Source organism: Bos indicus x Bos taurus, chromosome 2 (genome assembly GCF_003369695.1).
Source record: "Bos indicus x Bos taurus breed Angus x Brahman F1 hybrid chromosome 2, Bos_hybrid_MaternalHap_v2.0, whole genome shotgun sequence".
NCBI lineage: Eukaryota > Metazoa > Chordata > Mammalia > Artiodactyla > Bovidae > Bos > Bos indicus x Bos taurus.
In genome coordinates, this window is record NC_040077.1 from 20,297,541 (window position 1) to 20,369,629 (window position 72,089).

Here is a 72,089-nt window from a genome sequence, read left to right on the forward strand (position 1 = left end):
GGGCCATGGGTACCTTGCCGAATGGTCATCTTTGCTATAAAAAAAGGAAAACAATATTCAGTCCTAAATGCTGCATTTGAGACCACTGTGTGACTCATGATTGGTGATTCAATATCAGTTTAGGGCAGTATTTTTCCAGTGGTCACATGCTCTGCTGGGAAGTAGCTCTTGCACGATGTCTTCCTGAGAATCTCATAAGCAACTTTTAAGATGACGTTTTAATGTTGCTATTTCTTCTCTATGCCTCGACAGTTTCCTTCTCACCCGAAACTGATGACAATCACGTAAGTCCAAAATACATGAAGAAAAAGAAAGAGTGCAAGAGATCCAGGGTGCCGGTAAGAGTTAGACATAGTGAAAAACAACAGAATCCCCTAATAACCCATACCCAACCCTAGAGACTCTGCTCTGTGATACATATCTCCACATTTGTGTATCCCAGGGGCCCCCAAAGGACAGTTGGGGAACTTTTACTAAAAACAGTAGGAAATAAATTCCAAAGAGATTTCACGATGTAATTTATTTGTTCATTCACATTATTTTGAGCTCTCATTATGTGCCCAACACCAGGAACTACAGAGAAGAAAGAGGCACACTTCTTGCCTTCAAGGAACTTGTGGTCTGGTCAAGGGGGAAAGCCAAGAAATCCAGCCTTCCACGGGGTGACGAGCCCAATAATGGAAGCACAATAAGGGGCTCTGGGTACCAGAGGGGAGCTCAGAGAGGGGAACATAGCTGAGCTGTCCAAAAGGAAGGCTTTGCAAGGCATCTGACCCTTAAATCTAGTGAGCTAGAGTAGGAAGCAGGGGCAGGGGGGTGATGCTAGGCATCAGGAACCCAACCAAAGCATGAATTATATGCGGCAGTTGGAAACTGCAAGAAGCAGAGCTTATTTGTGGAAAAACCATGAGAGATGACTCTAGACAGATAAGCAAGAGCCGGGGTGTGGAGAGTCCTGTGGGCCCAGCTAAAGAATGAATTGTATCCTCCAGGCAAAAGGAAACTGCTAAGGTATAAATCTGAGACTAAACTAAGTCAGATTTGAATCTTAGAAAAATCATTCTGGTAGGAGTAGAGGAGCTCACTGTCAAGGGTTGGCCCATGGAAAGACCATGACCTGGCCTCATTTCACATGTTCTTTCCAAAAGTGAGTGCTCACTTCACATTAAGCAGAAGTTCTGACAGTCCAAGCTGGGAGGAGCCCACAGTTCTAACCCTAACCCTCCCATCTATGGTGCATTCACTAAGCAGGGCAACAAATTATCTGCAGCTCTGCCCACTAAGAACTGGAGTCCTTTTCCCACGCCTTGTGATTCACTTTGACCCACAGAATGTGGCAGAAGTGATGTAGTGAGATGTCAAGCCCAGGCCTCAAGAGACCTTGCAGCTTCCACTTGCACCCTCTGGGGTGACCACTCTTGCCATATATGGAAGTCCAGACTAGCCTCCTTGACACTCAGAGACCCAAGTGGAGAGAGAGGCCCAGATATCAAGCCATTCCCACAATTCCCCCACTTATGAATGCGACCATCCCCAGCCAGCCAGCCTTCAACCAACCCACCAACCAACTATAGCCACACAGATGGCCCCAGGTAAGACATGCAGAGGAACCATCCAGCCGAATCCAGTGTAAATTACAAAACCAACTTCACGGCTGTTGTTTTACATTACCGTGTTAGTTACAGCAACAGAGAACTGGGCCTCCTCTGTACCGTCATTCCTGAACACTGGCAGTGCCACAACTGGCTGTCCAGAGCTTGACTGAATTAATACAGTCTGGAGGGTAAATATACTCCATATACTTTGTAGAGAAAGAGTTTCTGCTGGGATTGTCTGAGTATCCTCCCCTCCAGAGTGCCAATTAGTGCACTTGACTTTCTCTAACTTATATCTAACTATAAATGCACCGCCCTGATTGATGGAACATCAATATTCATTAATAATTCATGGTATGGTCAGACTTTTTCACATGTAATCACAACTTTAAATCTGGAGCAATGCTCCTATAGATAGCTGGAAAAGCAACTTTTCCTTCAAATTCTGACTTAAAAACAAAACAAAACAAAACAAAAACAGTTATCTTAGTCCCTTAGAACAGAATTTTGGGCAAGGGTGTGAAAAAGTCAAAACTGGCCAGAGATGACGTTTTTCTCTTCAGGGCAGGATACCCCTTCTGCAGAATGTAGCTTTCATGTGAACAGCCCCTTCCATGAGGACAGGCAAGGGGAAGATGGAATGACTGGGATTCGTGGCACTCGGATTCCATATGGTGGGGTGGGGAAGGGGCACTGGAGTGGGCACTTGAAACCATATTGATGTTACGAAATTCACGGCATCTAGATTCCTTCATGTACATCAAAAGGGAAAGAGCCTTGTTGCCACACACTTGAACTTATGTTGAACCTGCAGGACTACCAGGCCTCATCTTTGTTCCATAAATCTAAAGTTACATTTCTATCTCTCAGCTGTCACCACATCATACCAAAACAGCTAGACAGATTTTTACCAAATTTAGAGGATATATTTGGGATGTCCAGACTTGGGGGAAAAAGTAGGCCCTGGGATTTGCAAGCATGAAAATTACTTCGGGAGGCCCCCAGCGACTTGGGGAGGTTCATTTTAGCTACAGAGAAAACCAAGACATGAAAGACACTCATAACCACAGATCGGAGGCAGGGTGAGGAATCAAAATGCTTGAGCCAGAAAAAAATGAAACTGTTTCAAATGCGAGCCTAAACTCAGACTCATCAAGAGCTTCCCCTGCAGGCATCCACTTCTCAAGAAGCTCTGTTCATAATGTTCTCCAGGGTGAGGAGCTACAGGGATTTATCCCTTTAGCAAAAGCCCTCAATCAAGATTGTTCCTAGCAACACAGGGGAGGCCAACGAGTGTCCTAGGCACAGCCGGGCAGTGCCCTGGGGGACAGAGTCGAAGCTGAGCTCAGACCTAAGAGATGATGTCTTGGGTTCTTTGAGGTAAGACTTTCCACCACAGTAGGGTAGTTCAAGCTTTCCTTGTGACCAAGCACAAGTTGTTCCATGCAAACAGTTCTGTCAGAAACCTGCCGGGAACCCTCCAAAATTCACCTGCATGTTTCCATTGCAGTATTGTCTGTATGTTTGCACACATGCTCACAGAGGCGTTTAATAAACAGTAGTTGCATGAGAGAAGGAAGGAAGGGAAGAGTGTTGTCTGGGGAGATGTGAGAGGTAGAAAAAAGAAATGAAGCATCGAACAGACCCTTTGCAGGAAGTCAACCTTGTTAGCCCAGCTTTCGATTGAATGGCGTGTTTAGTTTCATTACCCATAGAATGTTGAAATTTTTCAAACTGTGTTTAAAAGATCAAAACTGTGGCTTCAAAAGGCCAAGATCATGCTGCTTCTGTAATACTTTTCCTAAGAACTGTTTACCTCATGTTTAATAATGGCACTACTACTGTTCCTACAATGAATTGACGAAACAGTTCAATACACCTCATTTAGAACCATTATGGGGCATTTCATCGAAGATCTGGTTATGAATGTCTCCAAAGAAAGGATCAATGAGGTTTTTATTATGGTTGAGATGGATCTCTTTAGGAAAAAAAAACAAAACACATAAATCCTTATAAAATGAAGGTGACGGGAATAAAGCATGACCTGGGCAAAGGACATGTTCTGTTTGATTCCACTGAAAGTAAACCTAATTTTTATTTTTACCAAAATCTAGCCCCCCATATATTATCCATGTCATTGTTTTTGTTTCAAAACCTGCTTGATGGCAGTTTTACAAGCAGTATGGATAGAGTATTCTCGGGAGTTTGTGCCTGGGGACTGCCTTAAAGAGAAAACTGCTTTATAATTAGCACGTTTGGTGTCTTAGCAGCAAAGCACCCCTTGGAGGGCAAACAAGCCTGCAGTTCACCAAACCCCTCATTCTCAGAAGAGCCAGGCTCTGGTGGCTCCCACATCCCTACAGCTGGGTCGAGGTTCTCTAACACTGTGGTCTTAAAGAGCCTGTGAAACATCATACATCATTTATTTGTGTATCTTCTTTATGCAAAACTCATTCATTCAGCCTTAGTGCGATTCTATTTAGTCCCAGACAGTTGTGTAATTTGATAAGAAAAACATTTCTAACTGGCTGTACTATTTTCCCTTAATTTGTACCTATCAAGTCAATGATTTAAAGCATGCAGAATAAAACTTTCAAAAATGTTCTGTTTTACATCACTTCCCCACTTTCACTCAGCTTTATTAATAAGCTCTTATACTTTCTGTCCTTTATAAAATCTCAGAAACATGTTAACACAACAGCTTGAGGAAAGCAAATACTGTTTTCCTGTCGTATCAGTCAAGATTCTTTGGGTGCAAGACAAAGAACCAGACTCTGGCTGGTGTAAGTCAAGAGCAGATGATGGGCAACGAGACTAGGGCAGCTCAGGGTGAGGAAGGGCTGAAGAGTGTCTCAGGCAGTGACGGAGGGCTCCCCACTAGAGCCTCAGCCTGGCTCCACCAACCTTCAGTCTCTCAGGATAGGGAATCTGATTGGCCCAGCAGGATCTAGAATCTCTACCCTCGAACCAATCAGATATGGTCAGAAACTGGGGAGGAAAACACCATGAGCTGAGCAGCCCCTTTCCTTTTGTCCACTACACTGCAGCCTTATAGCTTGTAATTATCTCTCAAGTGACTTTGGTTGTATTATATCTGCCAGTAGTAAGTGCTTATTTTTCAGAATATACTCAACAATAATGACACCTGGTATCTGTGCTGAGTTTTATAGTTTTTAAATACTTGGCATACATTATTATTATTAATAGCACATTATTATTAATGGTAAAAAAGCTGTCATTTTAACACTTACAAACATTCTGATGCTAAATTTCCACTTAAGGTGTGCTAACAATGTGCGAGGCTGGTGCTAGGCACTTGGCACAGATCACCTCTAATCTTCACTGAAAACTAGCGGGTATGTATTCTTATCAAGTTTGTCAGATCATTTCTGGAATAAGACAGAATATAAACAAAATAAAATAATAAATACAAAACCAAGGTGATATCTCACATATGGACATATCTGACCCTCCCAAAACCATGATGACCTCATAATTATTCACACTACACAGACAGCCAAGGCCCAAAGAGTGTCTGCCCTGTGCCTCCAGACTTATAAATGGTAGAATTTGCTTCTCCTAACTGCCTGCCCCAGTGCTCCTTACAATATTGAGCCAATAGAACTTGAATGAATTTATTGATAGTACTGTTTCTAGAACTTTGTCTATCCTAGACAAACTCAGATAAAGTACATAGGATCAGGAGTAATTAGAGATAAATCCTTGCTGAGTTGAGTTTGTTTTGTTTGTTTATTTTCTTTGACAGAGATGGAGGGTGAAATGCATGAATGAAAGTGTGGTCTAAGCTGCCATAATCCAGAGACTCAAAAGTTAAGTACTTAGTTTCTCTTGCACCTGGAGTGAGAAGGCCAGGAAAGGCAGGGCAGTGCTACTGTCCTTCACCTGTGGCATCTATTCATCACCATTCCCAGCCAGCGAGAAAGAGGAAAAGGGAAGTTCAGGGCAAACAGCTTTTGCTTTAAGGCCCAGAATTCCTACATTCTCACTTCAGTGTACCTTCTGGTTGGCCCAACTTTAGACACATGGTCATACTTACTGCAAGGGAAGATAGAAAATAGATTCTCTAACCGATGAGGCAAATGCCCACCTAAAACTTAGGGGCGTACTGTTATTGGAAGGGGGAAGGGGAAAGCAGAAACCAGGGAGAAATTAGCCATTTCTTTTTACATCTTCTTTCTTTAAATGATCAGAATTTGAAAAACATTACCCATAATCAAGGGCAGATCTAGGTTTTCTGGAGCCTGAAGCTTATACAAACTGAAAGGAAGTGATGTGCAGAGATCTTTTTCAAGAAAAATAATACAAAAATATCTAACTTTTGGAAACATTACAAAAGCATGTGATCTTAGGAACACACTGCTTGCTGCTCCCAGGGCCCTGCCCAGGCCCGGGTCTGTTCAAGCAAAGGCCTAGAAGCCTAAGCCTCATTAGCGGCAGAGTAAACCAGTCATGCCTGTAACAGCTGCATTCTCTAGTTCCTTGTCCCTGTAAACTCTGAACACATAAAAGCTATGACTTTGTATCTGAAATAAATGACCGAGTCAATGATGGAGACAGTCAGTGTGGTTTTTATAGTAGCCAGTTCAGTCGGCCTGAAGCCTGGCAGCCCAGCTAGTGAGTGAGAGGTGTTTAGTGAGCCCTACTGACCGGTTTGCCTCTGGCAGCCATAAACAGATGCGGTGGAACAGTGATTCATAAAGCAAACGGTCATGTGTGTTTGTTTGTTGTGTTGAGGCTGAAACGGAAGAGCTGGGTCCCATCTCTGAGCATCCTGACCAGCACTGTGGCCTCAACAGCATGGAGCAGTATCCTCTGCCTGCCTCGGGCCCCATATCCCCAGCAGAGCTGGGTCCTGCTCAGCCTTCTTAATCTGAAGGGAAGGTTCTGGGGGAATCTTACTAAAATGTGCTCTGACCTGCTTCATCTTATGGGCTTGAGCTGGAAGATAAATGAGCTATTGTTAAGATGGTCACTTAACCATTTGCCCAGAGGAAAGCCACAAAGTATGACAAGTACAGGTTTCCTAAAAGTGTACCGTGAATGGGGAAGAGAAAGCTGGTTGGAGGTGTCCACTCCTCCTGGAAGGCCTGCTTCTCCACTGGGTATTTCTAAATGAGCACAGTTCTCAGCACAGCTTAAATATTCATTCATTCAGCCATTCATTCAAGGAACATTTATTTTGTACTTGCTCTATGCAGGTGGGCCTGAGGATACAGGAACGGATAAGGGAAGGGTGCTGACATCAACAGTGCACACACACACACACACACACACACACAGTGCAGGGTGAGAAGGGCTGTGCCAGCATTAGAGCCCATGGGAACACAAGTATAATCCTGAACTAGAAGGGAGGCGAAGGAACTCCACAGTGGAGGATGAGAGGACATTAGCTATTAGTCAGCACGGAGATTATTTCTCTCCTGGGCTCTCCAGGCTGGGGTGATCTCTCCCTTTTAGGAGTACCAGGTACGTACGGCCCCAGGGACATCCCCCTGCACAGCACACAGCATCAGCCTTCTCTCTCCCACTGGAATATAAACAGGAGATGATAGAATGGAATACAAGAGGTAAGACTCTGAAAAGGACACTGGTATTTATTAAGCATTCATTTTAAGTTAGGCAGTTTATATAATTCTGTTTCCTTTAAATTATATTTTTAGAAACTCGATGAGGAAGATAATATTCCCATTTTGTAGATAAGAAAACTGAGGCTAAAAAAAAAAAAAAACAGTTTGTCTAGGTTCATACACCAAGATTTGAGCCTCTGACTGCAAAACCAAGAGACTCTGTAGATACTGCTGCTGCTGCTAAGTCGCTTCAGTCATGTCCGACTCTATGCAACCCCATAGACAGCAGCCCACTAGGCTCCTCTGTCCCTGGGATTCTCCAGGCAAGAATACTGAGACTTACTCATCTTTCTTTTACTTCACAATATTTAGAACACTTGATTAGTATTTGTGAATAAGGGAATCTTTCTGCTGAAACATCAGCCTCATGAGGCCTTTCTCCTTGGACCCTGTTTAGATTAATGATAAAGAAACCTACCACAACCTGGTTTCCCCCATATAGACATCCGTCGGTTTGGGATGAACATGTAGAACACGAACTACTGTAGCAACAGGCATTAAATAATGATTCCTTGGTAACAATTTGACCTTAGCCATATTTTTAAAAGAAGTTTGACAATTAAACACTCCAGAATGTCATGTCAACACACAGTCAACCCCAAGACTTCTGGTAAACCTGTACTCTGAACTTTCAGTTCTTAGAAGGAAAAAAACTAAAAAAAAAGAAAAAAGAAAAAAACAAGGCCATGATTATTGGAAGTGTTGTTTTTTCCCCACATAAACTGATTTGTCCATTGACTGGCAGCTGGGTGATTTAGTTTGGCTACTGGTGGTCATACCAAAAGCAAATTTGCTTTTTTACCAAATCCTATTATATACCTTATTGCTGGAACATGGGAAAATATTACTGCATATTTCCTATTTGGTGTTCTTAGAGGATATATATCTTCCTTTCTAAGCAAAAGTAAATAGATATGATTTTTAGTTAGTATTAATATTCTTGTCACTAAGTTCCATTATGGAAATCATATACAATGGATTATTGAGAATAAAATAAACCTGGGCTGTAACCCACGTGATGTATAGTGTTCCCGGCACTGATGTTAGACCAGCAAAACCACTCTCTGCTGGTCTAGAATTTTGTGTCTATGCACAAACAGCCAGCAGTCTGTCTTCTGATGCTCTTTCTAAACTCTTATCTCAGCCAACTTGGCATTAAATATTTGAAATTACTTATCATAAGAGTCAAATTTTAGTGGCATCTCACTCATTTAGAAAATAAAAACCCTTTGCACTCTCTAAGAGGAATATTCAAGACCCTACAAATGATACAATAGAAAGCAAAAGTAAACTGATAGAAATTGTTATCAGAAAATAATAATAATAATAATATATATATATGGAGATGTGGGTCCCTACTAGTAGACCAGAAATAGCAGGGTGATTCAAAGCAGCCAGCTGGAAAGAGAGAACAGATACCCCAGTAATAATGTAGCAGGGAAAACCAAGTCATTATTTCCTATTAATTCATTTCAATATAAATAGAACATTTTAAATCTAACTAATATACTTCCGTCCTTGCTCAGATTTCATGAAGAGCAGAATCAGCCTGTTTTCCCAGGCATGGACATTATTATTTACCTTCTTTAATGAACCCAGAATCACAAAGTTCATGTAGCTGTGCAAACCAACATTATAGCTGTGACCCTGGCGCCAAGAGAAGCAAAGTGACGTGCCCATGTTCACACCCTTGGAGAAGCCAGGATGAGAAGCCAGTTCCTCTAGACCAAGTGTCCCAGCTTCAGCACTGTGAACATTCTAGACCAAGAATTCTTTGTTGTGGGGGCTTTGTTGTATCTTGCTATCTATTGGACAGCCTATTATGTATGAATGAACTAACTCCAAACTCTGAACTGTCTCTGTTCTGCGTGATTGTATCAATGAGTTTGCATTGTAGGGTATTATCAGCATCTCTGATCTCTAGCCTTGATGCCGGTAGCAACGGTCTCCCCAGTTGTGACAACCAAAAATGCCTTCAGATTTTGCTAAATCTCTTCAGCCAACATCACTCCAGTGAAGATCCACTGCTCTAAACCTACCTTGATATGCCTAATTGATTCCTCAGCCCAAAACCAGTCCCAGACAGGCCCAAGCTCGCTTTAGGAGGGTCTGTTTCTTACAAGTCCATGTTTTTCTTGGGAGGAATTGTGGTGTAATAGAAAGAACGCATTGGATTGAGTACTCGGCAAAATTTAGGTTTAAATTCTGGTTTTGCCACTCACTTGGACAACGTTTTTAATTTCTTTGCCCCTACCCTACCATTTCTTCCGTCATAAATGAAGAATGACAATGTCTGTATCCACAGGTAAGGATTAAACAAGCAGCCTGTGAAAACCATGACTCATTGCCTGGCACCCAAGAAAGTTCAGCAATGTTAACTCCCTCCTACTTTGATCCCTCCCACTAATCTACCAAAACCAGTACAAAAGAGGAAGCATTTACCAATATAGGTGCTACAGCACAGATCTTAAGCCTCAGGGCTACAAAACCTCGAGAAATTTTGTAACCAAGCTTTGGCAGGAAATCTCAGGCCTCAGCAGAGAATGGAGTTTACCTGAATTCTAGCTGTTGGTGAAACTAAATCAAGACAGGGTCACCCAAACAGCTGGGATCTAACTGGGCGCCCCAGGGCAGAAACATATATGCAGGTAAGATTCAAGTCTTGAGTGAGAAGCCTAGTAAATGAGCTCTGAGTGAGCTCATCAAGGATGGGAAGGAGATCAGCGGTCAAGGGATTTTCCCATATTATAGAGATCTTAGTTTTCCAGCGGAATCTTTCCAAAATGTAAAATTTCTTCCTTTTGGAAGCCTTTGACAGTGTTAAAAGTTCAAAATATGCTGAAAACATAAGTTCCAATTATCTCCCATGGAAAAATATCTGGTAAAACTTTACCACACATGGCAAGACAATATGCTTCTCAAAACAAGTTTTCTGAACTAGAATTAACATTTAGTTAAAATTTACTATTCTAAAATTTTCATTTTGCCCAAGGTAAACTACCTCATTAACTACTGAACAATGCTCATCTCTTTCTGAGCCTACTGTTTATGAATGAGCTGATTCTAAGCTCCAAACCATCCCGATTATACTGAACTGACTGCAAACTCTGAACTATATTTTACTTCTCTTTATAGTGTCAATCAAAAACCGGTGAAAATGGAAAATAGGAATAAATCAAGGTAAACTTTTTTATTTTTAATCTCTTCTCTTTTAAATTTTAACATTCTATTTTAATAGAATTAGAATTCTTTCTGGTTGAAGATATCTATAGCAGCTTTTTCTGTATTAGTACTGCCATCGGCCTTCCCAGGTAGCTCAGTGGTAAAGAATCTGCCTGCCAATGCAGGAGACAAAAGAGATGCGGGTTCAGTCCCTGGGTCGGGAAGATCCTCTGGAGGAGGAAATGGCAACCCACTCCAGTATTCTTGCCTGAACAATGCCATGGGCAGAGGAGCCTGGCGGGCTACTCTGTCACGTCGCAAAGAGTCAGACAGGACTGAGCCCACATGCATCGCCACTATCAGCAACACCACAGCAGTAACAAAGACCTGGAAACAACCTATATACCTGTTACGGATTGAGTTGTATTTCCCTGAAAAGACACACTGAAGTCCTAACCCCTGGTACCTTGAAATATCACCTGATTTAGAAATAGGGTCTTTGCAGATGTAGTCAGGATGGAGCCTTAATCCAATATGACTGCTTTCTTTATTAAAAAGAAATGTTTGGAAGCACACACAGATTGGCATGAGGGAAGGCTATGCAAATGGACATAAGGAGTATGCCACATGAAGGGGCAGGACCAAAATAAGCCTACAAGCCAAGAAATGCCAAAGATCGCCAGCCAGCCACCAGAAGCTGGGAAGAAACAAGGAAGGAGTCTCCCACAGGTTTCAGAGGGAGCACAGTCCGACTGACACCTAGACTTTGGACTTCTAGCCTCCAGAACTGTGAGATAATACATTTTTTAAGCTACCCAGTATGTAGTATTTTGTTATGGCCACCCTAAGAAACTAACATAAAGCCTAACAAGAGAGGAATGTTTAATTTTATGTTAAATAAACACATTTATGCTACATCAAATCCAGGAAATGGTTTACAACCGCTAAAAATGATGATTTAGAATGATTTAATGGGTCAATACTATAACATAAGGAATAACTACTATAAGTATTGAAAGAACATATTATAAATGATTTATACTCTAAATGTATAAAATACCTCTGTTACTGGGATGATGCAGTGCAAATATTAAACCTGTGTATTTATATATCCCACTTTAAATCATGTCTGCTTGCAACCTGCTACTTCTTGGGCTGACCCAATAGGGTGATTGTCCCAGGGAGGATATATTTCCAAGTAGCATGGGGTGGAGGGGTGTAGTCAGAAAAAAAGAGGCTGTGAATTAACTTCAAGCCTCAAAACCACCTTTTTATTTAATGAGACATTGATCTTGACAGCCAGACTTGGATGAAGGAGATGGGATATCTAAATGCTCTTATTAAAATGTCAAAAGTGTGGCCTTGCCAAATAGACCACAGTTTTATATGAGGAAGGTCCCCACCCCATAGGAAGAGGAGGGGAAGTTTGTTGGATGTGGAGAGGAGACTGAAGGGACAAGAGCTTTGGTCCTACCTCATACAGGGACTCATGCGAGGGATTTGGCCCATGCCAAACCAGAGGCTACTTCATCAGTAGCCTGTGGAGTACAGCACTGGTTGTAAGAGAGGGCTTTCCCAAGTCATCCTGGAGTCCATGTGGCTTGACTAAGACCAGGAGTTCCTTTGTGTCCCTGAGGTCAGACACAGATGGTAGCAGCTGAGACCTACCCTGGGGGCCCACCGGGCAAAACACTAAACAGAAGGACTGGCCGCCGGGCCACAGCCAGCAGGCGACACAGATTCAAGGGGCCTGCAGCACCTGCAGCCCAGGCAAAGGACTCCAGCTCCTAGTGGAGACCTCTAGCCTTACCCCGCAGACCAGAGGCTAATCTAGCCATGCGTCTCAACCTCAGCTACTTGCCAACACTCACTATGAGCTGGTCCCACCCCGGTGGCTGCCTTCACAGGAAGCCAACTAACCAACAATTTTACAACAGGGACAGATAAGGATCCCAAGGGAATCTCTACAAGATTTCAGGCCCCCATCTCCTTCTACCTCCAGTCATATGCCTGGATCCCTCTGAAAGAAGGAGGGTTGGGGCAGACCTGAACACAGCCTGTTTTATCTAAAGCATCTGAGCACCCAAGAAGACTGTTTAAATGATTGCACCAGACTAAATTTATCAGCTAGCAAAAATCTAGCTTTTAACTTTTTTTTTTCCTGCAACCAGGACACAAATTGGGAATCCATGAGGAAGATCAAACTAGCCTTATGCACCCCCAAAAAGCTACGTATTTTGCATATCTGAGTGTATTATGAGAAAACTTGTGACCCTACTATATGGCCATGTAGACAAAGATTAAAAGGAAATATCCAACATGAAGTGTTTTTCAAATTTTTTACATTATTTTTAAAAGGAACATTTTGCCTAGTCCCTGTCTCTAAAGTAGGTTCTACAGCTGCTGAATACTTGCATATTTACAATAAGACTAAGTTTTTAAAGTAAACATCTTTCCAGCCAGGGCCTGGTTCCCATGTGCATGCGTGCATGCTAAGTCGCTTCAATCATGTCTGCAATCCCATGGACTATAGCCCACCAGGCTCCTCTGTCCATGGGATTCTCCAGGCAAGAACCTGGAGTGGGTTTCCATACCCTCCTCCAAGGGATCTTCCTGACCCAGGGATCGAAACCAAGTCTCCTGCGGCTCCTGCACTGCAGACAGATTCTTTACCACTGAGTCACCAAGGAAGCCCGGTTCCTATATTAATGTTTAATAAAGTTAAAGATGCAGAAAACCTCTCCTGTTTTTTTTAGTCCTCAATTCATCCTGCTTTCTGGGATAACTAAGAGTAAAACTAGTAGACAGAAATAGAAATGGCTCAGAACAATCTTTACAACATCATTCATTCTGTTCATTGGCTGATAACCTGCAGATTTTGCGTGTGAAAAGCAGCCGTTCTCAGCTCTGCAGCATCAAACATGTTCCAAAGAGCTGGTGGGGCAGCCACCACCCAAGTCCCCGTACATCTGTGACCACTTGTCCCTTCACACACTTTCCAGAACTCACGTGGTATCTCCAAAAGTAATTCAAACTTAATGTGAAAGAACTATCTGTGTGTTTCTGTTTATTCTCTTCTCTTTTATTCAGAAGGGAGGACGGCTGGCCCTTGCATGTTGCCAGAGAACAGGATCAGTCCCATGTCTGGGAGTGCCCAGAACATGCGGCTGGAAGGGTGCAATGACAGGCAGCCCTCCTCCCTGGGAACATCTGTTCTATCTATACCAGGAATCCTAACATCAAGGATTCATTCCGCTGGCCTTCAGGATGCCTCTGCTCTCCAGAACTGCCTTTAAAAAGCGTCCAGTAGCTGGCAGAAGTAACACCTTTAATATCTGTCAGCTACCACTCATCCAGGACTGATCAACCAGATATGCGATCAAGCAGCAAAGCCCTGGAGGACGGAAGCCCCGGTGAGGACTGGAAGAAATATAGAATCATCCAGTTGGTGGGGAAGAGTAGGAAAAGGAATCTATGGCTGATTATTTCACTCTCGGGAAGTAATTACAAGAGCAACAGTCACCATTTTAAGTGATCTCTCTGTGCTTGGTACTTTACTACCATACCTCATTTAATTTTCATAGCAATGCTTTGAGGTAAATATTATTATCTCCAGTTTTCCGAAGGTTAAAATAATACTCAGAGAGGTAAAGTAAGTTGCTCAAGGCCATGCGAGTTGTAGAACTGTGAGCTGGAGCTACCTCTATTCTGAGTGTGTGTGTGGTGGGAGGTGGGGGGGCAGGTTCACAGACACTACTGATAGAGGATAATTTGAAAGTACTTGTTAAAAGCATTTAGCTAGAAGGTTTAGCTATGAAACAAAGTAATCGAATATTCCATCTGAATATTCAGATGGAAAGATAAATCCATCTGAATGCAGAGTTCCAAAAAATAGCAAGGAGAAATAAGAAAGCCTTCCTAAGTGATCAATGCAAAGAAATAGAAGAAAACAATAGAATGGGAAAGACTAGAGACCTCTTCAAGAAAATTAGAGATACCAAGGGAACATTTTATGCAAGATGGGCACCATAAAGGATAGAAATGGTATGGACCTAACAGAAGCAGAAGTTATTAAGAACAGGTGGCAAGAATACACAGGAGAACTATACAAAAAAGACCTTCATGACCCAGATAACCATGATGGTGTGTTCACTCACCTAGAGCCAGACATCCTGGAATGAGAAGTCAAGTGGGCCTTAGGAAGCATCACTATGAACAAAGCTAGTGGAGGTGGAATTCCAGTTGAGATATTTCAAAGTCTAAACGATGATGCTGTTAAAATGCTGCACTCAATATGCCAGCAGATTTGGAAACTCAGCAGTGGCCACAGGACTGGAAAAAGTCAGTTTTCACTCCAATCCCAAAGAAAGGCAATGCCAAAGAATTTTCAGACTACCACACAGTTGCACTCATTTCACACACCAGCAAAGTAATGCTCAAAATTCAAGTTAGGCTTCAACAGTATGTGAACCGTGAACTTCCAGATGTTCAAGCTGGATTTAGAAAAGGCAGAGGAACCAGAGATCAAGTTGCGAACATCTGCTGGATCATAGAAAAAACAAAAGAGTTCCAGAAAAACATCTACTTCTGTTTTATTGACTATGCCAAAGCCTTTGACTATGTGGATCACAATAAACTATGGAAAATTCTTTAAGAGATGGGAATACCACACCACCTTACCTGCCTCCTGAGAAATCTATATGCAGGTCAAGAAGCAACAGTTAGAACTGGACATGGAACAACAGACTGGTTCCAAATTGGGAAAGGAGTACATCAAGACTGTATATCATCACCCTGCTTATTTAACTTATATGCAGAGTACAGCATGAGAAACATTGGGCTGGATGAATCACAAGCTGGAATAAAGATTTCCAGGAGAAATATCAATAAACTTAGATGACACCACCCTTAGGGCAGAAAGCAAAGAGGAACTAAAGAGCCTCTTGAGGAAGGTGAAAGAGAAGAGTGAAAAAGTTGGCTTAAAACTCAACATTCAGAAACACGTATCTGGTCCCATCACTTCATGCCAAATAGATGGGGAAACAATGAAACAGTGAGAGACTTTTCTTGGGTTCCAAAATCACTGCAGATGGTGACTGTAGCCATGAAATTAAAAGACACTTGCTCCCTGGAAGAAAAGCTATGACCAACCTAGACAGCATATTAGAAAGCAGAGACATTACTTTGCCAACAAATGTTCGCATAGCCAAATCTACGGTTTTTCCAGTAGTCATGTATGGATGTGATAGTTGGACCATAAAGAAAAGTGAGTGCTGAAGAATTGATGCTTTTGAATTGTGGTGTTGGAGAAGACTCTTGAGAGTCCCTTGGACAGCAAGGAGACCAGTCAATCTTAAAGGAAATCAGTGCTGAATATTCATTGGAAGGACTGATGCTGAAGCTGAAGCTCCAATAGTTTGGCCACATGATGCAAAGAGCTGACTCATTAGAAAAGACCCTGATGCTGGGAAAGATTGAAGGCAGGAGGAGAAGGGGACAACAAAGGATGAGATGGTTGGATGGCATCACTGATTCAATAGACATGAGTTTGAGCAAGCTCCAGGAGTTGGTGATGGACAGGGAAGCCTGGCATGCTGAAGTCTGTGGGGTTGAAACAGTCAGACGCAACTGAGCGACTGAACTGAACTGAATTTAATATTCAACACTGGAGGATTAAATTTGAAACAGTATGCTATTTTCATAAATAAAATTGTTCTACAACCATAAGATGATGCACAAGGAAATGGAATGAACCTAAAAAGTTCCCAGTATGCTGCTAAGTTTGTTTGTTTTAAGCATGTTTTCTGGTTACTATTGCATATAACAAGGTACCCAACTACTCCATTTGGTTTTTCTCAAAAATTGCAGGTCAGGAATTTGAGACAGGCTCAGTAGGGTAGTTCTCATCCTATTGAATAACTGCAATAGGATGAAAGCTTTATCATCTAAGATTGATTATCCAAGATGGGTGCCAGCTGGGCAATGAGCCTGGACTGTTGGCTGCAGTGTCCACCCATGGCCTCTTCATGTGGCTTGGGCTCCCTTGCAGCATGGAAGCTTCAGCAACTGAAGTTCTTGCATGATGGTTCAGGGCTCCAGCACAAGTGTTAGGAAGAACAAGGCCACAGAAGCAGAATCTCCTTTTTTAACCTGGCCTTGGAAGACATCTAGAGTCACTTCAGTCATATTCTGCTGATTATAAATGAATCACAAGCCTGCTCAGGTGGGTTAACAATGAAAGGAGTATCAAAAAGTTCACAACCTTTTTTAAAACTGCATTTTATTAAAGTGTTTCTTATACAGTTGCATTTTTATTTTGACATGTAGCTAGGGAAAAAAAAGATTATAAGATAAAAAAATATTGAGAGTGATTTCCTCAGGAATTTAGGTGAGCTTTATTTTCATCTTTTTTACCTGAATTTTGATACAGAATCTCTATTAATGTGATCAGAGACAAATTGAAAGTATTTAATTTTTGAAGTTTGAAATGAACACTTTTATCTCTATATTCTTCACTAGTTAGGGACTTTTCCCCACATATCCATCTTTTGAAACCACCACAGAGCAATCTATCATACATAAAACCCTCAGGTACACATAACATGTGAATTCATACTTGTTTTCTATCACTTGCATGTAATAAATCTATTCAGTGTCTTAAACAACCATGTTACCTGCCATGCCTGGCAATCCATAATGAGGCTGGGAACACAATCTGTGCAGGACACCGTGGAGGAAATGATCATTGCCATGATTTTCTTATGCAACACCTTCAAAGAGGGTTGGTCACAAGAGCTTCAGCCACACTCTCCTGATAATGGGAAATTTGGGGCTAGCTTCAGCATTTTTTCTCATAGAAAGTAAAATGAGATCTCAGATCAATCAGTGACATCAGCTATTTAAAACGTTACTCTGGGAAGAAAAGAAAAAAAAAGAGCAGCTCAATTAGCCAAGTCCATCAGAAATTATAAATATGCCCTTTCAATCACATGGATAGAGCATGATTGGGATGAGCCATTCCTTTAAGCTACCTTCAATGCCAGGACCAACGCTGCAGACAGAACGAACAGATGTCTTTCACTTAGTGACTGGAGGCATGTACTAGACCAAAATATTCACAAAAGTCTCAGAGGTTAGACCATATTAATGACCCTCTCTTTTTCTTTCCTCCTCCCCTGAAAACTCTATTAAAAAACTAAGGTCACCAGCTGTTGCGTGCCATCAAAAACCAAAGAATTTATGGCAAGAGTCCTATTTAATTACAGTTCATGAAACTGATCCTATGGTATTGCAGACCTTATATATAAATATTATTTATATCCCCAACATTCAGGAAAGCAAGGTCTATTTCACAACCTTGCCAAAGGTCAGGGAACTGCCCCTGATGTTAAACATAAAAGGTGTTGTATAACATAGCTAAACAGATTACAGGCTGGTTTGCAGACATGGTTTTCTTCTCCACACAACTATAGCTCTCCTTCTCTGACAATGGAGAAAGAGCTCCATTCATGACACATCTCCTTACAGCCAAGAGTACCTGTCTGAAGAGTGTGCATTTAATTCAGAGGGCCACAGGGAGCTATTGAGGGCTTACCAAGAAGGGAATGACGTGATCTAAACTATACCTTTGGGGGATTAAAGCTGAAATTAGGAAAATAAAAAAAACAAACCTACATAAATTTGAAAACTGGTTCTTCAAAAAGACGATTAGAGTAGGTAGACTCTTCCTATGCTTGACTAAGGAAAAAGAGAAAAATAGTAAAATTAGGAGTGTGAAAAAGAAAGATATAAGTTCAAGTTCTTAAGGAGGCGAAAAGGGCTTTAATGAAATATTATATAAAACTTACAGTGACACATTGAAAGCCTAAAAATAGGTGATTTTCTGAAAAATATGATATTTCCTAGTCAATTCAAGAAGTAGTAAATGTGAATAGACTCTGTACACAGAGAGGTAATGACTGGCCCCACACTGGATGGATTCAAGAGATACTTTTGGATTGGAAACTGTAGGGAATAAGAAAGAGGTGTATGTGTGCTCAATCATGTCCACCTCTGTGTGATCACATGGACCCACCAGGCTCCTCTGTCCATGGAATTCTCCAGGCAAGAATACTGGAGTCGGTTGCCATTTTCTTCTCCAGGGGAGCTTCCCAACCCAGGGATGAAACTCACATTGACAGGTGGATTCTTTACCAGTGAGCCACCTGGGAAGCCCAGAAAGAAGTGGATGAAGGTAATTCATACTAACCTGGCCTAACTGAATGAAAAGACGGACTTCATGCACAGAGAAGGCAGGAGGAGAAGCTGGATTTAGGGGAAAGATAATGAATCACCTTGGAAACATCATAAGGTATAGCCAAATGATGATGTATATCCAAGTGACATAATACAGCAGTGACCAAGTGCATATACTAACAGACTAATCAGTGCGATGCACTGGTATGCAAGGAAAAACTAGGTTATGTTTTTAATCTCACCATTTCTTAACTCTTAGACGTTTATGTCATTTTATTATGTATAAAATATATTAGTACTGTTGTACAAATATACAGAGTGTATGTATAGCATGGTGTATACTAAAAAAAACATTTTGGAATATGGATAAGCAGTCAAAAACATTTAGAGGGATATCCAGACAGTAGAATATTACTCAGCAACAAAAAGACTAGAAAACAAACAGTCCCAATTAGAGCACATCAGAAGGCTGCTTTTCTTCAAGAAGATGTCATTTATGCATATTGTGTTTGACCTATTGAAAAGAGATTTGTGCAATTTCAGGAAAGCTTGGGTTGAATTCAGTGATAAGTACATGCTGCTGCTGCTGCTAAGTCACTTCAGTCGTGTCGAACTCTGTGCAACCTCATGGACTGCAGCCCACCAGGCTCCCCCGTCCCTGGGATTCTCCAGGCAAGAACACTGGAGTGGGTTGCCATTTCCTTCTCCAATGCATGAAAGTGAAAAGTGGAAGTGAAGTCGCTCAGTTGTGTCCGACTCTTTACGACCCCATGGACTGCAGCCCACCAGGCTCCTCCGTCCATGAGATTTTCCAGACAAGAGTACTGGCTGCTGCTGCTGCTGCTAAGTCACTTCAGTCGTGTCCGACTCTGTGCGACCCCATGGACTGCAGCCCACCAGGCTCCCCTGTCCTTGGGATTCTCCAGGCAAGAATACTGGAGTGGGTTACCATTTCCTTCTCCAATGCATGAAAGTGAAAAGTGAAAGTGAAGTTGCTCAGTCGTGTCTGACTTAGTGACCCCATGGACTGCAGCCTACCAGGCTCCTCGGTCCATGGGTTTTCCAGGCAAGAGTACTGGAGTGGGTGCCATTGCCTTCTCCGATAAGTACATAGATGCAACAATAAATTTTAAGACAATTATAAACTTTAGGATACACAAAATATTGTATGAGACAAAAGTTATTAAAATTACATGGCTCAGTACATGAATAGCATTGACATAGTCATAATTATTTAAATACAATGCAAATGTTGACATAAATAAGATTAACATGTAACTACACTGAGAGAGTGAGGACACAGGAAGGGTATGTATGTTACAGGAGGAAGGTAAAACAAACAGAGTTATCACTTCATTTCCCAAGTGAGAAGTCAATGTGCTAGATAGTGTCTGACATGGAAAAATACAAATAGGTACTTTCTATATAAGTATGAAATAAGAAGAAGAAGGAAACATTATGCTTGACCTCAAAGAGAACAGAGACTCAAGGGAGAGAAATATACAAAACATACTTGTCATGAATACAGGACCCAGAGGACAGAGAAACAAACTCCACCTAAGGAAAGCCTTCACAGAGAAACAGGGAACCCCATTATCCATCCTTCTCTTCCTTTATGTAACAGAACCTACTGTCTGTACCTATCTCCACTTTGGATTGTAACTGAGCACAGAGCCACTAGAGATTCCATTTCCAGCTTCCCTTTCTGCTGATTATGACTATGTTACTAAATTCTGAAGGGGGCAGATGTGATATTTGCAACTTCTAAATTATAGCCTCAAAATAAGCTTATTCTCTATTGCCTATTTTAGCCCTTCCTGAGGGCTGAAATGCAGATTTTAGTAGCCTGTTTAAACTCTATAGAAAAGGACAAAACCTTAAGGGATGGCAGAGCAATAAAGTAGAAAATACCTGGGCCCCACGTGGCTGAAAGGAAAACTGCACCCTACCCCCAGCCTGTCCAGCAGCTCAGACTTTTATGTGAAATAGAAATAAACCTTCCCCCCTTTTTAAGTCACTATTAAATGATCTCAGTTAAAAGATCCAAGCCAATATCCCAAGTAACGTAAGGAACCCTGTCTGGAGGAAGTTCACAGTCAGGTGCAACAGGGAGAGGCCAGGGGCCAGGAATAATGAATGGGTCTGGAGTGGGGAAGCCAAAGGAGGCAGAAAGGAAGTTGGACTCAATGATGGATGCCATGCAAAAGAGTTTTCACTTTAAAATAAATTGGAAACTATCAAAGTTTCCTTCACACCAATAGTGCAAACTGTCACTAAAATGATCTTGTGATTATCTGAAAATAACCTATAATCTAACTCATGCATTTTTAAAACCACATACAAATAAGTTTCATGCAGACTGTAGACAACAAATTGCATATAATAATTGCTGTCTCAAAGAATATCCTGGCTGAAACTACTAGTTTTTCTATTACATCTAAAGGTCTTCTTCCATTCAAATTATTCCTTGAGAGTATTGGAAAATAAATTTTTTATTTCATGTATAATGTAGGCATTTCTAGTGATAAAATTATCTTCCCAGTATTAAAAAACTCATGAAAATGTTAATATTCTTCCTTTATTAAGCAATGTTTCTAAATAGCCTCTAATATTGAGTAGAAAGTTTAACTAAGACTAGTAAATTGATTGGAAAGCTATAAATATTTTAAAATGTGCTAGTGGAAAGATTAGCTGGATATCTGTTTGGAAAAAGAAATTAAATCCACTTTACATGTGATAAAAACAATATAAAAGTAAAGATAAAAAGATAACAATTCTCATTCCAATAGTAGTCAAAGGAACTTTATAGCAATTGAAAGACATTATTGACAAGGTAAATGAGATCAACTAAAGGAAAAATGAAAAATATATCCAAAGTAGGAAGAAGAGAAAAGAAGAAATGTAAAATGTTATTTGCATTACATATGAATAAAATATTTAATTTTTTTAAAGTGAATGTCAATCCATAATGTTTTCTACTTTTTAGTAGGCAAATTTACAAAAAGGTAAGGAACTAATGAGAAAATACCAGAGGGAGTCAATGTTTAAAATAATATTTCCTAATATTAAAAATGAAAATTGAAACTGCAACCTTGTTCCTGCTATTATATTAGCAAAAAATTAACTACATGTACCCTCATGCCAATAGCATTGTACACTAATTAATCTTTTATAAGAGCTCTATAATAGGTCTATCTTTTGACATACTAACTTTGAGTAACATGCCCAAGAAAATATTTAAAAGAAAAAGCTACTTGTACAAAGTTGTTCTAACAATTTCATTCACATGAGTTTTGTTAAAGCTACCAAATTAGGAAATGGATAAATGAATTTTGGTGTAATGTTACTGCTATCATAGTTTTTTATAATTATTAAATAATAATGGTAAATTATATGCAAAAATGTTTGTGAGACCCAAATGTAAAATCACATGCAAAAATGTTTGTGAGACCCAAATATAAAATCACATGCAAAAATGTTTGTCAGACCCAAAAATGTTAAGTAGAATATAAATTATTCTGTTTACTGATTATGTAAAAATTTAGGTCACTACATTAAAAAGCATCAATAGAAAGCATATATGTAGTTATCTGGAGTCTAACATTAAATGATTATCCTTTTTCTGTAAAATGTTGAAGTGTGCAATAAAAAAATAAAAGATTACTTGGTAAAGTAAAAATAAAAAACCCTTCTACCAGCTTGTAATTACCTTGAACCCCAGAGTAGTAATTATTATAAGTACTACTTACTGTCTAATACATGCCACCAATTCTGCTAGGCTCCTTAAATACAGAATCTTGTTTAAGCATCGTATCACCCCTGCAAACTGGAAGTTATCATCCCCATTTTACAGATGATACCTTGAGGCTCAGAGGCATTAAATAATTCACCAAATATCACCCAAGTAGAACATGGCAGAACCTCCATTACAATCTAGTTCTAATCTAGTTCTCCAAAGTTTTAATAAAACATTTTTTTTCATGAGGATCAAAATAACTCATGCTTATTAAAGAAGATATGGAAAGGTACAAATACTATTCAGGGAGGGTGGTGGCAATCTGTGATTCCACTATCTGGAAGAACTCACTCAATTATTTCCCCAAATTCCTCCCCATGTTTTTCTAGCATATTTTCTTTCTCATAGTTGAATTCATCATCTATACACAACTTCATATCCTGTCTTTTTATTTAACATTACATCATATCCATAAGTTTTAATGGTAGCATAATATAGTATTACACTGATATTGCATCATTCCGTATTCCATAGCTAACTATTCTACTAATGTAGATGTAGATGCTGCCAGTTTTTCTCTATTACAAAAAGCACCACAATAAACCTCCTTATACATAAATCATGCTTAGCAAGAAAATCAATTAGGAGACAAATAATTGTAATAAAGGTAATGGGGATTCTTAAGACTTTTGTTACATTTTGCCAAATTTCTTTCCAGGAGGGTTGTATCAATTTACATCAATAGTGATTGAGAATGTTTGCCTTTCAACCTTTATCATAGCTATTGTTACAGTTAATCTTTGCTAATAGATAGGTGGAAAATTAGTCATACTGTATCATTCCTGCTTGAATTTACAGATGGAAGTTGCTTTTTTTCATGTTTTTTAACGTAATATTCTTCTTCAGAAGTTATGCTAATTCACCTGAATTATTACAGTTCTAGACATGTCATGAAGCCATCATAAGCCCTTGAGCTTTCTGTTGCCTCCTAAAATAAAGTGCACCTGCCATCTTTATTTCATTTATTCACCTCATCTAGTCATGCAATCCTTAGACAATCTTTATAGAAAACACTTTGACAAAAGTATCAAATCTTTAAAATATTTATATCATTTAACCCCGCAGATTTTCTTTCAGTAAAATGCCTTCTGAGGACCAGTCACATTTGATTTGTTTTCTAAAGAAATGAGGAAAGTAATCCCCAAGGAAATAGCCCCCATCTTTTGCTTATCTTTCTCTCACTTCATTTCAAAAAAGGAAAACGTATTACCAAGAACAGCTGTCTTGAAAATGCTGGAAGCTAAGCAGGTGGTACCACCTGTAGCTATGAAATCACAAGCTCTGTACAAGGCTATCCAGTTGAGCTGATATCCAGCTATTCTCAATTTTTTTGGGAACAGTGTCAAGCCTGGACAAATTCCAGTTCAGAATTCTCCAGATAGACAGATAGATGATAGATAAATGATAGATAGCCACTGGAATAGCAATTAACAATCATCTCACTTTCTAATTTAATTTTCATGAATCACGTTTTCCTCTGACCACCTTATTTAAAATTGTGAATACTAACCTTCCTCTTCTGCTCTCCTCACACTTCTGTTCCCTTGAGCCCACCTGGCCTTTTCATTTCCTGGGACACCTTCTAACACATCATGTAGTTTGCTGATTTGCTGCATTTACGTTTTATTGTCAGTCTCCCATATGAACGTAAGTTCCCTGAGAGAAAGGACATTCGTTTGGTTTGCTGACCTATCCCAAGAGCCAGCAACAGTAGCCAGCAGGTAGTAGGCTTTCAAAAAACACAATTATATGAAGATAATTTGAAGCAATAAATACCACATTCATGTTTTAAACCAGTTTTTTCCCACAGAAGGATCAGAGAAAATCAGGCTGTTATCCACAACAATGGAAGAACTGAGATGGGACTCTTCAATACCTGTTGTCACTTCTTCATTCTAATCCCAATGGCAATTTTCTTGTGATATTAACAGCCAGCTTCCTCAAGGCTTGTTAGTTAACATTGCGTCCATCTGTGGGTATTACCTGTGCTGCAGTGTCATTCACCTGGACTGGTGTAGGGGCATGAAGCAATATATGTTTTATTGCCTGTAACTTTTGTGTTTTACCATATAGTTCTGCTGCGAGCAATAATAAGGAAACTAAAAAGCTGGTTCGTTTACTGGAATGGACTGTTATGTACTATGTAGTTATAGTTATCAACAGTATTGCATAAATTTAGAGGCATGCCAGATAATTAGCCACTACGGTTATTAAAGCTTCAGGCATGGATGACAGATAACCTGCAAGATTATTATATATTTATTATATAAAATGTGTTGACAAGTTCTGCTCAAAATTATACATACGTTCAGGAGCAGAGTCATAAAACAGAGCCAGGATGACAAAGCAGCCACAATGAGACTCTGGTACAGGCCCGGGACCCCTGAGGGGTGTGGTCCAGACCCTCACTGTGTGAATACCATTGCTCCAGTGTCTACTGCTTTCATCTGCCACTGCCTGTGCCTTAAGATTTCTTAATAAAATTATAGTCCATTTTATAATCCCAAAGAATGTCATGAATAGGAGCTTTCAGAAAAGTGCCCTGAGGCACTGCACCTTCAAAGTTCCAGGTCCTGCCAGCAGCAGCTCATTGGTTAATCATGAGTCCTGCTCCCAACCTCTCTGAAGATGCCTCAGAAGCTGCTGGTGACCTGTCCAAGAGCCATTCCCCCTTGGTCCTCCCCTTGAGAAATCCCGTTACCCTGGCTTCCAGTCTCCCTCAGGCACGTGCTTCAGAGGGTGAAACGTGGTGTGTCACCATCCCGGCCAGTGAGACACAACCTTCTCGTGAGACCTTTGAAAACGTTTTCATCCCTGGTAAAGAGATACAGGAGAAAAAACAGCCTCTTCACAGCCTTGGTTGCTTCAGCTGGAGGTGATTGTTTCTGCAGTGCCTGAGAAGGCAACCGTTACCACACCCAGCACCAAGAGACAGGCTGGCACGATGAAGACGGTTCAGCAGAGAAACGTAAGATCTGGTATATGATGGTGTTGCACAGCCGCTACCCTCCTGAAGCCCCTCGCTTCTGGACTTCTTGTTATGTATGATAATAAAGCCCTTTATGGGTAGGATAATGTGATAGGCTGGGTAATGGACCCCCAGAGATGTCCATAGCCTAATTCCTGGCTCCTGTGAATATATTAGGCTACAAGTCAAAGAGGGACTCAGATTGCAGAGAGAATCAAGGTTGCTAATCAACTGAGCACTTAAATTAGGGAGATTATGCTGGATTATCTGGGTGGGCCCATCACAATAGGCCTTAAGAGTGAGAAGGGGAACAGAGAGATGGCAGTGTGAGGAGGACTCAGCAGCACATTGTTGGAGAAGGGGCCACAGCCAAGAAATGCAGGCAGCCTCTAGAAGCTGGAAAAGGTAAAGAAGCAGATTCTCCCTAGAGCATCCAGAAGGAAGTAGGCAACACCTTGATTTTAACCCAGTGAGACTGGTGTTGAGCATATAACCTACAAAACTGTAAAATAAATGTGTTGTTTTAAGACTCTAAGTTTGTGGTAATTTGTTACATCAGCTGTTGAACTAACACAGATGACCACATACTTTATCATTCTAGTATGGGCACTTTTGAGCGTGCAAGGGGTGTTAAAAATCAGGACAGAAAAATATAGGTCAATTGCAAATGTCCTGGGAATATCTCACTTATTGCTTATATCACTGAATTGGGTTTTCTGATATCTGTGCCCCCAAAAATCCTAATTATAGGGAACATGTTCCATGTATTGGCATCATTCACTTTTGAAATGCTTTAAGATATTAATTTCAACCCAAACAGAGCCAACACACAGGAATTAATAGCTACCTCAACCTGGGAACCAGCTATACATGTGAAGGCCTCCCTCATAATATGGAGAACCTAATGCCAAAATTAGCTCAGAAGAGAAAAGAAAGGAAGAACCAGTCCCCACTTGGCAAAAAGTTTACAATCAAGTTGGAGAGACAAATGTCACAGAAATTAAGGGCCTAATGAACTGATTTATGGAAGTAGCTCTTTCTTGGCAGCCCTCAGAATGTTCCTATGCCAATTTTTTTTTATTCCCTGAAAGACAAGGGAAATGAAAAACTAGCATTTTTCACTCCCTGGCCTGAGCATCCTTACTCCTAAGAGTAAGAGTTCTTTCCCTGAGTGAGCCAAAAGAAAAAGAACGCAAAGGTTCACCATGAAAAGCTCAGTTAAAAAGAATTTGGCATTATAAAAAATGACATTCAACCTTTGAATATAGGAGAAAATAAATGTGCATAGGAACTTCACTGAAAGAAACTCTATCTTTAATGCAACTCTATCTTTATGCAAGAAAACCAGAATCAGAACTGCAATGAGCTTAGGGAATTTGCCTTGGGTATTTAAGTGAAGAACAGCAGCAGAATTAAGAGGCAAGGGCTAAATGCAAAGGAACCCTGAAGGAATTAACTCAGATTATCTATCTATGAAGTAATGCAAGAAGAAAGAGGTAAACTCGGGGCTCCGGCTTGGGAAAGGAATTCCATTTCCTGGGGTCACTGGAGCAGTGTGGAGTCCTAAGCACGGAGCCATCAGACTGGAGAGGGTTCAGAGGCTCCTGTGCTGTGGCCAGTCTGGGAATTCCTGAGGGAGGCTCTCCATCTCTCAGAACATTTCCTGCACTGGGAGGAATGAGGAGAGCTGATGGGAGAGTATTGATTTAGGACGTGTATAGGAAGAGATTCAACCTCCTGTGAAGTCACAAAATCTGTCGGAAACCGCCAGTCGACCTTTTCTTTTAATTGATTTGTTCAGGTGTATTAGGAACTGTTTGGAGAAAAGCGAAATGCCCTTTGAAGAGAGAAGGCAAGCCTACAAAAAGACCCTAAGCAGGTTAGGTGAAAAAACTTCTGAGACTGAGAAGCAGCATTAGAGAACTTGAGTATTCCATGTAAAATAACTTTTATACCAAAGCACATGTGTCTCTGGGGAACCAGGCACCTGGAATTCAGCTCCTGATGTGTTTATTTCCATGAGAGGGGAAGCAGGGAGCATTAAGGATATGAATATTGATTGGTGGGGAAGCTGAAGATCTGGTGTAACCAGGGCATCTAATTGAGTCAAAAAGATCCAGTCCCTCCAGCTTAATTCCCACCTGCACCGCCGCAAAAAGAAACCACAATTCCCATCTAGTTAATGACTTCTTCACTTTGGTAAAGAAAAATGGCTCTACTCCATCCTGAATCTTCTTGAACTCTCTATAGCCTCCAGCCATTGATCAATAGCTATTATCTTCTACTTCTGAAGCACTCCCCCCTAGTTTAGTCAGCTTCCTTTCTTCCTTCCTCTCCTTCCTGCTTCCCTTCCTCTCCTCCCTCATTCATTCAATAAACACATATCCATACACTCCCCAAGAGTGCCAGACCCTAAGGAAAGATGAACAAAACCCAACCTGATTCACATCCCAGTGCAACACTCTCCTCCGGCAAAAGAGACAGAAAGACCATCCCCATTTCTTGGGCTTCACCCTTTCCATATTTTCCCACTTGCTTTCCTAAGCAAGGCCCTCCCCAAATATCCTTCCTGGGCTTCATCAACAACCTCCTGATAGACTTCCTTTCTCAATAGATGTACAGTGTAAACCTGCTCCAACCCCGTTTCCACCACCCAACCCCAGAGACCCAGAACAAAGTGACACCTTAATTTGCCCATTGCCATGCTCCGGTTACCAAGCAAAGGCTCACTGCCGGATCACACACAGAGAAGCCGAGACTATGGGACTGGCTTTTGAGAAAACAAAGAGGTTTGCAGCAAGGCCAACCAGCATAAAGAATAGGAGCAAGGCTCACAGATCTGTCTCCCTGATCCAGGCTTCCAGGAGATATTTAATGGTTAGGGGAATTTCAAAATCGGAAGCTAATTGGCTAGTCTTCAATTAGAGCATCTGAGCTACTCGGGCTGCTGGAAGCCAGATTTTCCCCGATTAAAGGACTTCTCGTTTTGCAAAAGACTCCAGTGACAACATTTCTAGTCTTTAAGTTCTGTAGACTAAAGATTCTTGGTTCCGCTGTCATCCTGGAAACATGAATTTCCATCTCACACATACAGAATGCTGTCTGTGTAAAATGACTCAAGGTTTGATTAATCAACAACCTATGAGTGGTGGCAAAACCAGTTTAAGCTGGTGCTATTTCAATTTGATTAATCAACAACCCATTTAAAGAGGCAAAACCAGTTTAAGCTAGTGCTATTTCATTCCTCAGAGAAGGCAATGGCACCCCACTCCAGGACTCTTGCCTGGGAAATCCCATGGACAGAGGAGCCTGGTAGGCTCCAGTCCATGGGGTCGCTAAGACTCGGACTTGACTGAGCGACTTCACTTTCACTTTTCACTTTCATGCATTGGAGAAGGAAATGGCAACCCACTCCAGTGTTCTTGCCTGGAGGATCCCAGGGACGGGGGAGCCTGGTGGGCTGCCGTCTATGGGGTCGAACAGAGTCGGACACGACTGATGCAACTTGGAAGCAGCAGCAGCAGCAGCAGCATTTCATTCCTACCAAAAAAAAAAAAAAGAAAGAAATCTTTCCCACCTGCTCCTACTGATCAGATGAATTCTTAGGAGCTTAGCTCAAAGCTGAAAAGATCGAAAAAGTTACACTGCTCACTCCACTTAACTCATTGTTGCTCTTGTTATCAGTGATGTACTCCAAACACATGCAAACATGTCTATCTTCTCCTGTTCGTGGATTGCTATTTAATTGCTCCATGGTTCTGCCTATTTTGACTTCCTCAACAAAGTTCCTTTTATTTTATATTCTCAAAAGTGTCCAGTTCAGAACTGTACTCAATACAACATTTAAAACGTTGTTTACTACATCTTCATCTCATCATTAATTAAAAGTGGAAAATAAAGAAATTCCATCCCTAATTTACCACAGAGCTCTGCTTACTCATTACCATGGCAATGGTGGCATTTCAGGCTCCTCCCAGGCCAAAAAAAAAATAGGCCAAGAGTCATGTTGAACCCTCATCATCTACACGTCTTCTAGGACCATAGCAAATGTTACCGCTCTGAATGCATCCCCTTTTTGTTCATCTCCTTCCTCTCAGTCTCCACAAGCAAGGTGTTAGCCCAAATCCTGTCTGCTCTAGTGACAGGAGCCCCATCTCCAAGAACTGAAGATAATATCCGCTACCTCACCCACTGGATTCGGCAAATGAGCCTCAACTGATTACGTAAAAATTTAGGTCACTGCATAAAGCACGATGTATGGAGTGCTTTGAGGATGGCCAGGGCACATCAGATGCGCAGCACTATGGACAATTCCACTGCCCAGGCCCTTCACTTTCCACAGCACTTTTTGGAGCAGCCCCCAGTGGCAGAAAGTCACCAGTGGCCTGAGCCAAATGAGTCTGGATTTGAAAGCTGTATCAGCCACAAATAGTGTGAGGCACCCTCCCTGTGCCTCAGTTTCCTCCTCTGTGAGCTGGAGGTGATGCCATCTTCTTTACCAGATCCCTGGGGGCTTTAGGTGAGATGGTAAATGCCAGCATTATAGCTTTTTGCCATTTCCTCTTGCCCTGCTCTGCCTCTGCACCCACTCTACCACCTTGCTTCTTGAAGGATCACAGGGATTTCTCTCTGCTTCTGGATAATGTTTTTGTTTTCATCAGATAAAAATAAAAGGATTTTGTTTTCAAATAAAATTAAAATGCTGCTCAGTGGCCGAAAGGACAACTCCTTTCTGAGGCAAGTGTCAGAAAGTCCAGTCCAAAGTCTGAACAGAAAGGGAATTACTTGTAACAGCTGAGAAGCCCAGGGTAGCGCCTGAGTCAGACCCAGCTGGACTGGGGCTTCAGGATGTCCCCAGGATCCAGGCCTCTTAGCTGAGCTCTGCTTTTCTGCACTTGTTGATGCCCCACTCAGGCTCGCAGTGGTCCATGATGGTACAGCTATTTCTGCAGATTCTGCCTCCCAGATTCAAGGCTACAGGAAAACCATCCTCCTTTCTTTTAGCTTCAGAAAAAAAAGAACTTGGATGAACTCCAGTCAGATTAGCTTGGGCCATGGACCTAAGATAATTAGAGCAGTGGGGAAGCCGAGCTGGATTGGGCAGGCTAACAAGCAAACACCTGAGCAGTACCATCTCAGGGCACATGCTAAGTTCTGGAGATGATTGGGGTGATGGTTCATGTCCAGTATGATATTAACTACGGGCCAGGGGAGGGTTGCTTCAGAGCAAAGAAGCAGAAGGAGGATTTTGGAAATAGCAGAATGATTTTTGAGGGCTTTGCCCTTTTTCTCTGAGATAATCTGCCTCATGGTTAAGTGCACAGGTTCTAAGCTGCTTGGGTTCAAATCCTGGCTCTGCTGCTCTGTTGCTTAGACCAGTCTCTTCCCTGTGCTTCAGTGTTCTCTTGTGTGAAAACAATTATGAGTCCTCAGTGAGTAAAAAGCTTAAGGCACGGCTTGGCCTTGTAAGCACTCAGTAACACACTGTTAATTGAGATCTTGGGGAGAGTACCCACATCACTGCCATGGGCACCTCTGGTGGACGCAAGTGGATGATTGAAGCTGGGCTGGTGGAAATGTCTTTGGAGAAACAATGAACCAAAAGTGGCACTCTGGGTTTCCAAATCCCTTGCAATGTGAGCACAAAAACTTCATATTTTTTGAAGTTTAATTAAAATGTGGTTAAAATATAAAATTTTTAAAGAATGATGTATTGAACTTTCTAGTTCCTGAGTGCCTTTGCTCACTGAGCTCTTACACACACAGGCATCTAACATGCATTTCATTAAACCAAGAAAGCTAGAGGCAGGTTAATTGCATACCTGGTAGCAGTATTCATTACAGAGGCCCCTTAATCAGATGGTTAGCCTGAGTGATTCCCCTTGGAAGGTGACCTGACTAGTATCTAAAAACACTCAGATGTCCAGGCCCAGTTGATGGAGGGCAGGAAATGTAACCTTTGACCAGGCAAGTGGTAACAATGTTGCCCTTTCCGCAACCAAGAACCAAAGGAATTAAAATTGAGTCAGTCACCAAGTAGATTGCATTTAGGGTCACCTATAAATCTCTCAGAGGCATTTACCAAAATGTTTACTTTTCTTAGTAATTTAAAACGAATGGGGACAGGCTTTGTACCAAACATTAGGAAGAGAAGCTTGGTTCCTGCTCTGTAGCTCTATCCAGCAATCTGGCTCAAGTCCTCTCAGTACACTTTCCTAAGCACCTCCTCGACAGGATCGCCATCACGCAAATGACAGTGAATTCTTCGACAAATTAAATATACTCCTGTCCCTTCAGCTGGATAGGCGAAATTATTCTTCAGTGTTGTACATATGGGGCTGACATTGAATTTCTCACAAACTAAGGCAGAGATGACGAAAATGCGTTTCATGTAGTTTATTTTAAATCCCCCTTTGTTTTCCAATTCCCCTTTAATAACATTCAGATTGTGCTGTGCAATGCCACCAAGAATCTGAGTGCGACACAAGGGACCCGGTTCTGTGGTTGATCCTGTTTGTAATTACACTGTTTATTCTATGGATGGGGCAGGTCGAAGATGGAGAGGTTCTTTTACAGTTAGGTTAAAACTAAGCAAATGTGAGTAGAAAAGCTGCTTAAAACCTAATTTTCAGCCCCGTCCTGTATCATAAGGTTTGGTTAGTAGAGTGTGAAGATTTAGGTCAGATTGTAACTCTGCTTACAGACCTTCCTCTCTCTGATGTTTCAGTACTGACCAGACTACTTAAGGACTGATGTGAAGTAAATATAGCTTTGATAATGCTTCCTACTTTGACACTACATCATGGTATCCTGCTCAAGCAATGTATTGATTTTAAAATTGGCTTCCTGACTTCTAAGTAATTGTCAATTCTTTTTTTTTTAATGGAGTTCCTGTCTACTGAATATACATTCCCTTTTTGTTTTTCTCCTTCTGTAAGTGAGGTCCATTCTGAATCTCTCAGAATAATTTTGTATTCTTAAAATAAAAGAATCAAGGAAAGTGAATGGAGCTGTGATTCATCTCCAGGAATTTTCTCTACTGTTTCATGAAGATTTTCTTCTTGTTTTCACACTATCCCTAAATTTTGACTTCAAAACCTCATAGAGCAGTGGTCAAGTTGTAAAAAAAAGATGATTTTGTTTTCATATAACCAAGGTTTCTGTTTGGGTTTTACATTTGCTTTATGAGGATGGCCCGGTTTGGCATCTACTTCACAGGCCCTCCTGGAGCCATATGACAAAGAATGAATTTACCTTGCCTTGCAATTTCACCTATAATCTGAACTTCAGACATGGTGTCAGGTATGAGTTAGAAATGCCATGTAGATCTAGAAACTCCTGGTGACAGAAAAGGAAAGAACCTGAGGGTCCAGGTCATTTCTCATGAACCCAGCTTCTATTTTGTGTGTGTGTGTGTGTGTGCTAAGTCACTTCAATCATATCTGACTCTTTGCAACTCCCATGGACTGTAGTCTGCCAGGCTCCTCTGTCCATGGGATTCTCCAGGCAAGAATCCTGGAATGGGTTGTCATTTCCTCCTCCAGGGGATCTTCCTGACCCAGGGGTTGAACCTACATCTCTTATGCCTCCTGCATTAGCAGGCAGGTTCTTTACTACTAGTGCCACCTGGGAAGCCTCCAGCTTCTATTGGTTTGAGTCATTTCTGAGATGGCCTGAGATTCTCTCTTTATTAGGCACCCAGGTAGATGGAACTTTCTCTGCATGCCCTTAAAGTTTATAGAAAAATAATGAAAATAATAGCAGGAGTACGATACACTACAGTGAGAGTGCCAACAGAGCCACCATGCCCCCGGCCCTGCAGACTCCGTTGTCTCTTCCAGGGACTCTTGAACACCCGCATGGTCCCCCTCTATTCAGGCCCCCAGAGGTCACCTTTGTGTTTTCTCTCTGTGGCTCTGCTTCAGCATATTAATTGATAATCATCCATTCAACAGTGTTTCTGGAGTGTTGGCAACATCTCCCTTAGCCCCCAACAACCACTACCTCTGACCAGACCCCACAGTCTAGAGACCTTGTTCTGGCTCATTTCCTCCCCTTTTAAGCCAGGCTCCAGGTACCCAACCAGTACTCCAGGTACTCCAGGCTCCAGGGAATCCAGAATTCCCTGCCCAAACAACCCTGAGGAGGAAGCAAAGGACTAGCTATGGTAGGTAGAGAAGGATGGATGGAGCTTGAGTACAGTGCTGGGGTGTTCAGAAATGGAAGACCAAGGGGGAGTGGACCAAGGCCTAGGGCCCCATTTGTGGCTTTTCCTCAGGTCCTGCATGAAGTGTTGAGTGGTGAAGGAGAGAGACAGTCCCAGCACTCCTGAGACCTCCAACCCAGCTGGGAAGACAGATGGGGGAGAGTCGTTAGAAGGGTGACAGGTTCTGCAAATGAGACATGAAGGAGACCCTGGCAGCTTCTGCTGCAGGGTGGAGAGGAGGGCAAACCAGGCTTGAGTAAGAGGGGAGATGGAGCAGAGTAAAAAAGGCCTTTTCCAAGGAAACCCTGCCCAGAGTATTTACCCCAAATTTCCACCCCAAATTTCCCACATTCTCAAGACAAAATTCATACACTAGGACTCAAATACATAATTTTCTTTATTACACACAAGTCTGATATGCTAAAATAACTTTGATTTCAGCACTCTTTTCCAGCATAACTCATTCTCTTTCAAGTTCTCCTTAATTCACAAATACATATTCTTCTTCCATCAGCATGTGGCAGAGTGGTGTCTTAAGAGCAATATAAGAGCGTTTTCCAATGAAGGAGGCTTCTTTTTTCCTCTTGAACTGAAGAATGTACAGTCCCCACCTTGTTACCCTTTTCAGATGTAGCTTGACTCCCAGTTCAATGACTTTGAGCATCTCGTCTGTATACTGGGGAAAACAATGTCCATTTCAGAGGCTGGCATGAGGGGCAATGAGAGGAAATACTTAAAGTATGCGGCACAGAGCCTGGAATACGGTAGATTTCTTTCCACCTGCAATGCAGGAGATGCAGGGTACACAGGTTCAATCCCTGGGTCAGGAAGATCCCCTGGAGGAGGAAATGGAAACCCACTCCAGTATTCTTGCCTGAAATATTCCATGGACAGAGGAGCCAGGAGGGTTACAGTCCATGGGGTCAAAAAGAGTCAGACAACTGACCGACTGATTACAACACAGGACTGTAAATGTTAGTCACACTTTTCTGTCTCCTATTAGCCTTAGAAACCCAGACTGTTTTTAGCTTTTGAATTAAAAAAAAAAAAAAAACAGGAAAGAAAGAAACGCTATATTCTTCACCCTCAATAATACTCTGGTTCACTTTCATGCTATTAATAAGAAGTCATAATTTTATTTTCTACAAAGACGGGTACTTAATAATAAATACTTGCAGAGACAGACTGAAGGAGAAACACATTCCTTAATGGTGAAAAGAAACACAATTAATGCAAATAATGTCATCCAGATTGCTGTGATATTTACAACTAAATTTTTAATTTAAAATCGGACAAATGGATTCCTGACCAGGAATGGCATTTGGGGGAATATACTAGACAGAACTCACCTGGTGTTGCCAGGATTATGGATTGCAAGCAAGTGAACAGACGTGGAGAGGATGAACATCTTTACACTTAGGATATCCTCTGAGTCAAGGTTTCCCTGCCTCCTGTTGCCATTTGGGGTGTAGACACTTCACAGCTTCTCATACCTACCTCTGGTCCCCATCAGGCTCCCACCTCCTAAACTCTACTTCTGAGTTTTACTAACAAGCCCTCGAAAGGTAAAATTCCAAGATAAAGCATTAAATTCTTGAATTATCTAAACTCCGATAATGCTGAAGACATGAAAATTCACAGAATCATGGTTCTCGGTGGGTTGATAAATAGTACCTCTATCCTCATCTTGGGTTTCTGTTCTGTTATGGTAATGTAACATGCCACCTTTCTTGAATGACTGTCTCTACCTCCTTTATGTATGGTTGTGGTGGTGGTTTAGTTGCCAAGTCATGTCCGACTCTTACGATTCCATGGGCAGAGGAGCCTGGCAGGCTACAGTCCATGGGATTCTCCAGGCAAGAATACTGGAGTGGGTTGCCATTTCCTTTATGTATAGGGAATGACAAAAGCAGGCATCTGTATTTTTTGTTTTGTGTGGTGACTCCATAGGCATATATAAGTGCACTATATTCTACATAATGTAGTAAGCACAGTCCAATAAAGTTTTTCTAAAGGCAGCGTAACTATCTCTCCAAAGTAAATTTAAAGAGAAAAGCTTTTTGGAAGTCTGTTATTAGTTGTGAGAAAAATAATAATATGTAGTAAATAAAATGTTCAAAAGTTTTTTCTATAAAAAGCTGCAGCCATATTTCTACCATTCACTACAACTACTTTCACTATTTTCTGGGCTGTCTTTGTTGTACACATGCATTTTACAAAGTAATTTATTTTAAACGTCATTGTGGTTTTGGCTTTCTAAACTTATAAATGAATCCTCAGTTTTCTACAGAATGAACAGTTTTTTACAACCACTCTGAGTCTATATAATAACTTAGTTGCTATTAATGACTCCAATAAGTAATCTGACAGAGGATAAGATGGCTGGATGGCATCACTGACTGGATGAACAGGAGTTTGAGCAAGCTCCAGGAGTTAGTGATGGACAGGGAAGCCTGGCATGCTGCAGTCCATGAGGTCGCAGAGTCAGACATGACTGAGAGATTAAGCTAAAGAATCTGCCTGCCAATGCAGGGAATGCAGGTTCGATCCCTGGGTCTGGATGTTCCCCTGGAGAAGGAAATGGCAACCCACTCTGGTATTCTTGCCTGGAAAGTCCCAAGGACAGAAGAGGTGGCGGGCTACAGTCCAAAGGGTTGCAAAGAGTAACATGCCTGACAGACACAATGACTTCAGTCACAGTGATTTACATTTTGATAAGGGCTGTCACCTGAAGAATTGAAACAGTTTTAAAATAGCATCTTGGAAAACATAGCCTAGCTCAGAAATCCTCCTAGTTCAATGTCTCAGTTTTATTAGTGGGGAAACTGAGGTTCTAAAGAGGTTATGGGACCAGTCAGGATTCTTCTTGGCAGATCCAGGACTGCCACCCAGGATCCCAGACCCAATCTAGACCTGTCAGCCCTCGCATCTCTGTCCCATTCTGGGTGGACACTGGAGGGGAGGGGAGGTCACAGAAAGATAACTTCTCACTTAACAAATTTTCCAACTTAAGTGGACCAGGTAGCTGGTATCTGCCTCTACCCGGGGCTTGTTTGAATAGTGTAATTCTCACCTGACTACCAGAAGTGTAATTACCATTGAAAAACTCTTTTTTTTTATTTCATGGCAAACGGAGTCCTGGGTACTACTAGGTGCCAACACCATTGCAGTCCTGACTACTGTGTCATAGAACTGGAGGCTCTGTGAACATGATATGCACCTTTCTGCAAGCATTACTGCACCCAGGTCAAATCAAAGGACCACGCCAAGACTCTCTTTAGAGGTACCTTCAGGGTGGGACGCGGGCCTGGAGGAAACTCAGAGCTCTGTGACTTGTTCAAAGACCTGGAGTCAAACCCGGAAGCCAAGTCCTCTACACGCCAGGCACGATTCTGGGCAGCTGGATTCAGGCATGAAAGGGTTTCCTCGGGGCTGCCGGAATCGGTGCAATCTCAGAGTCACAGGTCAGGCGCTCTCCCAGCCCCCAACCCCGGGCGGCAGAGCCCTGGGGAGGCGTTAAGAAGGCGGATGGCAGCGGGGCTCGGCGGCCCAGGGGCGGTCTGGCAGGTTCAGGTTTCCCCGAGTGCCAGCTGAAACGGCGGTCCTTCGCGCTGGGTTGCAGCTGCAAGAGGACCCGGGGCACCCGCTTCCCAGCTGGCTTCCGACCCCATCCCGGGCGGTGACTTTGTCATGGCTGAGCACAGCTGCATTTGTTCTGATGACCCACTAATCTGCGCTAGAAAGGTCCGTATCCTTTTACAAATCCCCGGAGCCTCACCATCTATTTGACTTGTTGCTCTTAAAGTTTCACATCGTTTTCAACATGTTAAGCCACCACTTCAAGAGTATTATTGAGTGTGAGGAAGAGAGCCTCCCTTGAGCGTGTCGTTGGACACTTTTGCCCTGCGCCTTTTATTTCACAGTTCACACACTCAGAGCCAGCAGGCGTGCCCTTGGTTTAAGGAGCCTATGCTGCCCTGCTCTCTGGGAGAATCTGTCTACCTATTATCTAGAGAGAAAACAGCACTTGAAGAAATGCATTAGACAACACCTTCACCCAACGCAGACGATCCTGTGTGACAAACAGGAACACCGCATCCTGCACCATCTCAGAAACATGCTGATGGCTTCTCCCAGACAAGCAGGCATTCGTTAGGACCGTTAAACAAAGGAAGTTTTATGTTCACAACATTATTACCACTGCCAGCAGTGTTTGTTTAGAACTAGCTGGCAAAAACAAACAAAAAAAAATCAACTTACTTTTGCTTCATGAGTAATATTGCACTTCAGTGCGTGGTCCCAGAAATGGTAACTACAGTAAAATGCTTAAAAATATGCATTTTCCTTCCTAGTCTTTCATCCAACCAACATATGATCATAAATATTTAGTGCATTATATGTATGTTTATTAACTATATGTTATTTACCCTAGAAAAACACAGAAATCATATAAAATCTGACACAATTAGAACTCCTGGATCGCTTCAGAATTTTTTAAAAATATTCTTGTTGTTTTATACAGCTTTCTAGTACCTCATGGATTTAAAGATGCCAAAACTTATTTAAAACCGGACACAATTAGAGATTCTGGAGCATGTTGGAGTTGTGGAGGTTTTTTATTATGGTTGTCATTTATGCCACTTTCTGGTGCTTTATGGATCGAAAGGTATTAAAATCCTTTACATTCCGTCAGAATTGTCAACCTGCTTTTTGCCCCAGTATAACTCTACTTGAAGAATTCTCTGGTGGTGAGTGTTTGGCAGCACTGTTTTTTATCTTATGTGTTCATATTTATGACAAAACGGAGAAATAAATGTGCAGGGGATCCAGACTCCTTCCTTTCACCCATACACACATTTTATTCCAAAATAAAAGTGATGTTCTTGCTCATGCTATTTTGCAGAAGACCTAAAACAGGAAACATTATGCAAAAAGTTTCCATACTCTTTTGAGTTTGGGGGGGCAAAATAGAAGGGCTTTTATATGAATAGTGAATAGTTATAAATAGTAATGAGTAGTTTTCAGACAAACTGGCAAATAATAAGTACATTCTAATAGCATGTTAAATTTGAAAGTTCTAGGTAGAAAGAACCTTCCAAAGCACCTTTTCCCAAGAACATTTGTCATGGTCCCTCACGTCGGAGCCTAAGAGAAAATGAGTACAGTTTCCCTGATGTCTCCCAGAATGGCTAGAGCTTACTTTCCAAAGTCCATTTTTCTAAAACCATAGTTGTCTTTTCTTTTTTTTTTTTTTTTTAATACATCCCCACTAGGTAAAGAACAGAAATTTTCCTCAAGGTAGACAACTTCTAGCTAAGATGACTTCACTACTGACCATGCCACAGGCCAGTTTATCAGCCAGAACCCCCTGCCCTTTTACCATGCTGGCACACCTCAATCTAGAGCCTTGCCCAAAGACACAGAAAGCCAAGAGAATGGCCAGTGTTATGAATACTTTGGTTACTACAGTTGCCCGGGATTTCAAGAAGCTGGTGATTGCAGGGCTAAGCTAAACTAAGGAAATATTTCTGGAGCCCTTAGCAAAGAAATTCAAATTGAACTTACCATAAAGGGAAACACAGAAGGGGCACTGTATCCTGAATTGGAAAGCTCTTTTTGCTAATGGCTCTGTGCAAAGCAAATATTAAGTAAACAAAGAATCTTTTAATGACCAGAAGGGATTTCTCAAGTATCAATATTCCCAGACTCTATGGGCTGTAACAATTACACTCTAATAGTCAACTCAGGTTACCATGACAAAATACCACAGACTGGGTGGTTTAAATAACACAGATTTCTTTTCTCCCAGTTCTGGAGGCTGAAAGCCCAAGACTAAGGTGTCAGCAGGCTTGGTTTCTTATGAGGCCTCCGTCCTTAGCTTGCAGATGGTCAGTTTCTCCCTGTGTCCTCCCAAGCCACCCTACAGTGCTGGTTCTGTCCTATCTCCTCTTTTCTAAGAACACCAGTCAGACTGAATCAGAACCCATCAACATGACCTCATTTTACCTAAATTATTTCTTTAAAGGTCCTCTTTCCAAATACAGTCACATTCTGAGGTACTAGGGGTCAGGATTTCAACATAGGAATTTGGGCAGGGACACAATTCAGCCTATATTATATGCTTGTGAGAAACAAAGTAACTCTTAAGTGGTAATATTTGTTTTGGTTATTCATAATATTCTTACATGTCCATTAATGTAATGGTGGCACTGAGTTATTTATCTGCCTGGTGGTGGTGGTTTAGTCACTAAGTCGTGTCTGACTCTTGCAACCCCACAGACTGTAGCCTACCAAGGTCCTCTGTCCATGGAATTTTCCAGGCAAGAATACTGGAGTGGATTGCCATTTCCTTTCTCCTGGGTATCTTCTTGACCCAGGGATCGAACCCACGTCTCCTGCATTGCAGGTGGATTCTTTACCAACTGAGTCACCAGGGAAGACATTTATCTGCCTATTTGGTGCTAAAGGACTTGAAATGCAGGCAGACCTAGAAGACTCTGCTGACACTATTAGATGCATTTACTTTCCTGTGGCTATGAGCTGCAACACAGTCCAACTGATAACAGGAACGGTCCAAAAGAAATTTCAAATTATCCGACATGGTTTTATACAGTCTGGTGCGGTAGAAAGAATAGTGCAGTAGAAACTGAGAGAGCTGAGTTTTACTCTTATTTACCCAAGAGAAGTAACTTGATTCAGGGCCCTTGTAGCTTATTTCCTCAATAGAGGGTAGCAGTTAAAAGAGCAGACTTCCAAAATCAAAACTACTTGGACCCAAATCTACTACCCATTAGCTCTGTGATCTTGAGCAAACTATTTAGCCTCTTTGTTGTTCTGTTTCCTCATCTATAAATAATAATAGTAATCTACCACAGAGGCAGTGAGATTAAATGACACCATATATTCAAAGCACTTATAATAGTATTTATCATCATCACCCCTTTCAAGGTGATTTCTTTCATGAAGTTGAAACTGGCAAATAACTAAAGGTACTTCTTCCCAACACTTCAGCATGATCAGAACCATCTGCAAGTCTTGCTAAAACACAGATTACCACGATTACAGCTAGGGAACTTCACCACTCCACTCAGCAATTGATAGAACCGCTAGACAAAAAATCAGCAAAGAAGTAAAAGAACTGAACAAAACCATCAGAATCGAAATGATATTTATAGAACTCCACCCAATAAAAGAATAAATTCTTTTCATATCGCCATGAAACAAAAACCAAAGTAGATCATATACTGGGTCATAAAACAAAATTCAACAAATGTAAAAGAATTGAAATCATACACATATGCTCTCTGGCCATAATAAAATCAAACCAGAAATTAATAACAGAGAGACAACAGGTAAATCTCCAAATACTTGGAAATAAAACAACAGACTTCCAAATAATTCATAAATGGAAGACAAAAAACTAGAAAGAAATTTTTAAAATTCATAGAACTACATGAAAGTGAAATGCAATACCATAAATTTGTATTTATTTTACAAATTTACAAATTACAGGGATACTGCTGAGAGGGAAAACATGTTTACATTAGAAAAGAAAACAACCTCAAATTGAAAATCTAAGTTGCTATCTCAAGGAACTAGAAAAAGATCAAACAAAGCCCTAAGCAAGGATAAGGAACAAAATAATAAGAAAAGAGATCAATGAAATTGAAAACAGGAAAACATTAGAGGAAATCAATAAAGAAAAAGCTCTCTTTATTAAAGCAATGAAGTTAATTAACTTCTAGAAGGACTGATAAAGACAAAAAGAAGATACACATCACCAATATCAGGAACAAAATAAAAGATTTCAATACAGATGTTGCAGCCATTAAAGTAATAATAAGGGGGTAAACACATAAATTTGACAACTTAAAAGAAATTGACCACACTAGAATATCACAAACTACCAAATGTTAGCCAAAACGAATAATCTAAATAATCTATAACCATTAAAGAAACTGAACTCATAATTCAGAATTTCCCTCCCCAAATTCCTGGTTCTGTATAGTTTCACTGGAGAATTCTTCTAGATACTTAAGGAAGAATTAACATTAATTTATACACTCTTTTTCAGAGAATAGAAGAAGAGGAAACAAGTCATCCTATGAGGCCAGAATAATACCAAAATCAACAAAGAGCATCCAAAAAATGGAACCTACAGACAAATATCTCTCATGAAGTTAAACACAAAAATCCTCAATGAAATTTAGAAATTGAATTTTGCTATTTTTTAAATTAAAATTTTTTAAATTTATCTTTAATTGAAGGATAATTGCTTTACAGTATTGTGTGGCTTTTGCACAAGATCAGCGTGAATCAGCCATAGGTATACTCATGTCCCCTCCCTCTTGAAATATAAAATTATATACTACAACCAGGTGAGATTTATTCCAGGTATGCAAGGCTTGTTCATTATTCAAAAACCAACTATATATATATATATATATATATATATAAAATAACAGGTTACAGAAGAAAAATCATATAATCATATCAATTGATGAAGGAAGAGCATTTAACAAAATTCAATAGGCATTCATGATTAAAAACTCAGCAAACTAGTTTCTGCTGATGAGAACTTTCTCAACTTGATAAAAGCATCCACAAAAAATTTTCAGCTAATTTCACCTTAATGGTAAAACACTGAGTGCTTTCTTCCCCAAATTGGGAACAAGGTAAAGATGTCCTCTGTCTCTGCTTTCATGGTTACCTCAAAAGGATCACAGTCTTAAATGGAAAATGAAATATTATAAAACTTTTAGAAAAAAATAAAAGGAGGAAATCTTTGGGACCTAGGGCTAGGATAAGAGTTCCTAGACTTGACCCCAAAAGAATAATCTCTAAAAGTAATATTTGATAAATTGGACCTCACAACAATTAAAAACGTTTGCTCTGCAAAAGACTCTGTTAAGAGAATGAAAAGATCAGCTACAGACTGGAAGAAATATTTACAAATCACACATCTGAAGGACTCTTAACACTCAACAATATAAACAATTCAACTAGAAAACAAGCAGAAAACATGAACCAATATTTCACCAAAGCGGGTACATTTGACATATAAGCATATGACAAGAGCTATATTCATAATAGTTAAAAATGGGAAACTACCCAGTTGTCTTTCATTTTTTTTTTAATTTTATTTTTAAACTTTACATAATTGTATTAGTTTTGCCAAATATCAAAATGAATCCATCACAGGTATACATGTGCTCCCCATCCTGAACCCTCCTCCCTCCCCATACCATCCCTCTGGGTCGTCCCAGTGCACCAGCCCCAAGCATCCAGTATCGTGCTTCGAACCTGGACTGGCATCTCGTTTCATACATGATATTTTACATGTTTCAATGCCATTCTCCCAAATCTTCCCACCCTCTCCCTCTCCCACAGAGTCCATAAGACTGTTCCATACCTCAGTGTCTCTTTTGCTGTCTCGTACACAGGGTTATTGTTATCATCTTTCTAAATTCCATATATATGCGTTAGTATACTGTATTGGTGTTTTTCCTTCTGGCTTACTTCACTCTGTATAATAGGCTCCAGTTTCATCCACCTCATTAGAACTGATTCAAATGAATTCTTTTTAATGGCTGAGTAATACTCCATTGTGTATATGTACCACTGCTTTCTTATCCATTCATCTGCTGATGGGCATCTAGGTTGCTTCCATGTCCTGGCTATTATAAACAGTGCTGCGATGAACATTGGGGTACATGTGTCTCTTTCCCTTCTGGTTTCCTCAGTGTGTATGCCCAGCAGTGGGATTGCTGGATCATAAGGCAGTTCTATTTCCAGTTTTTTAAGGAATCTCCACACTGTTCTCCATAGTGGCTGTACTAGTTTGCATTCCCACCAACAGTGGAAGAGGGTTCCCTTTTCTCCACACCCTCTCCAACATTTATTATTTGTAGACTTTTGGATCGCAGCCATTCTGACTGGTGTGAAATGGTACCTCATAGTGGTCTTGATTTGCATTTCTCTGATAATGAGTGATGTTGAGCATCTTTTCATGTATTTGTTAGCCATCTGTATGTCTTCTTTGGAGAAATGTCTATTTAGTTCTTTGGCCCATTTTTTGACTGGGTCATTTATTTTTCTGGAGTTGAGCTGTAGGAGTTGCTTGTATATTTTTGAGATTAGTTGTTTGTCAGTTGCTTCATTTGCTATTATTTTCTCCCATTCTGAAGGCTGTCTTTTCACCTTGCTGATAGTTTCCTTTGATGTGCAGAAGCTTTTAAGGTTAATTAGGTCCCATTTGTTTATTTTTGCTTTTATTTCCAATATTCTGGGAGGTGGGTCATAGAGGATCCTGCTGTGATGTATGTCAGAGAGTGTTTTGCCTATGTTCTCCTCTAGGGGTTTTATAGTTTCTGGTCTTATGTTTAGATCTTTAATCCATTTTGAGTTTATTTTTGTGTATGGTGTTAGAAAGTGTTCTAGTTTCATTCTTTCACAAGTGGTTGACCAGATTTCCCAGCACCACTTGTTAAAGAGATTGTCTTTCAATGAATGAGTGGTTAAGCAAACAGTGGGACATCCCTACCACGGAATACTACTCAGCCATTAAAAAGGAAGGACTGTTGATTCATTCAACAACCTGGATGAATCTCAGAGAATTATACTGAGTTAAAAGAATAAAAGCCATTCCCAAGGGGTTACAAACTATACAATTCCATTTATATAACAAATATAAACTTATAAATAATAAATAAAATTGAAATAATTTAATTACAGAGGTGAAAAATAGATTAGTGGTTCCAGAGGTTAAGCATGGGATTGGAGTAGAAGGGAGGGGAGTGGATATAGTTACAAAGAGAGAACACATGGGAGCCTTGTGGTGATGGAACAATGGTGTATCTTGACTGTAACGGTAGTTGCACAAATCTATGCATGTGATAAAGTTGCTCAGAAGTAGACACACATACACAATTGAGTGTATGAAAACGGGTGAAGCCTAAATAAGTTCTGTGGATCTCCCAATGTCAGTTTCCCAGTTTTGAATCTTGTACTCTAGTTATACAAGACATCAGCTTTGGGAGAAATTGGAAGGAGGACCTCCCTGTACATTGGTTTTATGCAACTTCCTGTGAATGTAATTATTTCAAAATTAAAAATTAAAGAAAATATACTATTTTTACAAAGATGAAACACTCAGGAGAGAAGGTCGGGTGGGTCTTTCACCTTTAACTTTGTACATTTCTGTAACCGGTTGAGGGGTATATATCAAAAAAATTCAGATCTCAGGAGAAAAAATCCACCGAGTGATGGGTTACATTCCTAGAATTTCTGATTTAGTGGATCTGGAGTAGAGCTTACAAATTTGCACTTCTAATTGGTTCCAAGGTCTGGAGCCCACACTTTCAGAATTACAGAATAAAGTAAGTAGGAAATCAATTCAGTCCTTGCTTGTTTGGTCTGATCTAAAAGTGCTTCTTAATCTGATGGTTTGATAGCTGTAGAAACTAACCTGAGCTCTCATTTCAAATTTCACAAAGGTTGTTCCTCTCAAATAGACAAATGTAGACAAGCATCAGTTCAGATCAAAATGTCTTTTATCCCAAACAAATGGCTGCTCAACCCAGTCCTGGAAAATAAATGTTAATAAAAATAAAATAGAATAAAATCGGTTTGTAAAGGGAGATATCCCCATCTAATCTGTATCTTAAAATGAATCAATCCTTCTAAAGTGTCAGGCAAAAGCAGCCTGTGTGAAAAATCTCCTGTTCCAGCAGGTAATCCAGAGCTTCATATTTTTATATCAACTACCCACAGGAAGGAAGGACACCCACCATCCCCCAGAGGGGAAAGCTTGAGTGTAGCTCAGTGAATAAAATGTTATTTTCTTTTTCAGGTCTTTTCTCAGTCACATTTCATGCCCTCTTCTCAGAATGTTTATCACCACCGTGAGTCATATTTCTGTTTGACTATCTGGCAAGTGACTCCCTGCTGAATGGGCAGGGGAGAAGCCCCATAAATCAGAGACCTTCAGTCCACATGCAGCCTCCCAGCCAGCAGTGGGACCCTCACATATGCTTCAAAGCTAAGTACTTCAAGCAGCCCTCTTAAAAATAGAGATCCAGTTCCTCAGAGCTGGAAGGCATTAGAAATATGCCCAAATTCCCAAGTGAGTGGCACATTGAGGGGGCATGAATGGTTCCCTTGATTTCCCAAGAGCCCTGATCAATGCTGACCCCGTGAATTCAAGGGACGCATACCTGTCTGCAACCCTCGCCTTCTCTGATGTGAGGACGAGGTTCTCACTGGGACATCTGTAGATGGAAATAAAGTACAAAATAATGGGTCTGTGATTATCAGTAAGAGATCTTAATAATTCAAAAGTTCAGCATGTCTGGAGTACTTTTTAAATAACGATTTGGAGCATGAACCAATTCTTCTAATTATTTCTATGTTCTTAACACTCAAAGTTCCTCAGATGCCAGCAGCAGCATCACTTGGCATCTTCTGCAAGCCAAGACTCTTCAGATCCACCCAGACTAAACCCATCAGAATCTGCATGTTTACAAGATCCCAGGTGATCCATGGACACAGTGAAATTTGAGTGGCACTAGGGCCAAGGTTGGAGAAGGCAATGGCACCCCACTCCAGTACTCTTGCCTGGAAAATCCCATGGACAGAGGAGCCTGGTAGGCTGCAGTCCACGGGGTCGCTAAGAGTCGGATATGACTGAGCGACTTCACTTTCACTTTTCACTTTCATGCATTGGAGAAGGAAATGGCAACCCACTCCAGTGTTCTTGCCTGGAGAAGCCCAGGGACCGGGGAGCCTGGTGGGCTGCCATCTATGGGGTCGCACAGAGTCGGACATGACTGAAGCGACTTAGCAGCAGCAGCAACTGGGCCAAGGTAACACATACCTGCGGATTACAGTGAGGGGAGCTGCCGAGAAAGGAGGGACTACAGCGGCAGAGATCTCATGAGTGACTGAGTCACCACCATGAACACGGCAAGATCACACTGGAAAATTAAGCAATGTGCAGTTCCAACCTGAATGATCAGGGAAACTGCTGTAGTCTGTAACATTCCACCCTCCTAAAATGCCCCCCAAAGACTAGAAAGCTCAGTCCTAAATTCAAACCTCACACCTTTTCAGAGAAGCACTAATTCAACCTCACTTCAGGTCAGTTCAGTTGAGTTCAGTCGCTCAGTTGTGTCCGACTCTTTGCGACCCCATGAATCACAGCATGCCAGGCCTCCCTGTCCATCACTAACTCCCAGAGTTCACTCAAACTCATGTCCATCGAGTCGGTGATGCCATCCAGTCATCTCATCCTCTGTCGTCCCCTTCTCCTCCTGCCCCCAATCCCTCCCAGCATCAGAGTCTTTTCCAGTGAGTCAACACTTCACATGAGGTGGCCAAAGTATTGAAGTTTCAGCTTTAGCATCGGTCCTTCCAGTGAACACCCAGGACTTATCTCCTTAAGGATGGACTGGTTGGATCTCCTTGCAGTCCAAGGGACTCTCAAGAGTCTTCTCCAACACCACAGTTCAAAAGCATCAATTCTTGGGTGCTCAGCTTTCTTCACAGTCCAGCTCTCACATCCATACATGACCGCTGGAAAAACCATAGCCTTGACTAGACGAACCTTTGTTGGCAAAGTAATGTCTCTGTTTTTGAATATGCTATCTAGGTTGGTCATAACTTTCCTTCCAAGGAGTAAGCGTCTTTTAATTTCATGGCTGCAATCACCATCTGCAGTGATTTTGGAGCCCAGAAAAATAAAGTCTGACACTGTTTCCACTGTTTCCCCATCTGCTTCCCATGAAGTGATGGGACCAGATGCCATGATCTTAGTTTTCTGAATGTTGAGCTTTAAGCCAGCATTTTCACTCTCTTCTTTCACTTTCATCAAGAGGCTCTTTAGTTCCTCTTCACTTTCTGCCATAAGGGTGGTGTCATCTGCATATCTGAGGTTACTGATGTTTCTCCCGGCAATCTTGATTCCAGCTTGTGCTTCTTCCAGCCCAGCGTTTCTCATGATGTCCTCTGCATGTAAGTTAAATAAACAGGGTGACAATATACAGCCTTGACGTACTCCTTTTCCTATTTGGAACCAGTCTGTTGTTCCATGTCCAATTCTAACTGTTGCTTCCTGACCTGCATACAGGTTTCTCAATAGGCAGGTCAGGTGGTCTGGTACTCCCATCTCTTTCAGAATTTTCCACAGTTTATTGTGATCCACACAGTCAAAGGCTTTGGCATAGTCAGTAAAGCAGAAATATATTTTTTTCTGGAACTCTCTTGCTTTTTCGATGATCCAGCAGATGTTGGCAACCTCACTTACCATTCCCTAATTGAATTTCTTCTTTCCCAAATAACTAGGAGTTGGACAGTTTGCAGAGGTTTCTTGTTGGGATAAGTTTGGAATAACTGAATAAAATTGCAGGTGAGATATTCTGCAAAGACTGAAAAAATTTATCAGAGAATCATTATGAATTATTGCTTGTTCTTTGCTTTTGAACTTCTAGTCCTTAGAGCTGAAACCATAGACATTCACCAAAGAGAGAGGCTCACAGGCTGAGAGGGTCTAGAGAGACAGATCTTATTGGACTTAGTAGAGGGTTACATTCGGTGGTGTTTAGAAAACTTCTTTCAATCTTACATTATATGAACCTTTATTTAATCATAAATTATCATAGTAATCATAAGTATGGCTAAAGTTTAGGTTTTACAAACAGTTTCATCACTCAATTTAAACCATTTTATCTAATTATACAAATATTTTTAAAATATATATTAAATAATGAATTTGATACTGGCTTGGGTTAACCATGCAATACCTTTTTATTTTGAAGTGATATTCTTTTGATAAGAAGATAAATTAGTCCTTTCTCATAAATAACTATTGTGTAAAATATTGGAGGAGATAAGGAAGGAATGACGGGTGGGTGGATCCGACTTGGGGGAAAAGAGAAAAAAAATCAGGAACAGAAGAAACATTAAAAAATAAGAAAGATCCTCAAAAATATACTTATTTAAAGACGTATTCAATGAACAGTGAAGAGTTTTTGGAAATTATGATCACTGAAAATTTTTTAAAGTAGTAGAATGGTTGGAAGATAAAGTTGAGAAAAATTCCCAGCAATCAGATTTTTTAAATAAACATATGACTGTGGAAAAAGTGAGATGAAAAATTCAGATAACCTGTTTGGAAAGTTTATCTTTTGATCATAGCAGCTTAACAAAGAAAGAATGAAGAAAGAGGTGGGGAGGAAATCAGAAAAAGAAAGACATGGGGTTCCGCATATGAGGGCTTTTCAAGTATCTAGCATAGTAAGTGAAAAAAAGGGTGATATCAAAGCTCATAATCCTAAAATTTCAGAAGTCTGGAAACAGAAAAGGAAATCCCCCAAATTTGGGCCACATAACAAAGGACAGCGTAGGAAATTTTAACAGCAAAATTGGAAACAAGAAGACATCAAAGCAATGCCTCCAAAGTACTGAAGGAAAGTCATTTGCATACAAGAGTTGTATTCTCAGATGAACTGCTGATCAAATGTAAAGATAGATTAAAACATCTGTGGAAATGCAAAGATCATACAAGATGATCTCCTCTGACTTTTTGTATTAGGAAGCCAATAGACTAGAGGCTTACTGCTCAAAGGGTAGTACCACACAAAGAAGTGGTAAAACAAGAGAGAGGAAGGTTTGGGATTCAGTGCAGAGAGGGGCACAAGGAATCTACATGCTGATGGAAAGGGAGCTATAGGGCTACAGCCGTGAGGCAGTCTAGACTGTGGTAAGTTGAAAGGAGGATTCTGGAAGGGGGTGTAGCCAAGAAAAAGTTTACTTGATTTATTTGATTGTAGTCAGAGAGAATTTACCCCTTTGTCCAAGATTTGGGGATAAACTAGAACAAAAACAGAAAACTAAGCAAATGAAAAAGAGAGAGTATTAATTCAGGGAAAACAACAAAGAAGATAATAATGGAAATATCATACCATGTGGCTTATAGGCAGGAAGCGTATGAAAGCCAAACCCCATCATTAGTGGTAGGAAACTAATCTCAGATGGTAAAGAATCTGCCTGCAATGAGGGAGACCTGGATTCGATCCCTGGGTTGGGAAGATCCCCAGGAGGAGGGCATGGCAACCCACTCCAGTATTCTTGCCTGGAGAATCCCCATGGACAGAGCAGCCTAGCAGGCTACAGTCCATGGGGGTTGCAGGGTCAGACACGACAGAGCAACTAAGCACACAGCACATGGACTGTAGCCCTCCAGGGGATCTCCCCAACCCAGGGATTGAACCCAGTTCTCCTCCATTGCAGGCAGAATCTTTATGGTCTGAGCCACAAGGGAAGCCCAAGAATACTGGAGAGGGTAACCTATTCCTTCTCCAGGGGAATTCCCAACCCAGGAATCGAACCAGGGTCTCCTGCATTGTAGGCAGATTCTTTACCAGCTGAGCTACCACTGCTGCTGCTAAGTCACTTCAGTCGTGTCCGACTCTGTGAGACCTCATAGATGGCAGCCCACCAGGCTCCCTCGTCCCTGGGATTCTCCAGGCAAGAACACTGAAGTGGGTTGCCATTTCCTTCTCCAATAACACTGGAGTGGGTTGCCATTTCCTTCTCCAGTGGGTTGCATGAAACTGAAAAGTGAAAGTGAAGTCGCTCAGTAGTGTCCGACCCTCAGCGACCCCATGGACTGGCCTTTCAGGCTCCTCCATCCATGGGATTTTCCAGGCAAGAGTACTGGAGTGGGGTGCCATCAGAAGCCCTAAAGAGTTGGACAAGACTGAGCAACTAAGCACAGCACAAAATTGAAAAAAAAGCATTTTAAATTGAGGTATAGTCAATATGGCTTCCCAGGTGGCTCAGTAGTAAAGAATCCACTGCCAAGCAGATGAGGGTTTGATCTCTGGGTTAGGAAAGTCTCCTGGAGAAGGAAATGGCAACCCACTCCAGTATTCTTGCTGAGAAATCCCATGGACAGAGGAGCCTGGCCAGCTACAGTCCATGGCGTTGCAAAGAGTTGGACCAACTTAGCGACTAAACAACAAACAAAACTTGGTTGATGTACAATATTATATAAGTTTCAACGTACAACATATCGATTCACAAATTTTAAAGGCTATATTGCACTTACAGTTGTAAACATTGGCTGTATTTCCTGTGTTGTACAATGTATCCTGTAGCTTATTTATTTTATATACAATAGCTTGCATTTCTTAATCCCCTACCCCTATCTTGCCCCTTCCTCCTTCCCTCTCCCCACTGGTGAGCACCTTTGTTCTCTACATCTGTGAATCTGTTTCTTTTTTGTTATCATCACAAGTTTGTTTTATTTTTTAGATTCCACATATAAGAGATATAGTACAGTATTTGTCTTTCTCTGCTGACTTATTTCACTTGCAAAATACCCACTAAATCCACCCTTGTTGCTGCAAACAGCAAAATTTCATTCTTTTTATAGCTGAGTATTCCAATGTATATGTATGCACATCTTCTGTATCCAGTCCTATATTGATGGGCACGGGTTGCTTCCACATCTTGGCAATTGTGAGTAATGCTGCTAGGATCACTGGGGTGCGTGTATCTTTTCAAATTAGTGTTTTCATTTTGAAAAAAATTTTTAAAATAGTGCTTGGAAGAAAAGTTATGACCAACCTAGATAGCATATTGAAAAGCAGAGACATTACTTTGCCAACAAAGGTCCGTCTAGTCAAGGCTATGGTTTTTCCAGTGGTCATGTATGGATGTGAGAGTTGGACTGTGAAGAAAGCTGAGCGCTGAAGAATTGATGCTTTTGAACTGTGGTGTTGGAGAAGACTCTTGAGAGTCCCTTGGACTTCAAGGAGATCCAACCAGTCCATTCTAAAGATCAGCCCTGGGTGTTCATTGGAAGGACTGATGCTGAAGCTGAAACTCCAGTACTTTGGGCCACCTCATGCGAAGAGTTGACTCATTGGAAAAGACTCTGAGGCTGGGAGGGATTGGGGGCAGGAGGAGAAGGGGACGACAGAGGATGAGATGACTGGATGGCATCACCGACTCGATGGACATGAGTCTCAGTGAACTCCGGGAGTTGGTGATGAACAGGGAGGCCTGGCATGCTGCAATTCATGGGGTCACAAAGAGTCGGACACAACTGAGCGACTGAACCGAACTGAACTGAAGGATATTATTCAGAAACATAATCACAAATAATAGAACAAATTAGAAGAGTTACAGGTGGGTGCCTCTGGAGAGGACTCAGGAAGGAAAAGTTGAGTCAGGGGCTGCAGTTCTCAATTTTAAGCCTTCAAATATTTTGCCTTTTTAAACTGTTGTTTATGTACATCTTTATAAGAGTTTAAAAAATAAAAGGATCAAAATAAGTAGAATCAAGATATAAAAATAAATTTTCATTTTAGAATCAGATGCATTATGATAGTGAATGTGAAAAAAACTCACTAAATAATCTTTCAGTTCTTGTAATTTACCTTTATATTACCTCAAGTCAAGGTAATACACCTTTTAAGGAAGAACAATCAGAGGACTGTGATCAAATGATATTGCCTCAGTATTTTAAAAAGCGGTTTTTAAGGTAGTTTCAATTGTGTGGTGGTGCAGTTAGTAAAGAATTCACCTCCCAATGAAGGAGAAGCAAGAGATGAGGGTTTGAGCCCTGGGTTGGGAAGATCCCCTGGAGGAGGAAACAGCAACCCACTCCAGTATTGTTGCCTGGAAAAGTCCATGGACAAAGGAGCCTGGCAGGCTACAGTCCACGGAGTCGCAAAGAGTCAGACTCGACTGAGCACATACACACATGCATAATTGTGTTAAGTACACACACTTACACTTAAAATAAGTGCGTTGTATTCTTCTTTATAACGTATATCAATCTTTCCCAAGTATATGTTCATCCTTATGAATATTTAGAAACAACAGTGGTTAAGTACAAGATCTCCAGTCCTCAGAGATTTAAAAAATTCATTCCCCATGTTTTCCAGATGTTTATCTGGTAGAATTCGTCATTGATTTCTTTTCAACTCACCATTTGAATAGTTTTTCCCATCTGTAAATATGAATATCTCCAAACAGAGGCTCACAACATATTTCAGCTAAGACACAAACATTTCCATGGGACAGAAAACTGCACTTTATTCAAACAACAGATTAGGGATGAAATAGTGGTTTTCAGGTTGTTCTTGACATTTAAAAAAAGCCTCAAGTATTTTTATCCCATTGCTGCCTGTTGTTTCTCTAGATACCTAATAACTTTGAAGAGAAGATCCCAGCATATTATATACCAAAACCCTGTCCAATGCAAAGTGATATTTTTCTTTCTATTTTTCATTTCTGAATGCTGGCTCCAGTCAACAATATAATCATTTTCTCTTATTGATTTTCTTATAAAATGCATCCTTGTTAGATTCATTGATGACTATACATTACTGAGGCACCTGATAAAATTTCATTGTTATTACCACCACACAGGAAATGCTTTATGCGGGATGAAAATAACTACCTCTCAAGAAGAAGGTGAAACTAGGCTTAACACAAAATTCCAGAGAATGGTATCCGTACCTGAAAACTAATCATCAAGAACTGCTACTCTCAAATCAATTCAATATTATTCTCCACTAAGATGTACTGTATCACTCCAGCTTGACCTGGGTTTTTCGACTAAAAACAGAAAAAAAAAAAAAGATGAATTTTCTCACTTTAAACACTTAACAATTTAAAGCTTTAGCTCTTCAAAAGAATTCTGATGCTCTCATGACTAGCCTGGGCAGTGCACCTCCTAAATCACTCTGGATTTTCAGTTTTCAGTGGCCTGTATCTGATTAACTTGAATTGATTTGGGCTAGAAGATTTGTTAAAACAACTGAAGTCAAATAGTGACTTTGTATTTGCAGGGTTGAATAATAGATAGCCCGTATAATATATATATATATGTATAATCTGAGTTCCTTTTCCTTTTGTATTTGGGGTATCAAAACAAATTATTATATCACTGAGTTCTCCTTTTTACTGAGAAATGCTGAAGTAGTCTCTTTTATTTTGCCAGAATTATAGGCTTCCTGAAATTCTTAAAGCACCACACTGACAAAAACAACAAAAGATACATTTACTTAAGTTTATTCAAAGGTTATGGATTATTCCTAGGAGGTCCAATTTAAAAGGAAAATAGAATGTTATTACTTAAAAATCTGACAGGACATACTCATACATGATTATTTATTTTTTCAGTTAAATTCCATCTCAGCCTTATGGAGTACCTCATAGAGATACTGTTTCAAAAAATAAAGTTAAATTTTCCTCTTGGTGGGAAATGGTTTCTAAAATCAATTTCTTATTTAAAATCAGAATGTTAATTCCAAATAATGAAAGTATTCAGAACCCCACATAGATCTGCTAACAGTAAATTTATGAATCAATCTTTCATACTGAATTTTAATTTTAAAAATTAAGACACTTAAAGCTAGCACTTTGCTGAATAAAAGATAGGATATTGTACTGTAACACTTCCTCACTCAGTCTAATCTGAATAAGAGAATATTTCAATCATCATTTCATTTCCTAAACCTATGCGTAAGAACTCTAATTGGGTATTACTAATAAGAGATTAGGGCTTCCCAGGTGGCGCTAATGATAAAGAACCCACCTGCTCATGCAGGGGACATAATGAGACTCAGGTTCAATCCCTGGATCGGGAAGATCCCTTAGAGGAGGGCAGGGCAAGCCATTCCAGTATTCTTGCCTCGGGAATCCCATAGCCAGGGAAGCCTGGTGAGCTACCGTCCATAAGGTCTCAAAGAGTTGGACACGACTTAAACAACTTAGCACACATGTATGCAATAAGAGATTATTTACGGACCGGACTGACAAATAGACAAATAACTCATAATTAGCATGCTAACTGCACAAGACCGGCTGTTCCCTTAGACTTAAAATAGCACCTGCACTAAATTGTCCTTTGTAGATTATTTATTTGCTTAAAAAATCCTTTCTCCAGCCTAGAGGTAAGAACTCCATTCTTGTCTTCTTTATCAGAGCTCTTCTGACTAAGGAGGTTTCCCTACAGTCTACAGGCAGCACATTGACGACATTCTCCAACAACCTGACTTTGCTCCTGATTACCCTGTTTTCTTTGGCTTCAAAAGGAGCAAGTTTTCATCTATTTGCAAGCCTCAGTTTTTCTATTTGAAAAATGGGGCCAAGGGTCTGTACAGGTTCAAGTGAATCAAGTGCTAAAATTAAATCCGATCCTAAGAAAGATGACCAGGCAGATAGCCATTTTCTCCGTAAATCATTTTGAGGGAGTTCTAACCACAATAACATTCCATTTGGCCACTGTATTAAGTGTGTAAACAAAGCTACTCTTTTAGGTCTTTCTGAAAAATACGCACTGAGGGACTTATAAACAGCATATTTTTATTCATTAAATCATTTTTAAAATAGGCTGTGAATGAGAACTTAAAAGTGCTTAAGAAAATATTATTCATTCTGCAAAGCTTACTACAGCCCAGAATGCAAACTGGTCACTTGGGACTATTTTAAAGCTACAAGCAGAAGGACACAGCAGTCATTGCCTTCCTCCCTCTGTGACAAGCCAGACCTTCTCAGACTTGGCCTGTCCACTCCTCAGCTGGGTTGGGCCATCCACTCGGGCTGCTGCAGCCTCCACGTGACCAAGATCTTTGATGTGAACAAGGCAGAAAATCACAAAACTAAAAACAAATCTGCTGTTAAGGGGGAGAAAATGTACTTTGCTTTCCAGATTTTATTTTAAAACATTTATTCAGGCTTCTCTATGATTTCAAGCCCCACAGCCCAAAGGCATTAAACTGTATTGAAGCTTAATGGCCTGAAAAGTTTCCTTTTGAATTACAGCACATTCAGTCACAAAGGGGGGAGGGGTGGGCATCTGCAACTAATCTGAAAATTCCATTTCTGATCCTGGACTTTGAGGACATAAAAATAGCCAGCAAGAACACTTTCAAATCACACAGGGGAGAATATGACTTCTGGGAGCTGGGTTTCTATACTGATGCCTGGTTAAGAGAATTTTCCATTAGTGAAGAATGACCTTTAATATAGAGAGGTTTAGATGAGCATTAAGAAGAAAAAAAATAAGCTACATATGCTTCTCTAGACTCTGTTCTCACTAAGTGATTCACTTACTGTAGAGGAAAATTCTAGGAGCTTTCATTGTACAGATAAAATGGGGAACTTGTTTCTAGACCAGTTGGCTCCCAAACAGGAATGAGATACTGGGTACAGGTAGAAATTTAAATTTTAAAAAATCTGTCTGTTGGACCTAGATCATCTTTAACTTTTTGTTTGGTATTGAAGGTACATGTAACAGCATCCCCTTAAATAAACTAATGTACCTGTGTTGCGGTACAGAAGTCAATCCAGAGACAACTCCTCTAGACACCATACTTGAGGCACAGTGAAATTGTTCCAAATCTTAGTCTGTAAAGGAATCCTTTGAATGCTGAGAGCATGGCCACCCCAACTACAGGAACCTTACTTATCAACAATAGCTCTACCCATTGGCTTTCTGTTATTGAGTTCTGTTCTTTCTCCTCTCATAAAAAAATGTCCTACTGTATATCACCAATAACAGGGCAATAAGAAAGGTACAAACAGATGAGTGCTGTGCAAATCTTTATTATCAATTTCACTGTAAAATATGTATATTTTGCATTTGTGCAAAACAGATTTTGACATGATCGTGTTGCATGAGATGGCCCATTTATTATGGTAGCATAGATTATCTCAGGAACAGAGACAGAGAAATGCTCACTATCAAAGTGGATGTTTTTAATATTAACTTCAGTCTGCTATTTTTGAAGAGTTATTTTTGTCAGCCATACAAACAGGATATCAAGTACAACTTTCTTTTGTTGATAGAGTGTCAGTGTTTCCTCTTTTGTTAATTGAGTGTCAGTAAGTTGCCTGAATGGTTATTTAGCAAAAAGAAGGAGGTCAACTCTGAGAAATATGGATTCTTTTCTAAACTTCAGGATGTTTCAAGGAAGACAGAATAACACAAACTGCTATTTGAGGATTTGAAAAATGTATTTTTTAAAGATCTAGATGACTTAACATTTCAAAATAAGGAAGAATCTCCCTCTTCCAAAAAATGTACTATCACATGAAATGATCATTGCCAATGGACACTGTATTTAAACAGTTCTTGTTTTTAAAAAATTTATATTTTCTTGGGGTTTAATATATCAATTTTATTGAGATATAATTGACATATAATATTATATTAGTTTCAGATTTACAACATAATAATTCAATATATGTATATTACAAAGTGATCACAACATATAGCTAACATCCATCACCACACATGGTTACAATATTTTTTCTTATGATAAGACCATTCAAAATCTACTCTCTCCACAACTTTCAGATACACAATATAGCATTGTTAACTATAGTTACCATGCTGTGCATTACATCCTCATGATTTATTTTTTTATACCCAGAAACGTGTATCTTAAGATGTTTTACTTTAAAGATAAAATGCCTAGCAAAGCTGTTTAAGTCTCAAGAAAAACTAAAAACAATTAATATGGTCAATTTGCTTGTAGGTAAGGACTGTATCCTTTCCTCAGGACCTTTCCTCCTAGCTCACATGGCCAAACCCTCACTCCCTCAAAAGTCCCTCTGTTATAAACTCTCACATCTCTTGGAGACCCTTACCATAACTGTATTAATTAATTACACATTTCTGGGTGTGAGATGTTGTAGATTTGACTTTTCTGTTCCCCTGCGTCACTTCTGAAAAGTACCCACACAACAGTATGTGAAACAGGAAACAAAAAACACAAGCTCCATTTCTGTGGAGCCTAGGAGTCATCTGAGATCCTGTCGCGATTATGTACACACGCAAAGCTGGTGGAAAGGCTAAAGCTAACTGCCTGCAGAGAGACGTACTGAAGAGAAGCCAGCTAACAGAATGCCCAACGCAGGAAAGCCTCAGGAATGGGAAGCATCCGGTGCTGGAGAGATGGGGATTAAATGCCCCATGAAACCAAGGTGTTCAGCTGAAATCCACATATGGAGCAGTGGTTCACTCCTTGCTATCCTGGATCCTCACCTCCACCCTGCAAGGCCAGGAGATGGGAAATGGCAAGAGCTAAGGGACGTGAGGCGGAGCAGAGAGCACGGGGGAGATGCCACTGACTGCTCATCCTCATGTTACACGATGAGGCACCAGACCTAGCCCCTTCCTACTTTCCAAAGCGATAATCAGATTTACACACTCTTAACAGGAGATTACAGCTCTGCTTGAGCAGCCCCAGAAACAGACCAGCAGATACTTATATTTGGGGGCTTGTCAATGAAAAAGGCAGTTCATAATCTGATAATTCTATAGTGACTCTCACCAACTGACAAATTCTTCACATACAAACACCTCCAATATCACTGTCTTCTCAGCAACTTTCCTTTAGGAATATTTCCTGAAAGAAAAATCAGGCAAGTGGACAAAGACATGTATACAACAGTGCCTAGTAAGTATAATATTATAAATCAACTATACCTGAATAAAAATTAACTAATTAATCAGTTTAAAAAAATGTGAAAAATGCCTAATGCAGCATTACTTGTGGTAGTAACAAATTAGAAACCTAGATGTTTTCAACAATAAATGACTGGTTAAAGAAATGTTGTGGCCATTAAAAAGGGTACGGTATATGTATTGACATGAAAGATACTAATGGCCTAGGGACAGTAAAAAAAAGGTAGTTTTGTTTCAAACATGTATGTTACAATTCTATTTACATAAATATCTCTTTATATATGCATATAAACATGAAGGATTTTTTAAAATAGTAGCTATCTCTAGGAGGCAGAACTATAAGAAATTTTTCATTTCTCTGTAAATGAGTATTTTATCAAACTTACATCAGGCAAGTCCTTGGCAATCCAGCGGTTAAGAATCCGCCATTCCCAAATGCAGGGGACATGAGTTCGATCCCCGGTCCAGGAAGCTTCCAAATGCCATGGAGCAACTGAGCCCACACACCACAACTACTGAGCCCGAGTGCTGCCACTAGAGAGAAGCCCCCACTTGCTGCAACTAGAGAAAGGCTGTGCAAGCAATGAAGACCCAGGGGAAGCCAAAAATAAATTAATTAATTAAATGGCTGGAGGAAATTACTTTTTAAAAAAAAACAGAAATCTAAATCAGTAAACTTGGTAGAAAGGAAAGAACTTTAGAGGTAAGAGAAACAACATACGGTGCACTGTTGGAAAATATCCAAAAAACTACCTTTAGTATCTGTAAGGGGAAAAGAGAGAATATTGCATCCATGAAATAAGAAGCTATAAAAAGGGGACAAACCAGAAGGAAGAGCTTATAGAAAAGAAAAATATGACAGCTAAATGAAGAAGTCCAGCAGAAGAACTAAGAGATAATTTTTTTTTAATCTGCGAAGGAAATAGACAATGAAAGAAAAACATGAGAGAATTAGAGTATCAGTGAAGAATTCTGAACAGCTGACAAACAGACCAGACAGAAAGAAAAGAGAAAACAGTTGGGGGGTAATTATCAAATAAATAATATATGAAACATTACCAGAACTGAAGTTTACAAATCTGAAAAACGAAAAGCCTTCTGAGAGTCTGGTACAGCTAATGAAAAATAGGCACCTCAGAAAAGTTTAGAGCACTAGGGATAAAGAGAAGATCCTAATAGCTTCTTAACGGGAGAGGAGTGAACCCGGAACACACAGAGGGTCAGGAATAAGGATGGCATCAGACTTCTCAAAGGTGGCGTTGGAACACAGAGGACAACGAAACGGTTTTTTTTCCCTCAGGAAATCTTTTTCTCTCACAAAATAAGTAAACAAAAGAAGAAAAAGAAAAAAAAAACTTTAATATTATAAAGAAAGCTACAATGGGCATTTTTTCACATTTCTTTTAATTAACTAATTAATTAATTGGCTCAGTTGTAAAGAATCTGCTGCCAAGGAGGAGGAGACTCATGGACTCCTGGATCCAGGAGACTGCTGGATCAGGAAGATCCCCTGGAGAAGGAAATAGCAACCCACTGCAGTATTCTTGCCTGGGAAATCACATGGACAGAGGAGCCTAGCGGGCAAAAGTCCATGGGATTCCAAAGAGTCGGACACGACTTAGCAACTGAACAACAACAATAGTTGATTACAATATTAAACTTACTAGGCATTGTCATGTACACATCATTGTCCATTTTTCCCTTAGGAAAAAATTCCTAAAGGGAACTTGTGAAGAAAGTAGTGAAGTGTGCTTAAAGAAAACAGAAAATCCAATGTAGGAAAATCCAATGTAGGAAAAAGGCAAAGGAAAATCCCAGGACCACAGAGCTCCAGAGCTACTGGTTCAGATCAGAGCAAGGAGCCACAGGATCCAGGAGAGATGTTTCTAGGGAGAAAAAGTCAGGAGGGCGGGTAGAGGAAGAACATGAGAGAGAATCAGACAGATTAATACCAAGGGAACCTGTACTGGGAGATCAGAAGAGAGTATATGTACGTACCCGCGTGTTCAGTCATGTCAGACTTTTTGAGACGCTATGGACTATTGCCCGCCAGGCTCCTCTGTTCATGGGACTGTCCCAGCAAGAATACTGGAGTAGGTTGCCATTTCTTCCTCCAGGGCATTTTCCCAACCCAGGGATCGACCCCTCCTCTCTTGTGCCTCCTGCCTAGGCCTGCAGATTCTTTACCACTGCGCCGCCTGGGAAGCCCAAAAGAAAGTACAGAAAGACATATTAATGGGGGGTAGAAAACAAGTCCAGTGTAAACCAAGGGAGTTAGTAACTCCAGAGGAAGTGAAGGCATAATGAGAAAAGAAACATAATTATGGCACACTCTTTGGCTCAGACAACAGTATCTATAGTCATAGTTTTATAAACTCAGAAGCACTGAACCAAAAATAAAGTGCAAAGACTGGAGGGTGTTGTAAAAAACCCAAAGTCTTCTCTGGCAGAGGAGATACTCCACAGAAGTGAGTAAAACAGATGCCTCAAGGGTGCATCATACTTACTGAGAAATATGGAAGTCATTCCAGAAGAAACAACTCGAAGAGCTGGAAGTCGTTGAAGGATGGGGGGCAGAGCTTTATTACATAGTAAATAAGACAATTACTCTTCATGGAAGACTTTTATAGCTTTTACCTAATGATGAACATCAGTTCTGATCGTCAACTGCTAAGTGCCTTAGCTCTACACTTTAAAATGTACATTATCATGTCCCTGTAAACAAAAGGCAAAGAAATTCCTCCTACCCTACTCCTTTCATCACAGGCCCGCAAAGCCCTCCAGGCCAAGGCCAACTGAAGCGGACTAGACAGTCTTCTAATGGCCTAAATAAAATACAGACTGTCTCCAACTGCAAATGGATTTGAGTCAGAAATCCCTAGGCCACTTGTTTGGAACATGGGAATTTTTTTTTTCCTCATCCCTATCTCAAGAGACATATTTTAGACAATTATTTATCAACAGATTCTGGATGGTGGCCTCCTTGGATCAAGAGCAGGGAGATGGATGGGGGTGAGAGGAATGACTATAAGTAATGTGTGCGTGTGCATGCTAAGCTGCTTCAGTTGTGTCCAACTCTTTGCGACCTCACAGACTGTAGCCTGCCAAACTCCTCTGTCCATGGGATTCTCCAGGCAAGAATACTGCAGTGGGTTGCCATGCCCTCCTCCAGGAGATCTTTCTGACATAGGGATCAAACCCAGGTCTCTTACATATCCTGCACTGGCAGGTGGGGTCTTTACCACTAGCGCTACCTGGGAAGGTGGTTATTGTTAACATTAAGCTTTTGTTTTGGATGGTACGTTCATGGATATTTACTACTTTATAAAATTATATTAATAAACAAGTAAACATTAAAAGCACAACCAACGATAAGAATGTGTCAGAAACCAAAAATTATCAACCCATTTCTACATACCTGAAGCCCAGTGGAAATAAAAACATATTAGCCCAGAATCCTGTTTAACTGATTATATAATAGATAGCACATTTACCCATATAATCAGCAATTACATGCAATAAATATTTATTAAACATATCCTCAGGAGGTAACAGAAATGGCAATGGCAACCCACTCCAGTGCTCTTGCCTGGAAAATCCAATGGACAGAGGAGCCTGGTAGGCTGCAGTCCATGGGGTCGTTAAGGGTCAGGTACAACTGAGCAACTTCACTTTCACTTTTCACTTTCATGCATTGGAGAAGGAAATGGCAACCCACTCCAGTGTTCTTGCCTGGAGAATCCCAGGGACGGGGGAGCCTGATGGGCTGCCGTCTATGGGGTCGCACAGAGTCGGACACGACTGAAGCGACTTAGCAGCAGCAGCAGCAGGAGGTAACACACTGTGCAAGTCCTATGGTTATGGTAATGAGAGAGACACAGCCCCAGGCTTGGAGGTGTTTAAGAATCACTTTTATCTTTATAATTCAGAATTAAATATAAATATATGGATCATTTCAAATGTCTTTAAAACATACACATAGCAGTTCCCTTATGCGTTCCATGACTAATAATCAAAAAAAAAAAAGCACAATAGTGAAATCCATTAGGAAGAGTATATTGATTTTATCTTGATTATTGGGACTATGAAAGCAGATTTGATGAGGAATATGGAGAGTTACAAGAGTTACAAGGATGTCCAAGCAGGCTCTGAAGAGACACCAGGGCCCTTCTGAGGATTGTAGTTGCCGACAATGCTGGCACTGCCCTCTTCCGTTGACATGTGTGTCCTTGAGAGCTGTTTCACACTTATCAGTCAAGATTAGGGCCCATTTAGCTGTAGTAAGTACATGTGAATCCCATCAAAGTAACTAAGGTCTCTGAATTCTCACCAAAAAAGCAAATTTTCCCATTATTTCTTGATTCCTCCTCTCCTTTACATACATTCTTTTGCAGGGTTTCACTCTAGTTCTCTTGAGTTGTTATTTCTCATTCTAAAAAATCTCTGTGAGAGTCTTGAGTACAAAATAGGCTTTAACCCATAGAGATTCTGGCTTGACACTATATCCCACACACCTCACAAACCACACACACACCCTTAGTTTTGCACACCACACACACTCACCCCACATGTACCTGACCGCATCACAGCCAGCAGGACCCTGAAGTTCATTCCAAACATCAGGGCCAAGGCTTCACATGGGCGCCTTCAGAGAAGATGCACTAACCCTGCAGCCACACCTTTGCCAGGAAATGGGCCTGCAGACAGGTAGTATCTGCTTCCTGGTCTCCAAACACACAGACTTGTCTGCCTGCCACCCAGAAGAACAAAGTTATAGGCAAGGTAGTTAGCAGAAAGGCTGAGGAGGAAAAAAATCCTCATGATTTGAGTAACACTTCCGCAGCATTTACTCTTTGCCAGGTCTGCTCTGCCTACAAGGGTCCATCTAGTCAAAGCTGTGGTTTTTCCACTAATCATGTATGGATGTGAGAGTTGGATCATAAAGAAAGCTGAGCGATGAAGAATTGATGCTTTTGAACTGTGGTGTTGGAGAAGACTCCTGAGAGTCCCTTGGACTGCAAAGAGATCCAACCAGTCAACCCTAAAGGAAATCAGTCCTGAACATTCATTGGAAGGACTAATGTTGAAGCTGAAACTCCAATACTTTGGCCCCCTGATGTAAAGAACTGACTCATTTGAAAAGACCCTGATGCTGGGAAAGATTGAAGGCAGGAGGAGAAGAGGATGACAGAGGATGAGATGGCTGGATGGCATCACCAACTCGATGGACATGAGGTTGAGCAAGCTCCAGGAGTTTGTGATAGACAGGGAAGTCTGGCGTGCTGCTCAGACTCGACTGAGCAACTGAACTGCACTGAACTGAGGTCTAAATGCTTTACGAATACTATTAATCTGTGAGACAGATACTGTTATATGCATTAAAAGATGGAGGCCAGGTAAATTAAATTATTTGTCTAAAGTCACACAGCTACAAAGAGACAGATTTGATCCAAGCAGTCTGCCTCCAGAATCTGTGCTGTTAATTATGATGCTACGCGACCTCCTTTGAGCTTCCCAGGTAGCATGGTGGTAAAGAGTCTGCCTGCCAAGGCAGAAGACACAGGAGAGATGGGGGTTTGATCCCTGCATCAAGAAGATAACCTCGAGTAGGAAATGGCAACCTGTACTCCAGTATTCTCACCTGGAAAATTCCATGGACAGAAGAGCCTGGCAGACTATGACCCCAGTCCATGGGGTCATAAAGACTTGGACACAACTGAGTATGCACGCACACACGTGCAGCCTCCTTCATCCTGAGCTAGGAAGCTCCTCTCTGCCTAATTCCTGGGATCTCTAATGAGCTATTTTTTTCTATCAGAAGGAATAGAGTGTGTGTGGGAACTGCTCAGGATAAATCCAGAAGCTGCCTTCCCAGCCACCCAGAGGGTCAGAAGCTACAGTGTGGAGTCAGGGAAGGAGGGCTGGGGACTGGAGCTTTAGACACTGAAAATCATGTTTTCCTGACCAGACATACATGGAATAGATAACACTGGTGGCCAAGGAAAGGAGAGGTGATGCCAGGGCTGGAGGCCACTTGTAAACAGAAAATAAGTCAAAGATGGAGGTTAAAGTCTGTCTGAACTAAGAAGAAGACAACTCCAAATCTCTGTGGATGAAGCACAATGGAAAATAAAGCCAAACCATTCTCATCAGAGAAGTGTATAAATAGCATTCAGAGAACCTGGCTTCTGTGCCAATTCAACTCTGTGAGCACTCAAAAAAGTCCAGTTGAGAGGAAAAGGTGACATGGGACAGAATGGAATACGGAACACAGCCCAGATTTTTCTCATCTCACTGGAGTCTTGAATTCTGGTCTTAGTATGTGTGAGGGGGGACCACAGCTGCCCAGGGCACTTGAGAACATCTGACAGCACGGTCTGCAGGGCTAAGAGCAGATGGGCTTCTCAGAAGCACCACCAGTTAGAGGGAAAATAAATAAATGAGGAAAAAAACAGAAGAGCTGACGTTAGTCAAGATAAAAGAAATCCACAATAGGAAGGTCAGCCACTCTAAGAATAACTGTCCTGCAAAAACAAAACCAAGCCAAATATAACGTCCCCTACCTCAGCCCAAATCATCTGCCTTTTGAAGTCAGCGTTATGTCGCTTTATTTTTTTTCTCCCTTATTCCCTATGGGCTCTTCTAAGGTAGGCCATTCTCTGTGAGAAGATATATGTGAGCAAGGTTTCATTTGACATCCGTTTTGAGCTATTAAATTTGCAGTGGTTATTTTTAGAACAAAAGATAGTTTAAGAAATAATTAGGTGCCCATATGTGATACAGGCCAGATAGCAGCAAATGTTTTTAGGATTATGTCTAAAAAAATTCAAACTGACTGAAGAGTAGCAAAAAATATTGTGGATTTGAAGTTTATTAAAGTGATTAATTTTTTAAAATGTAGCAATATAACGTAGCCGTACCTCAATTTCCTCATTGGCATGCTTCATTGTTGTTTGCATAAAACAACTGCCCTGACCCCTCCCAGCCCCCAATCTGTGAGGCCAGCATGATCAGTTGGGTTTCCAGCAGTGGTGATGGATTTGCTGTGATCCACCCTCACCCTCTCCTGTTTCCGCCCATGATGAATGGACACCATTACAAGATGGCGTCTGGGGTTAGGAGTGCAGCCTAGGGGAGCGCACCCTCACAGAGGAATCAAACACCGGACCTTGGCCTCTTTTGTGTGATGTCTTAACCTACTGAACTAATCAGCCACAGAGAAATAAGGATGCTTATCACTGACTTGCCAAACAGAAGTGCTATGAGAAAATATTTTTTAAAAAAAGAAAGGTGATCTTAGAAGCTTTGCTTCCACAGTAAAACATCTATTTAAATATTATCTTAAGTCAGGAACAAAGGCAGTGGCAATAAATGTGGTCTCTCTAAGTCAACAACTGGCTAGCTACTACATGCATCTACAAAATGAGTTTCATGAGATCATGCTTATTTTAGAAACGTCAATACTAAAACAACAGTAACTGTTTTTCTCCTTAGTTTAAGCACTGCTTGGATATGCATTATCTCCAGCCAAACAATAACCAAACAAATTCCTCTCTTACATTTCCCCAAGTTCAAGTACAAGGCGTTGAGCACACCACAAGCTTTATAAAACAGCCCAGCTTTAAGCATGCAATAATCGCTCATTTCCTGGCCATTAATTCAGACATCATGCAATCATTCAAAGGCATCCATTTTCCTTGGCTGCTATTTTGGGGACTGCCGCCCTATTGTCATCCCTGCCTTAGACCCCTGACTTCACCGTCTTTTAATTAGAGCAGCAAGAACGACAGGCGGAGTCAGCCTGCTGAGGGTGATCCATCACAGGGCTCACTTTGCTCCCTGGCCCCCGGGATGACAGTTTATAAACAGGACATTTTGGATATCAAGATAGCTGCTTAAGGAAACAGAAAAACAAATGGTGACCATCTTGTAAGCTACTCACCGAAGACTATAAACTCTAGACTAGGGCTGTATTCACTGACATTGTGTTTTGATTAAATATCCAAATAGACTCTACCAACGGTGATACTTCAGAAGATGTTTTGTCTGAGCCTGCACTCAAATAAACTGACGTCATAACCTAAGAGTTGCCTAAGGTGTGAACTCATATTCTTACAACTGAGCAATTGCACCTATTTTTAGTGGATCTGCTTTTTAGCTAAATATTCCATGAAAGAGTTTAAAACCTCAATAAAAATTATTAAAATTCAATAGTTTAGGAGGTAATTAATCCATAATTTTTTCATTCCTCCTTGATCATGCTCTACTCTGTTTTTTAAAATAATGCAAACTTTACAAATACTGTACAATAAAAAATAAATTTGATATTGAACAACTGATTGACTTCCTAGGCTATTTCCAGGCATTGATTTAAGTGCTGAAGATACAGCAGTGAACAAAACACACCCACTTCCACCTTCATGGAGTTTATATGCCAGCAGATGAGACAGAAAAACAAAACACAGAAATAAACACAAAGTATTCACATCAGAAGGTGATGGTACTCAAGAAAAAGCCTGAGAGGGACCCAAGTAGTACCTGACAAGATGGGGGAAGTGCATTTTTCTGAGTAGCCAAGGAATAATTCAGTAAGAAAAAGAAAAAGAAATGCAAAAAAGCAAAATGGCTGTCTGAGGAGGCCTTACAAATAGCTGTGAAAAGAAGAGAAAAAAAAAAGCAAAGAAGAAAAGGAAACATACCCATTTGAATGCAGAGTTCCAAAGAATAGCAAGGAGAGATAAGAAAGCCTTCCTCAGCAATCAATGCAAAGAAATAGAGGAAAAAAATAGAATAGGAAAGACTAGAGATCTCTTCAAGAAAATTAGAGATACCAAGGGAACATTTCATGCAAAGATGGGCTCAATAAAGGACAGAAATGGTATGGACCTAACAGAAGCAGAAGATATTAAGAAGAGATGGCAAGAATACACAGAAGAACTGTACAAAAAAGAGCTTCACGACCCATATAATCACAAAGCTGTGATCACTGACCTAGAGCCAGACATCCTGGAATATGAAGTCAAGTGGGCCTTAGAAAGCATCACTACAAACAAAGCTAGTGGAGGTGATGGAATTCCAGTTGAGCTATTTCAAATCCTGAAAGATGATGCTGTGAAAGTGCTGCACTCAATATGCCAGAAAATTTGGAAAATTCAGCAGTGGCCACAGGACTGGAAAAGGTCAGTTTTCATTCCAATCCCAAAGAAAGGCAATGCCAAAGAATGCTCAAACTACCGCACAATTGCACTCATCTCACACGATAGCAAAGTAATGCTCAAAATTCTCCAAGCCAGGCTTCAGCAATACGTGAACAATGAACATCCAGATATTCAAGTTGGTTTCAGAACAGGCAGAGGAACCAGAGATCAAGTTGCCAACATCCGCTGGATCATCGAAAAAGCAAGAGAGTGCCAGAAAAAAATATATTTCTGCTTTATTGACTGTCAAAGCCTTTGACTGTGTGGATCACAATAAACTGTGGAAAATTCTGAAAGAGATGGGAATACCAGACCACCTGACCTGCCTCTTGAGAAACCTATATGCAGATCAGGAAGCAACAGTTAGATCTGGACATGGAACAACAGACTGGTTCCAAATAGGAAAAGGAGTATGTCAAGGCTATATATTGTCACCCTGCTTTTTTAACATATATGCAGAGTACATCATGAGAAATGCTGGGCTGGATGAAGCACAAGCTGGAATCAAGATTGCCAGGAGAAATACCAATAACCTCAGATATGCAGATGACACCACCCTTATGGCAGAAAGTGAAGAGGAACTAAAAAGCCTCTTGATGAAAGTGAAAGAGGAGAGTGAAAAAGCTGGCTTAAAGCTCAACATTCAGAAAATGAAGATCATGGCATCTGGTCCCATCACTTCATGGCAGATAGATGGGGAAACATTGGAAACAGTGTCAGACTTTATCTTGGGGGGCTCCAAAATCACTGCAGATTGTGACTGCCACCATGAAATTAAAAGACGCTTACTCCTTGGAAGAAAAGTTATGACCAACCTAGATAGCATAGACATTACTTTGCCAACAAAGGTCCATCTAGTCAAGGCTATGGTTTTTCCAGTAGTCATGTATGGATTTGAGTGTTGGACTATACAGAAAGCTGAACACAGAAGAATTGATGCTTCTGAACTGTAGTGTTGGAGAAGACTCTTGAGAATCCCTTGGACTGCAAGGAGATCCAACCCGTCCATCCTAAAGGAGATCAGTCCTGAGTGTTCATTGGAAGGACTGATGTTGAAGCTGAAACTCCAATATTTTGGCCATCTGATGCAAAGAGCTGACTCATTTGAAAAGACCCTGATGTTGGGAAAGATTGAAGGCAGGCAGGGAAGGGGACAACAGAGGATGAGATGGTTAGATGGCATCACTGACTCAATGGACATGAGTTTGGGTAAACTCCGGGAGTTGGTGATGGACAGGGAGCCCTGGCATGCTGCGGTTCATGGGGTCGCAAAGCGTCGGACACAACTGAGTGACTAAACTGAACTGAATTCAGTAAGAAGGTGATATTTGCCAAGAGATTGAAGGAAGAGAGGTGAGAAAGTGGTCCAGGCTGAGTGAACAAGAAACAGCATTAAGGTCCATTTGGCTGGAACCTGGTGGGTGAAGGAGGACATGATAAAAGGTGTGTTCAGAAAAGGAGCAGGGATCAGATCTTGTCGGGCTTATTACACCTTTGTAAGGACTTTGAGTTGAGTTGGTAGAAATGAGTTCTTAACAGATGCTTTCATTCACATTCTGAAAGTACCCACTTCTTTCGAAGGTCCTACACTCCATAACATTATTTGGTATGGATTCTCACTGATGTATTTTTATATACTTTCTTCCCATTCTAATCACTTAGTTATAAGTCTCATTAGAATCATTCTTATCCAAATGGCTATCCATGAGTTTAAGAGCTCTGTCCTTAAAAGCTCTGTCACTTTGTCAAGGAGAGAGAAGTATAAAAACAAAAAAGCAAGTAGAAGTCAATATTCTCTTGGACACAAAAATGAGTTTCCACAGAGATCAGAATTGGGACCATATAGATGTCCTGCAAGAGAGCACAAGAAGAAGCTCCTGGACTATAGGTGATGTAAGGTAGCCACCATGGGATGTCCATAGAAACAAAATACCAGAAGAATCTCTCAAAACTCTGTGATTTCATATAGAATTGAGAGAGGGGTGTCAGCATTTAGAAGTCACACAAAATATATCTATGAAACTGCAGGATTTGGGCTTTTGGTTTTGCCATAGAGTTCCAGGGCTTTCTCTATAGACAAGGTCCCCTGCCATGAGGGCAAAGAAGTAAATAAATGTGGGATGGTATCAGAAAATGCAACAAACATTCTTTCAAATAAATATGTACTGAACACAGACTACACGCCAGGTACTACGCTTGCTGCTGGAAATACACAGTCTTGCAGCATGACAAACTGATGTAATATGATGAATTCTCTCCTAGATGGCAGCTCATGATGCTATATGGAAAAAGAAGCAGCATAGATGGTTGGGGGCAAGGAAGATAGAAGAAGTGGTGAGAGTTAGCTGGATACAGATGGGCTGAAAGGATTCAGTGTCCCAGAAAGAAAAAGACTACAAGAGAAAAGGCCCACAGGGAGCCTAGGTGGTGTTGATAAAGCTGTTCTCAGTAACCAGAAGACAGGTGAAGAGACGAGGTGAGATGAAGGCTGAGAGGTACATACTTGTTCTTACCTTCCCAGTCACAATGGCACATTCATATCTGGAAAAATGCATATGATTCTGGTCCTTGTACCTAACATTTACACATGGCCAGAAGCTTTGATGAAAGGCAAGTAAAATGATCATGTGTTTGAAGCAGTTTTCATAAAAAGGAAGACTTAAAAAAATTTAGATTCCCTAATAAAACCTCAAAGGGCAAAATGTACCAAAGTCTATGAAACTGAAATAAATAATGAGTAGGATAACATGATGTACCCCTTGCTCATCAAATCCCACAGATCAAATTCTAGACAGGCAACCAGGGTACTTGATACATTAACCCTCTCAAAGTCAATGTCTTCTAAACTTGCAGAATCTCCAAAAAAAGGCCTTGGAATTTATATTTTAACAAATGTCTCAGATGCTTCTTAGGCTTGGGCAATCCACATACAGCTTAATGATTATGGTATGTAGGTGCTTCAAAAACATACTTAGATTTCAATAGTTTGTAATAAATGAATATGTTCTAAGTAAGAGCTCAACTAACTAGAATCATAAACACAACTGTTTCACAGCCCAAATCCCAAACGCTGAAGGTCTGGAACAAGGAAAAGATCTTCATTAGTCTGAGTCAAATGTAGTCCCTTGTTTTTTGGTCATTTCACTGCTTGCTGACACCTTCAACAAATGGCAGAGGAAACATCACAAATCAATCAAAAACAGATGCTATCTAGCCAATAGGAATTTACTGTATGGCTCAGGAAACTCAAACATGGGCTCTGTATCAACCTAGAGGGGCGGGATGGGAAGGGAGATAGGAGGGAAGTTCAAAAGGGAGGGGATATATGTATACCTATGGCTGATTCATGTTGAGGTTTGACAGAACACAACAAAATTCTGTAAAGCAATTATCCTTCAATTAAAAAATAAATTAATTATTTTTTAAAATGTAAAAAAACAAAACAAAACAAAAAACAGATGCTGATTCACTATACAGGGACACCTAAGTCTGAAAACTCTGGAAAGACTTTTTCTTGGATAATATAGAAGAACAAGAGAAGTTTCTTCTGGGCAAAATTTCTCATAGGCTAGGTAAGTGCAACAACTGTATAAACTACCCTTACAACTTAATAAAGGTTACCAGCCAACATCAGGATCACCCTACTACAGCCAAGTAACTTCTTAAGAGAATTACGTGAATTTCTTATATAATAGGGAAAAGACAACACTTTCAAAAGGAGGTACTCCCATGCTCAACCTGTTATTTTCTAATTGCCCTCACGCGACAGTGTTGTAGGCCATTTGATAATAGTAATTCACCTTCAGATGCTTTCCCAGAACTCTGTCTCTTCTGTTTCTCCATATAATTAGACTGGCCACTGGTGATATGGACCCTTATTTAGAAAAGGGGATAGTTTGCTAAAAATGGTAGCACTAGTCATAGGTATCTATCAACCATCTTTCATTACTCAACACTTTGTATTATAAGACCTTTTTAAAAATAAATTTTGAGCCAATATATTAGTTCATCTGCTGTATTTGTGGACCCTAGACACACATCAATGTTATTTTCTTATTTCCCCTTCAATTCACTGGATGATAGCTCTTAGGGTTGAAATGCTTCTTTCAGTTAAGCTTGTAGTAGATCTAAAGATTCAGGATTATAAACTCATTACACTGGGGTAACACAGGAGAACAGTACCATTGCTGGTGGTCCTGCATATCCAGATGTAAGGAGGTAGGGGTTCCTTAAAACAAGTTTCAAACTGAATCTTTGTGTGAGTGGTTTCAATGCCTATGGAGACAGAATCAGACATCAAAATCCAATAAAAAGAACTCCAGACATGCAAACTCCACTGTTGTGAAACATTTAACAAAAGTCAAGTAGTGAACTTGGACTAGGGGAAGAAGACTTTGTACCTATTGTGACCTGTTGGAGGTGAGATGGAAACACCCAGTCTCACATCGAGCCAGACAGCGGAAAGTGGCTGTGTGATCCAGCTCAGAGAGATTCTTAACTCCCTACGGACTGGGGGTGTTTGCATTTTCAGACATTGTACTTTACTATTTCATCATTCTAAAGATTCTAAAAGCTGAATAAGTAAGTTGTACCAGGACTTCTGGACAGGGTTTACAGACAGATGTCTACATTAAAAAAAAAATAAAAATAAACCGAAACCCACACACCGCTGCTGCTGCTAAGTCGCTTCAGTCGTGTCCGACTCTGTGCGACCCCATAGACGGCAGCCCACTAGGCTCCCCTGTCCCTGGGATTCTCCAGGCAAGAGTACTGGAGTGGGCTGCCATTTCCT